A 64,721-nucleotide genomic window follows, 5' to 3' on the forward strand; every position below is an offset into this window, starting at 1 on the left:
TCAACATGCTGATACAGGCTTGTACAGAAAGGGGTCGGCGACCCCCTCTCCTGGTGGCTCCACTGCCCTATACAAAAATGCTATCTTCAGAGGTAATATTCTCTAAAACATTAGATATTTTCTTAAAGAGATATTATATATTTTATCAAAATGACCCAATCTGCTAAAATAGCTTTATTTATGTGAAGGTGAACCACCCCTTTAACATTGACTTTCTATATGTAATGCCTACTTTTAGTAACCTGTTCTCAAACTCATTTTCATGACCCACCCATGTTCCAAAAAACTCTTTTTTCACAAAAGGTCAAGTCAAAAATGTAACACAAGCTATGTCTGCACCTGAGAACTGGATGTGAGAAAGCCTCCTACAGTATATGAGTACCCCCATTGCCTGGGATACTAGCTACAATATTGCCATAATAGCTCTGATATCAGGTCCTTTGTATATAAGTTAGGCACATTTCTCCCACCCAAAGTGCATCATTTGTATTGCATATATCCCCTCCTTTCGCCAGCACCATCATATTTTCCTAAAACAAACAGCATTCACCCTGTAGCCATTTTCCCCTCTAACAGCATGTTCGCAAAGACCCATAAAGTGCCCATCTTAGCACCGAAATTATCACACAAACGATGTTTCGTACAATATTTGGTGCGTGTATGGTAGGTGGATGAGGCAACTGATATCTGCAAAAGCCTTGGATATCTGTTGTCTTGTCAACCGGCCAGGGTGGAAAATTTTGATCTGGTGCCATTGAAGACACCCAATCATCAGCTGAATGTTCAGATAGGAGTAGAATTCTATTGTTTCTACCTACATATCTGATGATTCAGCTCTTAACGTTAGTGAAGTGGACGAATGATCTTTCCTGCAACCAATGGTGTGTACTAAGTGTAAAGTTCATGCAATGAAGAATGCAGGCCTACACAGGCAGACAGCTAGAGCAGAGTTTCTAGAGGAACCAGAAAAGCCATCTCTTCATTGGTGGCTAGAGTGGAGGAGTCATGTTTAGTAACCTGAGCTGAGAAGATTTACTGCCTAAGCTTGGAACTGAGCATGGTCAATAGCCAACAGCCAAAGTAATTTCCAAGTGAGGGGCTGAATGGGTTAGAGGAGGAGAAGGAGTCTTATATGATTAAGGCAGTGATCCCCAACCAGTGGCTTGTGAGCAACATGTTGATTACCAACTTATTTTTGAATTCCTGACTTGGTGGCAAGTTTTGGTTAAATAAAAACAAGATTTACTACCAAATAAAGCCTCCTGTAAGCTGATAGTGTGCATAGAGGCTACCTAATAGCCAATTTTAGCACTTATTTGGCACCACCATGAACTTTTATGAAGCTTGTGTTGCTCTTGAAGTCTTTTTACATTTGATGGTGGCTCACAAGTAAGAAAGGTTGGGAACACCTGGATTAAAGGGATGCTGCAAAGGTACCCATGGTCCACCCCTTAGGGCAGGGGTACACGGGGAGATTAGTTGTGCACAACAAATCTCTGTTGTCGCGGGCGACTAATCTCCTCGCAATGCCATCCCACTGGCTAGAATGTAAATCCCTGGTGGGATGGCATACATGTTGCTGCGATGTCCCGCAGTCGCACAAAGTTGTCTTCAGAGGAAACTTCGGGCGACTGCGGGACATTGCAGCGACGTGTATGCCATCCCACCGGTGATTTACATTCTAGCCGATGGGATGGCATTGCAGGGAGATTAGTTGCTCGCAACAACAGAGATTTGTCACGGCAAATCCCTGCCCTTAAAGCTGCTTCCCTACACTAAGTTCAGTAAGCTAAATATTCATAACATACAGCATTTCTAAGTTTATTATTTTTAAGGCTTTGGTTCTCCTTTTTAATAAAGAACAATAAAATCTGAAATTTTCTATTTCTATAACACTGCATTAAAGTTTAATTACCTAGAGATTGTTTTCTGGACAAATGCAGGGATTTGCAGTACACAAGTGGTACTGGCTGTTACGTCCACTTAGAATGTTATCAGGATTATGTGTCGGAAGTAATGACGGACCTGGTGCTCAGATCAGGTGCTTATCCTATCTATACAGCAATATGAATCCTAAATATTAGATGGGAAGACCGCAAGTACTGCTCTTTTAGCAGCATATTTTTGTAAATTGGCAGTGTCTTTAATGTTTGATGACAAAATATACAACCACCATATGTTCTTGACTTTCCTAAAGAAATAACCACAGAAATGGCAACTACTAAAATTTGTTAAACATAAATTAATACCGTTGACGTAAATAACACTTTCAAATTTCTATCTAAAAAAAAGAGAGAAAACATTAAAACATTATCTAGAAAATGTGGCAAATACCTGCAGCCTGGTTGACAGGAATTATATATTTGGTGCATTTAATCACATAAAATGAATCATGCAGCTTGGGTCATTTTACCCTATGGAATAATTTTAACATGCAAATTTAGTTGCAACTATCACATCTACCTTTCTTCTGCTACAGTTTTCTGAGTGCACATGCACGCTGGTGATTTTGATTCAATTATAGTTGAGCAAATGCACACTTACATTCAGCATTCTACAATTGGTGTCATGGATGGAATCAGATATCAGATATGTCATTTAATTTCAATACAAGTCAGTGGAGGCAAGTCCATACTAAGCAGTGCAATCATTCTGCTCCAGTCCTACTCCAGATCACTTATTCTGATTGTAATTAAATCCACTTATCAGTGTATATAGGATGTCATGAAACTAAGTGAGAAAGCTAATTGCTTAAAATATTTGGTTTCTTTTGTATAGCTATGAGAACCCTGGACACCATAAAAATTGTCTTTTTTAGTTGACCATTTCTGCAGTGTTTTTGTTAAAGTAATCTCACATTGCTGGAGCAGTTCTTGCCATTGCAAATGTATATGACATACTGTCTTAATTGAAATACGGTTTCCAACAATCATTATATCACTTATCCTGAAATCAGACACACATATATATTCCAGCACCATTAGCTAGTATTAACAGGAAACAGTTGCCACAATTGCAGCTTGTGTAAACAGGTTTTTCATTTTGTTATATTGTTCCAGTAGATCTACTGACTATCACCACACAAGAAACATTCCACTTCCACACAGGAGTAAAACTTAAATGATATGTCTATCAACTAAAAAAAGAAACAGAGATCACAATAGAAACTTGGTGAACATTTACATCTTTGTGTGTCCCTAACTGAGAACCAACCAATAATAATAATAATAACTGTTCATGTAGGGAATTAGGGATTATGGGGGTAGAGAATTTAAGGAATAAATGAATTTATAGAGTTGGAGGTGGAAGTTAGATGCTGCTTTGGCAGATCACGACTCTAAAGAAATACATATAATAAATACAAAAGGTTTCAAGACCTAGATACAATTAGGAATAAAATAGTTCTTTCAACAAAATAAAAACTTCTGTTAATGGCAAAAGCTATGTACATATTTACACTATAAAACTTGAGAAGGATTATAAATAAAATACCTTCAGAATGTAAAATTCTGGACTTCAGTCCAGCTCATGACACCTACACAAAAACCCTACTAGTTATTCTAAGCATTTGTTCTTAAAACAACAAGTGCACTTTGGCAGCAAATACTGTATTTACTGTTTTATGTTTGACTAGAAAAAATGGAATTTAAGTGGTTATCGCATCACCCTTAATTTTTCCATAAGGGACAGGTGTGTGCTGCTTGGTCACAATGGTTCATTTTATCATCTTGGTGCATTTTTTTCTTACTTTATGACAGTTTTCCATGCTTCAGGTAGAATCACTTCTTTTGCTTTTTGAATGCTTTACAATTAAGTGTCACCTATTTATAGTTTCTATGGAAACAAATATGTTATGCTGAAAATACTGGGCTACAGGTAAACAAAAGACAATAAAGGAAAGCAGAAATATAAATCAACATGCAGTCCATTAAGAAAGGAGGCCTTTGCTTAAAAATGCAGATATGTGACAGACTAGAAATCAATAGCATAGAAATTGGTATCTTTGCTCACAATTAACAAAATGGTCTTAATCCACTGTTCAATATGAAGAAACAAACATTTTGTTATATTTGAAAGTAACAAAACCAAAAGACTGTTATATACATGGGATGAAGTACTGTGAGATCCAGTCATGCTTCATAACCATCATTAACACTTAATTTAGGCAACAGGGAAAACGTCAGCATATGTCCAATGGATTTAAAACAATGCTGGCATTTTTCTTGCTAATAAAGAAATCATGTCAGTATGACTTGCTCCCTCCTAGAACCATACCAACAGTCTTTTTATAGACCCCATGCTCATACTGTAGCTTCCTACTGCATGCCACGGTGAACAGAGCATTATTAGAACTTTGTTTCACCCTTTTGCCTAGCATGACATTAAAATTTATAGCTCTGGTACTCAAACTGTAAAAAGGGCCAAAGGCAATATTGTAATATCAAAGAATAGGAAGACAGTAGATATATCAATATAATGTTAAGAATTTCTCTCTGAACAAATTTCAATCACACTTCCTGCAACTGTCATTAACTTTGGCTAAATCATAGGTACTACCTTTAGTTCTAATGGATCTAACAGTTTTGTAAGGGTCGGTTTTACTTTCTGGCAAGCACTATGGATATAAGAAATTTTCCATTTTCTCTCAAATATTAAGACTGCTGGAAATGAATTGACAAGCTGTATGCCCCTTAAAGGTGATGGTCCACAGGTTGCACGCAGTTAATCTCGGATACCTCAGGCGACTAATCTCCCCGAAATGCATTAAAGTGAATTGCCGGTGGAAAGGCATAGAGGTTGCTTTGTTTTCTGGAGTTCTACAGAAAGAAACTTTAATCGACTTTGGAACATGAAATGACATGTATGCCTTCCCACCGGCGATTCACTTTATTGCTGCTGGGAAGGCATTTTTGGGAGATTAGTTGCCTGCAGTAGTTTTAACTGCGGGAGACTAATATTCCCCTGGGCCACCACCCTAAAAAGCCATAACAATATTACTTAACATTTCTTTTTCCAATACAACATTAACTTTTGATTACTATTTCACAGTATTAAAAAAAATATCTTCACTTTACATCTTACAGATTTAGTTTCAAATGAGGAACAAATATGGTTAAATAACTTGGAATTTTTTTGAAGAGCAGAATTATTCTTTCCGCCACTGACAAGTTTAGATCTATTCTTTTCTCTTTAAGAGATAATATGGATCGACCTTACTCATAGTAAAGTTATGTCCCTTCTTTTAGAAAGTGGCTTTTAAATATGTGTTGGATGACCAACACACATTACAGTTAAACAATTTGAGAGAATAAATTCAAGGTGCTTTTATGCTTCATATCCTTTTTACAGTGTTATTTCCTACAACATTAGAAATTGCTGGTAGGGTAAGTCCAGAAACTTGACATCATTCCCAGTTAAAGGGATATTAAGATCTTAATGCAAAGCTTCGTGCTGGCCATACAGTGTTGCATGTAACTACAAACTGAAGACTTTCAAAGCAGCAACAAATAAGCATATGTTCATGTTTAGATGTGTCACTGTCCCATTGTTTTTTGTTCTCTGCCTTCTGCAGGTATATTGCATTGTCCCAAGGTTAACAGTTCAAAAGCTTTACATCTTTAAATACTTTTCCAGGGACAGATGAAGACAGACACCCTGTGTGCTCACGATTCAAAAGTTTTGTATTAAGAAAAATTAATGTTTTTTTCCTTTTGGCTCCTTGTCTGTTCATCTGGTTTTCCGCACTCTCATATTTTTCAGGGTTTGCTGATGTGTACCTCACTGCTACCATTCATGTTGGTAGTTGTGGTGATTATGTATTGTGTTGTTTGAGATGAATTGCTGGCTGGCTGTTCCATATGGTCAGGGTTTGGAGTTGCCTCCTCTGCAAGAGAACTACTCTTCTTCATATCTAAGACTCCTTGTCCTTCAGATATCACATAATGAGTCTAAAGTGAAATAATAGCAACATTTAGAAAAAAAAAAAAGAAAATATTAAATAGTAATTACACAACCACATTGACCTGGAAAGATACAGTAAAAAAAATATTTTACATGGTATCATTTTACCTGAGTGACTGCTTTAACTTGTCCACTACTGACAGGGGTAACAGGTGTGCCTACTGCAGCCTCTGCAATCACATACTGCCCTTGAGGTAATGCCATCATCTGAATTTCAGAGGCTATAGCAGAGATAAAAGATTTATAAAGCCAGGCAGTTCATAATCTTTACATTCCCTATTTGCATTATTATGAAGTAAAAGGTGTAAAAACGCCTAATAAGCATTCATATATTAAATACTGTAATAGACTTGTAAAGCTGATGCATCAAAAATCACCAGAATGCGTGTTTTCATATATAGAAACCGATACGCCAGGACAAACCAATATCTATTAAAACAAATGAATTTGCCTGATTACTGGCACATATGGCATAAAAACATAGCACATTTGAATATGGTAGCTGAAATTATGTGTGAATTTCATTCTGCATCAATATGCAATGTTGTTATGTTAATGTTGTTATTACAAGGTTTCTGCAATACTGCTATTTAATGTCCTTTGTTCAGGTCACTATATTTATTGTAGGCATTTTGGTGCAAGTCATTACTTGAGTGATTACCGATATACCCTGTAAAATAGGATTGTTCTATATGATCTTACATAGTATTGGCTTGCCTGTATAGAAGTAATGAATTTATGCACCCCTCTCATTGGTTTAAAGAAGACAAAATGTGTTTTATTACTATCTTATTTGTTTGACTATGGGGCCAATTTAAGAAACCTTGGTAATATTTTCTGAACGATTATTATAGCAGATCAGAACGTGACATTGTAAAAACCAGTGCAATGTGCATCAGCCCTGCTAATAATTTATGTATTGTGACTAAGTCTGCAATCAAAAAATCATGGAACCAATGCTATTTATTTGGTAGGATGGTCCACGCAAGACGACCTGGGTTCTTAGCTCTTTGCTCAACTGACCAAGAACAGAGAGCACAGCTAGAGTTAGGCACAAATGCTACTACCCTCAGGCAAGGAATCTGGAAAGGGTTTATATAGAGTGAAACCTGACAAAGAGTGTTTGTACCTTAAAAAAACAATTAGCTACTGGAATACAGTAAACAGTGCGAGAAAAGCAGGTGGCAAACAGTAAGGACCTTTTCCCTGCTTTCCAGGCAAGGCATTAAGCAAAGACAGCCTGAACCTAGGAGGAGACTGGCACAAATGCCACAGGATTTTTAGGTATCTGGGTAGGTGAATGTAAAGAAAGAGATTTAGGTGTACAAAAGAAGTTAATATTCAAATCATCATTGGCTTTGAGGTTAAACAAAAACTGCTTTAAAAAAAAAATTTACGGTAGCCACGGAACGAATTCCAGCCACTGGGTAGGTATGCATGCTGCACAGCTGAATTAGCTTGGGCCTGAGAAGCTGGAGTCTGGAGCTGGGATGGGTTTACTTCCTCTGCTTCCTGTGATGAAGGGCTCAGAGCCTGACCTCCTACCTGCCACCAGATAAAATACAAGATTGATATAAATAAACCATGCAATTAGCAGGTATTTTTATGTCAATTGGCATTTAAGACAAGCAGTATTGAAGTATAAGTATACATTTTAATTATAGATAAAACTGTATAAAACAGAGATACTCTTTCCAAAAGTGTACTTAGTTTAACACTAAGTAAAATTAATCACAGAATGCTTAGATGCCTTTCCATATATTAAAGGGATACTGACACAAAAAAACTACTTTTTAAAATATAAATCTACATAAAAAGTTGCCTATAGGTTGTGTTGATCATTTTTTGCTGATAGGGCTGCTTTTGTAAGTAATTGTTACTTGAAATCCCAAAACCTGACTGTTTTGCCAACCTGACTGTCCCTTCTCAGCCTGTCAGTTATAGCTTCTAATGCTAACGGCCTCCTGCTGGACAAATATGGCAGCCCCCTCATAGAAGAACATGGGGGATCAGATAGGGAATGTAAAAGCTTGGACATATACTTTTATGGCAAAATTATAAATAGCATGCAAAGACAATGTTATGACGGATGTAAAAAAGGTTTCATTTCTGTTGTCAGTATCTCTTTAATATATTGGGACACTGATACCTGAGGTGTTGACTGGGTGCCTGATGTTGGCTCTGCCACCTGAATGTGTTGCACTTGGATTGCATGCTGCATATATCCTTGAGACTCGTGTAACTGTCCCATGTCTACAGTGGAATGCTGTGATTGATTAGGCGACTGTGCCTGTACAGAGAATAGACAAAATCATGATATGGTATGTGTACACATATTTGATGACAAGAAAACAAACCGATCTCTTACAGGATTACAACAAACATGACAATCACAGCTAGCATATAACTTTTTCCCAGAATCTCTTGTTAGAAGGGCTTCTTATGAAGAAGAGTTTGAACACTCACCTGGGCTACTTGCACAACTTGCAGCTGTATATGCTGAGGTTGCTGCATGCCACCGGTAGTTTGTGATACAGGAATATATTGAATACGCTGGAAATCACCCTGCGGGGTGCGGTATTCTGTAGTCAGTGTTTGTGATAATTCAGTCATAGCTTGTGTCAGAAGATCTGTAGTCTGCAACAGAGGAAGAGGCTGTTTAGATGGATTTAGGGAGCATAAAATCAGGTTGTGCTTTAGACTAATGTCCTACAGTGATCTCTTCTCTGCTATCGCAGGCCACTAAACGCTCCAAAATGCTTTTTCACCTGCAACAATAGGAGTCACCTGTGGTAAGGCTTACGCATCGCTCCAGGTTTCCAAAGTCGCACAAAGTTTCCTCCTGTAGGCAACTTTGCGCGACTTCGGAAAGCGAAAGCAATGTGCAGGCCTTTCCACTGGAGACTCCAATTGTTGCCAGTGAAGAGGCAACAATGGTGTGCGAAATACAGGGGAAGTGCCAACAGTACATCATGGTCAGTGCTTACAAAAAGGCATTGTAATTTGTCAGAGCTAACCTCTTTTCTCCAGAACTTACCACCACAGTCTCCCCGCTTGTTCCATCAGCAGTAAGCACAGCAGGTGCAGTACCGAGCACAGGGGCCTGCACTGAGATTGGCAGAAGAGAAAACTCTGGATGTTTTTTCCGTATATGCTGGACCATCTTTGTCTGTTAAAAAAAAAAAAAAAAGTAATGTTTTCCTTTCCTGTCATTACAAGAAAATTATACCCCTGAATATTGCAGGTCTCTATAAAAATAAATCACGTAAACCAGCCCATATGTAAAACACTGAAAATACACTGTATGCATATAATAGTGCTCCTTAAGCAATTCATTTTTTAAAAGAGCAAACAGTTTTTCTATATTTAATTTTGAAATTTGACATGAGGCAAGCCACTTTTCCCAAGTGCCCTCAGCCTTGTGCTCTGATAAGTCTTTCTACAAAGTTCCTGAAAATTTCTTTAATCTGCTCCCTATATGAACTGCTGTGAGTAAAACTGACTGACTGAAAGGAAGCATTTTCATGCAATTCTGAAGAAGGCAGTTTTGCCCACAACAATTCAAATTCAAAGGTATTTTGGGTGCTTTGTTGCCTGTTGGAAGTATAAGTTCCTGTGGTCAACAAAGTTCCCTATCTGCCATTTCCCTTAGGGCTACAGCAAATGGAGAGATGTAGGGTTTGATTGCTGCTGCTGTCTAGGAAAACCAGTTGTGGTTGAAAAGGCCCTGTCTTCCTAGCACAGCTTCTAATAATATGAAATGTGATGTGGCTGACAAGAAGATGCTAGTACACACACACACAGAGGTTCATAACACACAATTTTTTTTGTGAGACAATTTGAAAAAGTAGAATAAGTAAAGAGTTTTTGTAAATGTTTCCCTACATATGCACTTTTATGCACAAAGTATGCACTGTCTAAATAATTAGCCACAATAATAGAAGCTCAAATACCACCTATGATATGTGAAAAATAATAAATTTATTTCAGTCTATGATTAAGTGAGCCTATGATTAAGTGCTGGGTAAGCATGAAACACATTAGGCATTGAATGTAAGGGTTTTTTGCTGTTGTATTATGTATTATATTTTTTACTTATCATAGGTGGTATTTGAGCTTCTATTATTGTATCTAGTAGTTCTAACCCTCTTAGATCACCAGGGGGAGTTTTGCCATATACCACATGGTATTGTTTGCCCATTTCTTACTTTTTAGTTCCAGGCATCTCCAATATTTTGGTACAGTGTAAATTATGCCTCAGGATCCTAAATAAATTATTCAGTAAAATGCAGATGGCAGGGACGCTCCAAATACATTAAATGCAGAGCGAGTGAGTGGGAATTTTAGAACCAAATACATATGTAAATGTTAATTGTTAATAAAACTTTTATTAGTTTATATTATACGTGCTACATGGTGAAATCCCAATTAGGTTAACCCACAGGTCAGTGTGAAACACAGGTCATACGACAAGACACCAAAGTGACGATTAAAAAATAAAAATGTAAAAGTGAAAAATCAAAAAGATATTTAAGGCATCAACTATAACAGGAACCCTACTGTAGAAATAAAATAGTTTTATTATTTAATTTTACATTTTTAATATTTCAAATTAGTTATAAATTGATAAGGGTAGTCGGATATCTAAATCAAGGGATCACAGACACCCACGGGGACAAGAATGACCCACTATGACTGGTAAGTTTCAATTATCTGAGTCCAGTTTGTGCATTTATCTACCTTGAAATTTTGGAGGACTACACCCAGGCATAGGGTGAGTGCCTACCATTTGAACTGTTATATATAAATATATATCCAAAAAAGTCCAGCAACACCGAGTTTTATTTTAAAAAAGATCAATTGTGTATTAAAAACGCATGAACGTGTTTGTGTGTGTGCGTGTAATGATTTTGGAAGATTATTAAATGTCACTTATTATGATATAAGTTATAATATCCGTGAGTTTAATATTTGTTCTGAAGGTATAGTTTTCCTACGTATGCTGGTGTTTCAATAACCCATATAATCTGTCGAATTAGAGTTAGGTTAACACCTTCAGCTAATATAAATAGCCCATCTTTTTATTTTTTTGTCTTTTCTAAAGACATCATCCCCTTTTCTCCCCTTGTAACTCTTTACCTTATTACTCTATCCATCCTTTTTTCCCCCATTTTTCCTTCCCTTCTACACACACTTTCTTTACCCATTCTTTTTTCCACATTTAAATTTTTTTTTTTACCCATCTGCTTCTGGGCTTTCCCTTTGCAGCATTTTAATGTTCCCGTTTTTATGCTCTACTCTTTTCTCTCTCAGCCTCCATGTTTTCCCTATACATTTTAACCTAATGCCACATCTTTATCTTTTAAGATAAATCACTCTGCCCATTCACCTCCTTTTATCCATTTTTTTTTATTGGATTTTTATAACTTGATCCCTAATGAGACTGGAACCTGCATTGTAGCCTGGAAGTAAAATGCTAACCCTACCTTACTGCTATATTGCTTGGAGCAGTGTGGACAGCAGACTGGAGGAGTTGCTATAGTTCCTGTAAGCTGTGTGTGTGTGCTTAACATTGGGTCTGGTTCCCCAGGACCAGCTGGACGAAGCTTTCTTATGCTGGGAGGGAGCTCGGCTCCTGGATGGTTTTTCAAGATGTGGGCTTTGCGCTTGCTCGCACTCTTGTAAACCTGTACAAAAAAAAATAAAATAATCTATCAATTATATGATAGTAACCCAATGTAACATTATACTATTGTGAGCACTCACACTGGCAAGTTGTATGACGCAATCTTTAGTGTTTTAAAACCTTGTAAATCATCCACAACCAACTTACATTGTTTGTAAGGTTCTGCAATTATAAATTACAAGTCTTTATCTATTTTACATTAGCTTATGATTTTACCTGGTAAAAAGTAATGGATACACAAGGAATAGCTTTGGTTTTTTTTCTTTACAGGCTATGGGTAAACTAAAGTGGGTTTTATGCAGCTGTTTTCAGCTCTGATCCAGAAATTCAGTACACAAGCAAAGCTAACATAAAGTGTACAATGTCATCACACGTGGACAGCTAAAGTGCACAGAATTTATAAATCTTTTCCTTTATAGCAGATAATTAAATGAGAAATAATGTTCAACAAATAATCAGTTTAGAAATGCTACAGTGTATGTTTCAGGCTTATGTACCATGCAACCATTTAGCATTCAAAATCTGATCCTATGAAGATGCCCCTGTAGCTCCCAATCTTTTCTGGACTGCTGCAAATTATTTGAGCACAGGAAACAATGTAATATATATAGTATATATAAGGTTATATTCTTTATATAAGGCCAAATAGTAATTAATTCAGGTTAACATTACTTGGCAGCATAGAAACCAGGGCATTTTTCATCATCATGAATTACAATCACTCCTGTAGCATCACCATTTATAACAGATATTATCTAACAATAAGCCACAAAATGGTCCTATAAGCTATATAATATGTCTGTAGGGGCTGTATCAGCAGCTAAAACTTGAATAATAATAAAAGTTGAACAGGTATGGGACCTGTTATGCAGAATGTTTTGGACCTGGGGTTTTCTGGATAAGGGATCTTTCCGTAATTTGCATCTCCATAACTTAAGTCTGCTAAAAATCATTTAAATATTGAATAAACCCAATAGGCTTGTTTTGCCTCAAATAAGGATTATTTATATCTTAGTTGGGATCAAGTACAAGGTACTGTTTTATAATTACATAGAAAAAGGAAATCATTTTATAAAATAAAAATGATTTGCTTATAATGGAGGCTATGGGAGATGACCATTCTGTAATTCGGAACTTTCTGGATGACGGGTTTCTGGATAAGGAATCCCATACCTGTATTTATAAAGTGCCAAAATATCCTGCAGCTCTTGTGTAGAAGTGATTACTATGAAATAATATTTCATTACCACATTAGCAGGTAGAATTTACTGGTCAACTATTTAAAACCAAACATCTTATTGGTTGCTATGGGTTACTGATCCTGGGCAAACTTTGTGGCTTTTATTACATATGGGGGTAAGTGTGGTGGAAACTAACTGAAGGGTACCTGTCACCCTGAAATTAATTACATTGGAAAAGTTAGTAGAATTCTATATCTTTCATTTTGTAAAACAATCAGGTTTCTTTTTGGTGCCTTGAGCATACCTTTTCACAGTACTGGCAGTAATAATCACGGTTAGGCTTTATAATTGGTAAAGTGAGCTCAGGAACCTCATCAATCTTCATTTCAGGATGTCGTTTAGACAAATGATTAACCTGCAGTAAAAATGTAACAGTTATGAATACAAGTTCTAGGCTTAATCTGAAGTAACTAAATGATATTCTAAGAAAAATCAATGTCTTTTCCTACTGACCAGCATGCCTCGCCTACGGAATCCCATCATACACACACGGCATTTAAACATGAAGCTCTCATAATCTGTTGATGCAAGACGTGGCTTAAAGGCTTTGGCTCTGCCTGTGCGATCAGCTTTTTTTGCTTCTCTCTCAGGGTTGTGCATGCGCTGCATATGTTCTCTCAGCTTGTCCTTTCTCTGAAAAAAAATTAGTGTTAAAATATTAAGGAATAACATCTCTAAACTTATTTATATTTAGGGATGCCCCAAATCCTGGATTTGGTTTTGGGATTCCACCGAATCCAAGCCTTTTTTCCAGTACAATTCAGATATTGCAATATCCAAGCGCCTGGCTGTGCCGATTCTGAACCTTTAAAATCTCTGACTTGTGGTCACGTGAACAAGGAAATCATGATATTTTCTAAGCGCAGTACTTTTTAGTCCTGCCTATGCAGATTAGAGGTTGTATTCAGTTCAGGATTCAGGGAATACTTCTTGAAAGATTTGAGATTTGGCCAAATTCAAAAACAGTGGATTAGGTGCATCCCTATTTATATTACAAAATCACACTAACCATATGAACTAAGAATACTTGAAAAACTTTTCTTTAATACATAAGGGTCTGCCTTTCATATGACAGAAATTAATTAGCCATACTGGTAAATATAAGGATAATTAAACCCAGGGTTTGCCCACTGTATTTTTAATAAGGCCAAAATTGTGGTTCAAAAGTGTCTAAAACTGTCCATGAACCTGAGCTGAAATTGGCTGACATGTTTGTGCCATTGCTTATTAGGCAACAGATGCTTGTCCATAAACTTTTCTAGGCCACTACTACTGACAAATGCTGACACATCTGCCAGTCAAGTAATTTCAATAAAAGTCTAACAGGAGCAGTTTTGTGTATGCCAAGCAGTAACCCATGCCAACCATTGAGATGTTTGTTTTTAAACAGGTGACCAGTAAATGCTTCCTACTGATTGGCTGCTATAAGTTACTGCTCTTGGACAAACCTAGTGCCTTTTATTATATAACCCCATGTGTGTGGTGGGTACACATGCACCATTAGAAATCAGCTGGTCCAATCTGGTGCTGAATTACCTTTCTATGGTACAGTGCTATTAAAAATGGTACTATTAATCGCTCCTGGCACCTCAGTTATTTTTTTAATCACAGTTATCTGTGGTGCCCCCCTAAAGTCTTGTCCTGAGCAAAGAAACCAGATGGCCACAGATGGCTTTGCACAATGACTTAAATAATTTATACAGATTATTTCTAATTTTAAGATTTGGGATAGCCTTCACATAAAAAACGTTTGATAAGCTCATTCTCTATCCAGTGTACAGAGCTTTGGCTTTTCTAATTAACAGAAAACTGTAAAGGGAGAACCAGAAAGAACAAGAAAAGTCAACATGAAGAATGGGGCTTATGAGCCATAGGAGTAATACAGTCTTCCGAGATACTAGCTCCCAGCAATAATATCAATATATATCAATATAAAATCAGCCCAAAAAATGTGAAAAAGGCATTTTGGGCCAACCTCTGCTCCACTCCATTAACTGTATGTAGGCCAAAGCTATGCCTGTCAGTGCAGTTACACAGCACTGCTGACGAGAGCAGATTCGCTTTTCCCCACCTACCACCTCCCTACCTTGCCCTTAGTGGACCCTGTTTCTTAGTGGGCCATATTGCTCAAAAGATTACTGAAATTAATCCATTCTGACAAATTTTATGCTAGTCTCAATTCATTTATAGATGTGCAGTCATGTACACAAATCATAGTATTGTAAAAGAGAAAGGGCTTGGGAAAGCCTGAAACATTGCTGGGGGCACTTTGCTCAGAATGTTTCACAAATAAATCTCATTGCTAATTGATCCTGAGGTTTTTTTGTAAATTGCCCTTGCAGGTGGGGCTTGTACCATGTGCCCAACAACCCCTGCAAAGGGTAAAAAGTGCTTTTGCGTGTTTTGTGAGCTGGTATAGAAAACAGAATGTGATGAAAAACAAATTACAACGAAATGTGTAAACTATTGACCATTTACTAATTTATTGGAAGGTACCTTTGCAGCTATGACTTGCTTATTTAGTTTGATAAAACTTGATTAACACAAACACAGAGTGCATAAATGTTTATAAATTGTGCTTTTGAATCTAAAAGCTTACCTTAAACTGTTTTCCACAGGTGGAGCAGAGAAAGTCTTTGCGGTCTGAATGTCTGAGCATGTGCAGACGCAGCTTATCTGGCCGACAGAAAGCTTTGTCACACTCTGTACACTGGTAAATCTTTTCAGAATGGAAGCTGCGCACATGTTTCTTTACCTATTTGAAAAATAATTATACATTAATAAGAGGAAAAATATCAAATAAATGGGTTTGTAAACCACCAACTTGAGTTACAGAAAAAAGGAGAAACCACAAACTTAGTTCCAGTCCAGAAGTACAATGCTTTCAGTACCTAAACCACTAATTCTGCACAATAAGCACAAAAAGGTAATTAATTGCAATGGAAAGAAAGAAATGCTCAAGAGAATAATGCTGCAAATATATTTTGCTAGAGTGTCCCTTTCTTCAGAATAGCCTACTAAAAGATGAAAACACATGACAGCCTTACTTTGTTTATGGTTGTTTGTTCTGTCATTTTGTATTCCCTGTGATGGGAAGTAAACTATAAAGTGAAATAATTCAAATAAAGGTAAAACTAAAATTTACAAGATGCTCCTCAGTTGTATGTGCTGTTTTGTCTGTTTCAGTTATACCATGTGATACATTTAAACAGAATGATGTCGTACGTGGGTGGGGCCTGTGCCCATCACAGTGCATAGAGAATTATCACAGTTCAGCTTATGCCTGTAATAACACATAAACTAGTCACTGTAGCACATTTTTTATAATAACACTCTGCTGAATGTGCTTTTCATATGTGTAACTCTTTTGATTCTGAGTTGCTTACTGAATAAAGTTTGCTTTTTTTCTTCATTAAACCATTTTTTCTAAAATCGAGGGAGGACACAGAAATCTCTGGGGGAAACATATATATAATCTTATGTGGAGAGGCTTTGGAGCAGGAGACACTGAAATGCCTACCACAATGCAAATAATTTATTATCCTTTACTTAGATAGCACAATGTAGTTCCACAACACTTTACTAAGATCATCATCAGTCTCTGGAGCTCACAATTTGAAGTTTTTATCACACATACAGATACATAAAAGTATAGTCACTTTTATCAGAAGCCTGTATAATTTTGGACTTGGGAGAATACTGGAGCACTGGAGGAAAACCACACAAACGTAGAGATAACATACAAACGTGCTGCAGAATCAAACCTAGAACCCCAGTGCTGCAAGGAAGTTATGCTAACAGTCGCACCACTTTCATCTACAGCAGGGCTGTCCAACTAAAGGCCCATGGGCTGGATGAGGCCCTCGACAGGATTTTTATGGTACACAGTCTGCTCAAGAGCTCTATAGACTTCATTGTTTGTCATCATAATTTTAATATAACCTGGCCCTCAAACATGCTGCATAAGAAATAATGGGCCCTACTGCTCTACAGGAATAGAGTTTAAATGTTAATAAAAGGGTACAAGGAAAGACAAGGAGCTGGTTTTCTCAAAAGCTTCAAATTTTCTCAACCATGAGGATCTATAAACCCTGATAGACTGATAATCTCACTCACAAAGGTAATGTTAAAAACTTAGCTTTGTATAAGCCTTTCACAATGCATACCTGATCCTGTAGTTCTAATCGCATAAAACAGCCACATTTTGTGTGATACAACAGCAAAAAACGAGTTATACAAACACTTTTTTGACCAAGGTCAGCAAAGTAAATAAACCCATCACACTGTACTTGTGTTTTCCTATTGAACAAGGTCAGCAACGCCATAGCTTGGTTTAAAGAAATACTGTCATAGGAAAACATGTTTTTTTTCAAAACGCATAAGTTAAAAGTTCTTCTCCCGCATTAAAATTCATTTTTCAAAAGCGCAAACAGATTTTTTTTATATTTAATTTTGAAATTTTACATGGGGCTAGCCATATTCTTCAGTTCCCAGGGTGCTGCAGCCTTGTGACTTGTGCTTTGATAAGTAGATAGATAGTAGAAATCACTTTTAGCTCTATGATACTGTGAGCAACAAAATCTTGTCTCAGCAAGAAAGAAATTCAAGCACAAAAGCTTGTTTTCACCCTTCAGATACCATCTTTAGGGACAAAATATAAATGAAAACTCAAATGGGCTGTGTGTATGAGCTGAAAGAAACCTTGTATTTCTTAAATCCTCTCATTTAGCTCAACCTGCATCAGACATATTATAAAGCACTTGTTCTAGAGAAGCTTACAATCTTTAGGAATTAACCTGCATATATTCCTTGGCAAGTGAGTAGAAACCAGGGTATCAAGGGGAAATTTATGAGTTATAGCAAGGGTCTGTAACATTTTATACGCATGAGCCACATTCAAATGGAAAAAATGTGTTCAGGACAAGCATGATAAAAGTTCTGGGGGTGCCAGATAAGAGCTATAATTGGCTATTTGGTAGTCCCTATGTGGACTGGCAGCCTACAGAAGGCATGTTTGACATTAAACTGGTTTTTTATGCAACTAAAACTTGCCTCCAAGCAGGAATTTAAAAATAAGCATCTGCTTGAAAGTGATACTGACACGAGAAAACTACTTTTTAAAATATGAATGTACATAAAAAGTTACCTATAGATCATGTTGATAATTTTTCGCTGAGAGGTTTGCTTTTGTAACTAATTCTTACTTGAAATTCCTAAACCTGACTGTTTTGCCAACCTGACTGTCCCTTCTCAGCCTGTCAGTTATAGATTCTAATTATAACAGACTCCTGCTGCTGCACAAATATGGCAGCGCCCTCATAGAGAAACATGGGGAATCAAATAGGTAATGTAAAAGCATTGGACAAATACTTTTAAGGCAAAATGATATAAAGCATGCAAAGACATTATTATGACAGATGTAAAAAAGGTTTCATTTCAGGTGTCAGTATCTCTTTAAGGCCACTAGAAGCAACATTTTAGGGGATGGTGAGCAACATGTTGCTCATGAGCCAATGGTTGGGGATCGCTAAGTTATGGGAACCTAGACTGCAGCTGCAATGTTCTTTGACTAAGTAGAACCAAGTTTGAAAATAACACAGATAGTAATTACTCCTGAGCACTTATAAAAGAAATGTTCTGATTAGGTATTTGCTTGGACAATAGAGCAGTAAGACTTGATGAATACAGAATTGCCTGTATTTGACAGTTCTGTATTTATAAGGGGCAGCAAGTAGGTGTCTCTTAGCCAGTCCCCTAACTTGAGTATAAGTAAGGGAGGACTGGTGGGCACAAAGTGCTATGGAGAACTGTACTTACCCACCTGCTTTTGCCCCCTTTACTTCTCTATCACTTGAAGCAGGGGATTTCAAAAATGGCCACTCAGGTGCAAAGGATATATTTTCAAAAATGCGCTTTCTAACAAACAACAATTCTTAATTTTTTTGATAATACCATGTACTTGACTGTTATGTTTTAATGCTTTTAGTTGGCTTATAGTATGGTGCTCAATGTTACAAAAAGATCCCTAATCTGAAAACACCACATATCCACGATTTTGAATCATAGATCCCATAGCTGTACATTACTGTAATGAACTGAAGATTCACAAATAATCTAATTTATGAGACTGAAGACAAAAAACATTTTTACCTGAATAAAATCAGTAAACCGTTTTTTGCAGGTGGGGCAGCTAAAGCATCCATCAATAATATGGACAACAACATGGTCCTTTAGTAAGTCCAATCTGTCAAAAGATTCTGGGCAGAAGATACAAGAATAAGTCTTCTGGTCCAAGTGAAACTTCATGTGATTCTCTAGGGAACTAGTGCTTATGAAGCCCTTATTACAAATGTCACATGTCAAAGGATAGTTGCCATCTCTTCCATGGAATCGCAAATGCTGATCCAGTTTCTCCTTCTCTCGGAAAGCCTTTCCACACTGTAGACATTTGAAAGGTCGAAATGACTTGCGGATGAAGAGGTGCTGCAAGGCAGCATTCTGTAAGACACAAGCATTTGCTTCCTTAAACAAAATTTATAAATTCTGTTAGCTTTATTTTCTGCCATTAGATCTACAGTGTGTCGCTGATGCTGTTGATTCCTACCTTATAGCATAGATAATTATGATATTAGCACAGCATTTGCACAAATATTAGTATAACTTACAACGCAAGTGCAGCATAACTGCTATTAGTGCTCATTTACACAGCACTGGAGTTGAGAGAATTGGTGCACTCTGCAGTTCGTATAGATTGAATATCCAGTACAAGGTGCAAACAGCAGCACTGTTGGGTAAAAGGCAGCCCTGAATTAGCACCTGCAAAAGGCAGGTAATGAGTTGAGAGCTCTGCTGCACCTTGCTTCTTTTGTTGCCCACTGAATGATGTGGACTTTTGCATGTTTCCATGTTTAAAACTGAGCAGATCACTCTTTCCTCTATCTGTATAGAAATGCAGGTGGAAAGGAGCCACTACGCTTAGGACAGGAAGCCTGTCCTATCATAAAATACCCATCATGGAAACACAAATGTGTAATAAACATGCAAATATATTTGTATATTGACATATTCCAATTTTGTATAGAGCGCCTTACCACCTAGCAGGACTTTGACCTGGCTCCTAACTGGATGTCAAAGCTATGGAAAAAACTGTCTAAGCACTACACCATCATTTTACTTACCTTTCTACCAGTATCCCAAGCATCTCCTGTGCAAATTCTTGTTCGTGCATGTGCAGTAAAGTATACCCTTTCAGATTTACTCTACTGCACATGTGCAGAACACCAAGCGATAAGAAATTAAGGTAAGGAGATTCTGGCGCAGTGCTCAGACAGTTTTTACACATAGGGAAAAAACTTGTCGATCTATATGACTGGGGGGTGCCTAACATTTAGGCACCCCCCAGTGATATAGCCTTTGCATGCCCTTTAAAACTTGCACAGGCAATGCTGAAAAACAGCCTAAAGAAAAATTGGACAAATGCAAACCATATGCCCACATAGACCTCAAACAAGCTAAACAAATGTAACAGTGTGCTTTAACAAACTAAAGCAAGTTTGCAAGGGGTTCTAAATCTAACACAAATTCTTTGCTGACTGGATTATAACTTTTTTCCAGATTTTTCTTTTTATAATTCACATATAGTTTAGAGTCCAAGAGATGTGTGAAACAATGGCAATGAAAACATTGTATAGGAAACACGCCTTAATGAAAGAAGCATTAACCAAATGATTCTCACCAACCCAGACCATGATATGGAAACCAGTTGGAATATGCTGTAACACACCTACCTGCAACTCCAACTGAGTGATTAGCATGAGGGAAAAGAAACATATTACCACTTGCAATGTCACTTAAGATAGGCAAATGTACAGTGCTGCATATCCTAATAGCACTATATAAATAAATCTATATACATGCATACAAAACTAAATTCTGAAGAGTATGCCATGTTATAGAAAAAAATATTACATGGGATTTTTTGAAAAAACATCTTTAAACATTTAACAGTTAATAGGAGCCCAAGTGCAAGAGCACTAAGGGTCGCCTTAACTAACAGTCAGTGCTGTTAAAATCGCAATAAATATTACTTAAAGTCCCTTTTTAGGGCTCTGGCACACGAGGAGATTTGTCGCCGGCAATTTTTAAAAGAGCGTTTTGGCGACAAGACGAGCGACAAAACGCCAATACTAAATCAATGTAAATCGCCAGCGTCAAAACATACGAGGCTACTTCAAGTCGCCTGCTGTTTCAAATCGCACACAGACCCTTTTCTGAGCGACTTGAGTAAACATGAGGGAGGTTCAACTGTTGAGTGGTACCATGGGTAGCAGATCGCCTGGAGCTCAACTCGCATGAAATCTCTTCGTGGGTATTGTCGTGGCGACTTGTCGCCAAAGCGCCAGGGGGAAAAAACACAGGCGACAAATCTCCTCATGTGCCAGAGTCCTTAAAGCTGGAGTTCGTTGAACTTTCCACATGATCCACTTCAGCAAACAAAACAAAAAATTTTTTTTCAGTTCTCCAGCGCTGCAGGGAGTTTAAACAAACAGACCATAAGGGGGAATAATGTGTGTATATATACATACATATACATATATATATATATATATATAGTTCACTTTTTGGCAACAAAATAAAAAATTTTTTGTTCTTCATAAGTCCTGCGAGTGCGGTTTTCGTTGTTTTCCCTATATATATATATATATATATATATATATATATATATATATATATATATATATATATATATATATATATATATATATATATATATATATATATATATATATATATATATATATGGTGTAGTATATGATAAAAAAATTGTTTTAGTATCACCCAAGTGAAGAAAAATATATATATTAACAGTGCACACAAAAAGCCAAGGCAAACATACATGCTGGGCTACATCAGCCAATTAATGGACAGCGCTCTGCCTTTTGCTTTCACACTACTTTCTGTTACAGTTAGAGCTGCATAATTTCTGGTCATGTGATCTCTGAGGGAGCACACAGCCCATCACTAAATGGTGAATCAAGGGAAAGTATGTAAAACGGCAATATTTACTTATATATATATTCCAGTTTGGCGAGATTCTTTAATAGGTCACTTCACATAATATAAACTGTTTGTTAAGTATTCATTCTGCGGCAAATCATATTGTTTTTAGAATTATATTTTTTTTCTATTCATTACACTATTAACAATTATGACACCTCTGCAGAAAATTATAAGCCTAAAACATATATTTTTTCTTCTTGCTCCACTGTGACAATGATTACAGCAATATTGTATATATTATAAATTGTACATTGATCAGCCTGCCAGCTTAGTAACTTGTACATAAAGCAACATGTACATAAATACGATTATACATTTATTTATTTAAATGAAAATCAACTGTTTGCATTGTGGTGCAGTTTAGTGTGTGTGAAGTGGACAGAATATATGAATCCTAGAATTAATTTTGCTAAAGCTAAGCATATAACACAACAATTTCTAAACCTTTTAAATTAGAGTGTCTAATTTAGAAAGAGCTCATTTACAATCATATGCTAAATATCATGAGTACAGTTTCATAGCAACCAGTGAACAAGAAAAGGTAAGTAAAGATCTTATCCATCCTTTCTCTAAATGTATTTGACATGGGCACATTTAAAGGGAAAAATAACTTACACGGATTCTCTTAGCACGCCGCATGTCTTCTGCTGTTAAAATGCTTGTTGTTGCCACTGGTGTGCTTATTTCATTTGGAGGCAAAAGTTGGGTGGCTTGCTGCTGATTTGGTGTCCCTTGTGTGGATGTGCCAAGTGTGAGTTCCGATTGCTCTAATCCATTTAAAGTTGAATGTCCACAGTCCTCAAAATGTGGACCTTTATTGTGGAACTGCAGTAGGTCCTGTCAGAAAGCAATAACAGTGAACTATATGGAATAATTTATATTTTTATAGGTTGGTGTATAAACGTGAATAAAATATAATATTATAATAATATATAATGAATGTTAAAATGTAAATACAAAAAACAACAAAAAAGTGAAGAAATGCAGCTCACAAAAGAAACAAAGGTTCCCTTAGGAAACCTCCAGATAAATTGAAAAAAGATAGAACAAAAACAGATGAAAACATAAAGCTCAAACATTTGATTACCTAATTACAGAGGCACCTGAAAGCACAGAATGTACACGTAGCTCCTGAGTGTTGTGCTCATCTCTTTTAGCAGAAGAGGAGCAACTGGCAGAATAAACAGAATGCCCTTTCCACAGTAACGAGGTTCTGAGTGCTAAGTGTATGTCAGTATGTCACCCTAAGGGACACAATGAGCTCTTACATCTTTATTCCATACTATATAAACATGTGCAGCTACCTGAGTCCCTAGGTCAATCTTCTCCCGATTCTCACTGGAGATATCAAATCTTAGAAATTTTGGAGGCCTCCCCGGTCTCCTGCCAGGGCCAAATTTCCTTCTTGTCCTTGTACGACCACGTGGTTTTGTTCTGTAATGTTATAAAGCAGACAGTTTTGGATTCTTACTGGCACAAAGGGAAAATGTATAAATATGGTATTTGTGTAAATCTAATTAAAAAATTGTATATATAAGAGACTAATGAATAGAATATTTTAATTTTCAAATAGTGATGAGTACTTTGTTCCAGAATTACTATAATTTAAAGGCTTAAAAGAAGAACTAAAAATTAATATGGCTAGGAATGGACTACTGCTTTATGAGGTCTTCTGTATCTTAGGTATTTCACTTGAGAGCCATTTAAAGACTATTGTTATTTGTGCCACAAAGAGAGATTCTCTACATGTTATTTGAAATAAAGATTTACAGTAATACCTAACATGCAAACCTTTTCAATTACTCGACAGACCTTTTTTTCAGAATGCATAATTTTAGAACAAGCCCAGAGCAAGTGATACAAATTTGTTTTTCTAGTGAACTTTAGAACATTAGGCAGTTATTTTTATTTAGCTGTATGCAAAGGCATAGTAATGACATAAGCTTTATATAGGATAAGAATTTAAGAGAAACGACTACAGGCACTGAACGAAACCATAGTGGGGTTTCTGATGCCTCATCAGATGGCCAGTCATCAGCTGTCACTTCAGCTAGGTGCTTTGCCCAAATTGCTTTGCAATCAGACTTCTTTTAAGGCTTTTAAGGTTTGTAACGTCATATGTCTACTAATAGTGCACAAACGACTCTGTGCTAATGCCCGTAGTGATATCCTTGCAAAAGTCTTAAGAAATCTATCTATAAATATACCAGAAAAATGTTGGATGCCACATGGTTGCCAGGTCCCTCGTAGCTCTGAATTTTGAATATGAGGTAAATTACTATTTTCTCACAGTGGTGTGTTTGAGGAAATAGCTGGTACATTGGTATATGTCGTTAGCATTTTACAAACCTTATACATATTAATCAGGCCATTGGGGTGCATACATTTTGATAAACACAACAGTATTTCCCTGGTCCCCCAGCATTTGCTTAGTATGTGATTGCTAGTATCTATATTATTTTTCCTGAGCTAAGGTATAACATGTTGCAGTGGTACTGTTAAATAATATGCCCTCCATTTTTGAAGGTTCAGTCCCTCCCTGGCCATGGGTTGTTGCAAGCCTGTGTATAACATTTATGATCTTTTCTCTGACTAAAATAAGGGATTTAGTTATCCCAGCACCTTCTTATCCATTCATAAGCATATTTAAGAATTCTTACACTGAAGTTGATCAAAGGGGTTTGGAGTGTAGAATTTATCAAAAGCTAATAAAATAGACTGTTTAACCCCAAAGAATTCTACTGTATGATTCTTCCAATCACTTGACTCATTTCTGGATTTCTATCTTCATTTTTATTTCTATTACTAAATGTAAAGGAGCACTTAATATATGATAACTGATAAGCAAACAAGTAGCTGCCTTTGTGTTTGCTTTACTACCTGCTAATGAAGTCCAGTTTCTCATCATGAGAGTTAAGGTGCTGCTGGAGCTGTTCAGAACTCATGAAACGACGATTGCACTCATAGCATGGCCAATTCTTCTCTTGTTCCCGAAGAACTAATCAAAAAGGAGCAATTCTATTTTAATTCAAACTTTTTCTATTGAGATTTTATGCAACAAACCTCTAAATGTATAAAACTGTAGTGGTCATTCACATTTCACTGGGACAACTAGTGCCAGATTACTAAGGGGCTGATTTACTAAGACACGAATTCGAATTGGAAAAATTCCAATTGGAAAACAAACATTTTGCGACTTTTTCGTATTTTTGCGCCTTTACGACTTTTCGGAAATTGTCGCGACTTTTTCGTTACCAATACGATTTTCGCGAAAAAACACGAGTTTTTCGTAGCCATTACGATTCGCTCGTATCTTGTCGCGACTTTTTCGTATTGAGCGCTCGTAAGCGGCGGGCGAAACTTTCAGACTTAGCATGATTTTGGAAGCCTCCCATAGGACTCAATGGCACCCTGCAGCTCCAACCTGGCCCAAGAAAAGTCACCATACTGAAGCTTGAATGAATCTGAACGCTACGAAAAAATCGCAACATTTTGCGAAACTTTCGGAATGGCTACGAAAAAGGTGCGACTTTTCGCGCAAGTTTGAACACTACGAAAAAATTGCCAGATTTTGCGCAACATTCGGAATGGCAACGAAAAAGTTGCGATAATTTTCCAATCGTTACAAATACCGATCATTACGAAAAAAACGCAATCGGACGCATTCGGCCGGTTCATGAGTAAGTAAATAGGCCCCTAAGTGTACAAGCGTGTGCCAATTGTGGCCTCTTTTTTTAACTTTGCACACTGTGTCTGCTTTGTAAATCACTGTGTGTTTACCTTAGGAAAATATCAGGTGCGGTATTTGTATAAGCTACTCCTATCACAAAGCAATAAAGGGAATATACTTAAAGAACATAGCATGAATTTGGTATTCTTACCCTTCCTTTCTTCCTGTGTTATATCATGGATCTTTTCATTCACAAATTCAGCATAAGAGGCCGCATACCACACCTGCAAAGACAAAATAAATATATATATCCAGTACATATCTGACAGTATCTAGTAGAATTAAGTCTAAAACAACTGGACTTTTCTGAGTTTTTCTTGAAAACGTTTCACCACTCATCCGAGTGGCTTCTTCAGTTCAAATGACTGGTAGGGAATTCCCCGGTATTTAAACCCTTGATGGTAGTAGAGTCACAGACATCCAATCACAATGGTTCCATTGAACTTGTTCAGTTAGGTGTTAGCTGAAACTGACAGGTGTAAGAAGGTATGATCCAGTCACAATGGTACCATGATTCTCATTGATGAAGGTGTTAATCCTTCAAAGTACATGACTGGAAGTGTGAACTGTTGTGAAACTGCCGGGGTAAGGATGTCAATGCGCCATTGTATGTTGGTGACAAGCGGTGTCTCAGGTCCCCTACTCTGTTCAGGGATGGTTTTTCCAGGTTGGCATAAATGGCCTCTTTCACACCTCTTTCAGACCATCTGTCCTCTCGGTCCAAAATATGCACGTTACTGTCCTCAAAAGAGTGACCTTTTTCTTTGAGGTGTAGATAGACCACTGAGTCTTGTCCTGAGGAGTTTGCCCGCCTATGTTGGGCCATTCTCTTACAGAGAGGTTGTTTTGTCTCCCCAATGTATAAGTCTGAGCACTCTTCACTACACTGGACAGCATAGACCACATTACTTTTCATGTGCTTGGGTGTTGGGTCTTTCGGGTGCACCAGCTTTTGTCTCAGGGTGTTGCTGGGTTTGAAAAACACAGGAATGCGATGTTTGTTGAAAATTTTTTCCGATGTTCCAGCAACATATGGGATGACTATGTTGTTTCGCCTGCTGTGTTCCTCCCTTCTGTTTGTAGGTCTGGTCTTTCTGTTGGTCTTTGATTTGGTTTTGATGAAGGCCCAGTCTGGGTACCCACAAGTTTTCAGAGCTCCTTTTAGATGTTTATATTCTTTCTCCTTAGCCTCTGCATTGGATGCCACAGTTTCAGCCCGATGATGTAGAGTCCTAATTACACCCAGTTTATGTTCCAAAGGGTGGTGGGAATCAAACAGCAAGTACTGGTCTGTGTGGGTGGGTTTCCTGTATACTTCAATATCCAGGTCCCTCCCCTCTTTGATAACTATAGCACAGTCCAAAAAAGCCAGTTTGCTGTCTTTCACATCTTCCCTTGTGAACGTGTTGTTTTTGTCCACCGAGTTTATGTGTTTGGTGAAGGCTGGAACCTCGCGTTCTTTAATTTTGACCCAGGTGTCATCCACATATCTGAACCAATGACTTGGTGTTGTTCCCTTTAAGGTGTCCAGGGCTTTCTTTTCCACTTCTTCCATGTAAAGGTTCGCTACAATTGTCTATAGAAAACTTCCTTGTGCTTGAAGTAAGTGGTATTGAGACATAGGTCCAGTAAGGAACAAACTTGTTCTGGGGTCAGCTTTGTTCTGCTGCTGAGGGTGGTGTCTTGTTTCAGCCGTTTCCTCACTGTATCAATTGCCTCGGCAGTGGGTATGCATGTGAACAGAGATGTTACGTCATAGGACACCATTGTATCATCGATCTCCAGCTTTAACTCCTTCACTTTTTTTGACAAAGTCCATGGAGTTCTGAATGTGGTGTACTGTGTTTCCAACTAAGGGGGCTAAGATGTTGGCCACGTATTTAGCAATGTTATAAGTCACACAGTTAATGCTGCTGACAATTGGCCTCAAAGGGGCTCCTTCTTTGTGTATTTTTGGGAGTCCATATAGGCATGGAGTGGCTTCGCCTGGGTAAAGGCGACGGTACAAAGCTGGACTGATGACCTTTTCCTTCTCAAGGTGCTGCAAGCAGTCTATAACCTTCTTCTTGTAGTTGCTTGTTGGATCTCTCTTGAGTTGCTCAAAGAAGAAGCCACTCGGATGAGTGGTGAAACGTTTTTAAGAAAAAAACTCAGAAAAGTCCAGTTGTTTTAGACTTAATTCTACTAGATACTGTATATCATGACCTGGATGAATGAGAATCTTCATAGACATACATATCTGACATTTACATACATGTCTAGTTAAGAAGCGGAATGCTTTTAAGATAAAATGACTGAATGTTGGTTGTTGTTAAATGTTTCACTACTTCTCTTTCTAAAAGAATGAAATTGAAGCACTTTCGTTGATAGCATGAATTTACAGAAAGCAATATATTTGTAGTAATATAATTAGTGCCACAAATACAGCACTACAAAATGAAACACTATTGTGGTAGGGATTTTAACACTTTTGCAAGGAACCCAGAGAAATACAGTAATTTAGCCTCATGGCTCCAAATCTATCCTGTCCATGGTTTAATTACTATCACCAATTCTATTTCCGTGTACATTACTGTGTATTAAATGGATCATGGAGACTCTCCATAAACAGCAAGGTGACCCATATTTGACTCCCAATTCATTGCCTAAGGATCCCTGATTAATGATGTGGTCAGGATTATAAAAATGTCTTCTATGTCATATGTTTGCTATCAGCTTTGTTGGATTCTGCCATATTTTAATTACTTTTTAAATAAACCCCTGCCCAATCAAATGTGTGCTAAATATAGTTATCACTCACCACTTTAAGGAAATTAACACCCTTGCTAAATTGCCTTTTAGGCAGGTGACAAAACACCCAAAAATGCCATTAGGCCTATGTGCCTAATCTCTCATAAATACAGTTCTGTCAAATGCAGACAGTGATGCATTCATAGGGACGGCTGCAGGTCTCTCTGAAAAGGAGTAAAAAGACCAGCAGTAATTCACGGGTAAAGGAAGGCAGTGATCATAGCCAACTGCCCCCAATTTTTCCAGTTTTGCACTACCTTTCAATAGTTACCCCTTATTAAATAAAATAAATAAATACATGTGGCAAGGGTAATGAAGGAATGCACTTAAGATATTAACTAGCAGGTAAATTTTAATATAGTTCCAAACACTTCTAAATTTATATACTTTGTTTAAACACTAGAAAGAAGTAATCACACATCCATGCAGAAAGGGGGAAAAGAATATTCATATTTTATTGTTAGGTAGAGGCCAAATGCTATCATCTTTGGAAACCTGTAGGTAGTACGTCCTATAGACATTTCAAAAGCCAACAAATATCTCAAAATAAGAGTACAGATATGCAAAATGTGGTTAGCTTATAAAACTGTGTCATAAACACATGAAATATGTATATGCACATCATAAAAATCGCCATATTTTACATAACAACAATGAAAGGTTAATAAAAAAAAAAGGTTGAAAGGCTACCTTTAGCTCCTGCTTGGGTTCAATGTTCTTTATTGTGGTAAAATATATGTGCTGACCATATTGATATGCTACTAAATTCTGTTCTAAGTGATTTTGTGCTGGCCGTACAAACATCATCCAGTTACATAGGCTTTCTTCGGATAGCTCAAACCAAAGATCCTCCTGAAATGCCCCCTCTGAGTCAACAGGGCTGTTCAGTGCTACCTGGAAAGAAAAAGAAACATCCAAGACTGACCTTCAGTTGTAGTTTAAGGACCTACAGGGCCATAAGGCAATGACAGTTCTGAGGCCCTCTTCACAGCCTCTACATCTTTTGGATTGATCCAAATACACAATAAGGACCATTGCCATACTGCAGATTAAGGCAGCATTGTTTAAACTAGAAAGGGAAGTTTGAGAACAAACTTTATGTTGGGTTGAAAAGCGTGAAGTCACTGAATGAAATCTGATCTGTAGTTGGCTCCGCCCACTTTTTCTAACCTTGGACCACAGTTATATAGTAAAAACCACTGTGCAAAGTTTGGGGACCCTGGTTTTAATAGTGTCTGAATGGCAGCAATTTATATTTCCCCACTGAAAGTGACATCTGATTGGTGGCTCCGTCCACTTTTTTTAACCTGGAACTGCAGTTACCCAGTGACTAACTCTGCAAAGGACCCTTAAAGTTTAAATTTAAACCAATAAAAGCCAATAGGTAAATTGTGATTGGTGGTTGGTGGGTGTGCCCACTTTTTCTAACCTTGAGTCGAAGTCACCCAGTGACAGACAGTGGGCACCCTGGCATAAATAGTGTGAGAATGACAGCATTTTAAATTTAAATCAATAAAATTCAATGGATGGAATCTGATTGGCTGTTAGTGGCCCGAACCCATTTTCCTATTTTTGAACTGAAGTCCCCCAGACAGTGACTAACTGTGCAAAGTTTGGGGACTCAAACATAAAAATTGTGAGACTGACAGCATTTTACACGTCACCATTGAAAGTAAATAGGTGAAATGTGATTAGCGGTTGGTGTCTCCGCCCACTTTTTTCTAACTTTAACGGCAAATACCCAGTGACTTACTCTGGAAAGTTTAACAATCCTGGAATTAACACTTAAATAATAGCATCAGTTAAATATAAACCAATGAAATTTAATGGGTGAAAAGGGATTGGCTGTTGGTGGCTCCGCTCACTTGTTCTAACCCTGAATATGTAGTCAGCCAGTGACTGACTGTGCAAAGTTTGGGAACCCTGACATAAATAGTGTGAGAAAGGCAGCATTTTAAATTTAAACCAAAAAAATTCAATAGGTTTAGTCTGATTGGCTGTTGGTGGCTCCACCCACTTCTTAAAACCTAAAAAATGCAGTCCTCTAGTGACCCTGGTGTTAATACTGTGAGAATGGCAGCAGGTTGAATTTCCCCATTGAAAACCAATAGTTAAAATCTGATTGGCTGCTGGTGGCTCCACCCACTTTTTCTAACTCTGAACCACAGTTACCTAGTGACTACCTCTGCAAAGTTTGGGGACCTTAGTATTAATATTTAAAGAATGGCAGCAGTTTAAATTTAACCATATGAAGTCTATAGGTGAAATCTGATTGGCTGTTGTTGGTCCCACCCACTTTTCTAAACTTGGAACATAGTCACCCAGTGACAAACTGTGCAAAGTCTGGGGACCCAGACATTAAACATGTGAGAATGGCAACAGTTAAAATTTCCCCACTGAAAACAATGAAAGATATGTGATTGGCGTTTGGCGGCCCCGCCCACTTTTTCTAACCTTGAGTACGAAGTCACCCAGTGACTGACTGTGCAAAGTTTGGGAACCCTGGCATAAAACCAATAAAATTCAATAGGTAAAATCTGATTGGCTGCTGGTGGCTCTGTCCACTTTTCAAAACTAAAACTGCAGTCACCTATTGACAAACTGTGAAAAGTTTGGGGACCCTGGTGTTAGTACTGTGAGAATGGCAGCAGGTTGGATTTCCCCATAGAAAGTCAATAGGTAAAATCTGATTGGCTGTTGATGTTGGCCCCTCCCACTTTGGGGGTCATCCAACAAATGTCGCTGTTTCATTTGGGGTGACCCCATGATTATGTTATTCAAGTTTGGGGGGTGTAGCTTCAAAGCTGTAAGTGTGGCAGCAGTTTGAAAATCTTCCCTGTCAAAGTCAATGGGAAAATTGGGGTGTTCGGAGTGGCCCTACAAAAAGACAGTGGGCGGGATCGCTTAGAAAAGGACAAGCAACCTGCTCCGCTATAGGTCAAAGAAGTGTGAAGCGTTTAGGTGTTGTACCCCTAAAACTGTAGGAGGAGTAGCATTTAGAAAATGGGGGACGCTAAAAATAATAATAAGAAAAAGCGGAAGAATAAGCTGAAGTCGAAGAACAGTATGTTGGGTTTTTCAACCCAACACAATAAGAGGCAGAACCTTCAGTAAACATGTTCACAGGATGGTTTAAAGGACATGTAAAGCCTACAGATTAAGCGCTGGGTTTCCCAAAACTTGACTAGTTACAAGATAACACAGGCTATCCTGTTTTGTGTTATCTCTTGCCATCTCCCTGTGTTTGGAGAAAAAAAGCCTTCTTAGGCTGTTATTCTGTTTTCAGACAGCAGGTGGTGCCTGGAAAGGGAACATGCACAGTAGGGGGTCCACTTTGACACCACTGTATGTTTCTGGAATGTGGGAAGTGCTAAGAGTGATTAAGATTACCCCCTGGTAAAAGCAAATAGAGCACTAGTCTCTCCTGTGGGTAATTACACACTTGGCTGTTTCTGGCCAAATCCAGGCTGTTTCTGGCCAAATCCAGTTACGCAGCGATGTACAATCTTACAATATACACAATTACACACAGGGAGGACAAGTGTCATAATAAATAAATACAGTAAATATATATAAATGCACAGGGAATAAGTGCCATGTGGTATGAGACACAATAGGAAGGAGGTCCCTGCCCCGTAGAGCTTACAATCTAAGTGGCTGGGTAACATACAGGCACAAACTGGGGATATATATAGTACAAATAATTCCATTTGGGTGGGGAGACTTGCCCAACACTGTAGGCTTTACATGCAATTAAGGAAGAAAGAAAGAAGATCAAAACACTGCACCACCCACAGCTGAATTGATTTGTAGACTCAGACCAAGTTAAAACTTTAACCATTAAAAACCCAGTCTTGGGTTTTACAATGTGTACTGAGTGACTAAGCTCAATAGGAGCATCTAGTGGTGACCTTTTCATTGCAGTTTGGGTTAACTAACTGGAGGGCGTGTTTAGTAATCTGAGCTTAGAACAACTGAGCATGCCCACAAGCATTAGGAACCCCCCAGGTCAGTACTTAGGATAAAACTGTATCAGCTCTATGGCGGTATTTTACTTACCTTCTGACCAGTATCCCAGGCATCCCTTGCAACCATTCCTGTTTGCTCATCAGCAGTAGAGTGAACCTGCAATCTACCATACTGCACGGGCCCAAGAAAAAACTTAGCAATCTATTTCACTGGGGGTGCCTTACATTTTCAACTTATTTGGATCAGTAATGCTGACTTTGACTAATAGCCATAAAGAAATCTAGTCATTTGGTGATATGGTCAAACAGCTAGATTTCCCATGTGCAGCCAGCATTAAGATGTATTAATTAGACTATGTTCAAAGGTGTGACATATATTCATTTGCACTAGTGATTTAAAGGAGACCTAAAGCTCAACTGAAGAAGTAGGGCAGGAATATTGTACAGGTATAGGATCCCTTATCCGGAATGCACGGGACCTGGTCTATTCCGGATAAGGGGTTTTTCCGTAATTCGGAGCACTTTTACCAGTTTGTTTAAAAGTTGGGAAAAAAACACAGTATTTTGACAACAACAGCTTTTATTTGTATAATGTATAGCCCCTTCTGCAACACTCCTATTGCAAATGGCCAGGGGTTTGGGCATATTGATTGCAGAGTAGTTTCAGAATATCCTAAATTTTTCAGTGCCACCAAAAACACATTGAGAAACTAAACATTTTGACGTAAGAATAATTAACAGTCATGGATGGTACTGCTGCCATTTCTGCACCAATATAAATAGGTATGTTTAACAACAGGGAAAAATATATTTGTCAGGCTGAGGAATTGGGATCAATGTGAGGCAACAATTAAACATGGTAAGTGGGGGTGTTTCAGTTTTCAGTGCATAACCAGGGTCATTTGCACCTACATGCCTCCATCCCTGCAAGCCCTTAGCTTGATTGAAAAGGTACCGGTACTCAGCTATGTTGTGTAAGGCTGGCTCACACAATTAAATTATCAGGGGGAGAAGCAGAGACCAAAAGTCAGTCAACGAACAGTAAATTAAAAGCATCTTACAGGCGAGTGAGCAGGAGGCTGTAACCCTTGACCTGCAGCTCCGACGCACAGCTAGGAAAACAGCTTCTTGTGGCAGAGGGGAACCGGAAGTCAGCGCATACCACAAGAAACTGGGGGAGTTTAACATCGGTAAAAGTTCTCTGCTTGTTCGCATGTTAAAAGGTCACTGAACGTGCGATGGCTTAACTCATTAAAGGATTAAATGTCCGGATTTTGGAGCGGATTGCCGGATCTTTTTTTTTGAGAGACCAGATGCCGAATTTTGGAGCGGGCCCCCCAGAATGCCGGTTTTTGGAGCGTGCCGGATATTTGGACGCCGGATAAGGGGTCCAATACCTGTACATTAAATTTTGGGCTTCTGTACCATGCCAAGGCAACCACAGCCCTTTAACAGTGAAGATCTATACCACCAAAGATGCCCCAGTAGCTCCCCATCTTCTTTTCAGCTGATTCCCTGCATATGCTCTGTGCTGCTGTCATCTACCTGTGCTTTTGGACAGACACACAATATACTGTATATATAGAATATTAATGTCACAATACAAGGGTGATTATTAATTAATTCAGATACTCATTACATGGCAGCTCAGAAACCAGTGCAATTATCATCAAAATTGTAGATGGGGAGCTCCTGTGACAAGTTTAAAGGCCTTTATTATTACTACTATAGAGATGGTAAAACGTTTGGCTAGTGCAGTCAGTTTAGTATATAAAATATGCCATTTATAGCAATATTCATTTTTAGGTTTTAGTTCTCCTTTAATCTCAAACAGTTTACTGTATAATGTATTTAGGGTCTGAAAAGTCACTGTTCCATTACTTACTAAAGTAATTACTTACTTAAGTAAACACTTGTGAAATTTGTATAAGAGAATAATACATTTTAGCACTGAAACAAAAGTATTCATTCACTATATTTCATATTTTGTAGAGATAACTATTGACCAATTAAAGGGGACCTGTCACCCTAAGAAATAATTACAAATTGTTTTCTATTGTGTTTGTCAAGCAAAATAAACTTCAATTACACTATATAAATTATTGTAAACTTATTTCCTTCAGCACTGGAATTCACAATTGCAGAAAACAGGCAGGCTCCATTTTGTGGACACTGTTATTAAGGCAAGCTGTGCATCCTGCTAAAATCTTGTTTCTGTGCCAGTATAGGGGAGACCTGATACCAATATCCATGCACTGGTTACACAATTAGATGGTGGGAAGGGAGGGGGAACGTGAGGAGTGCAGTGACATCTAAGGAGTTCTGAATTGAAAGTGAAAGTAATTGTCTGCCCCACCCCTATGCCTAAGGCATAGAGGCAGGTCAGGCAATATATGATTGACAGCTGGGACATTTAAATGCTTATATAATGGGTATAGATGTGTTAATAAAAAAAAAGCTTTGGGTTACATGTTTGGCCAATTTTCATCATACATATGGTGTGTGCAAATAACTTCTTAAGGCATTATGTTATGTTCAGGTATTTATTTGTATGACCTCTATATAAAATATATATTAATAAATAAAGTTTCTCTTTTAGTTCTGGTTCTGTCTCAAGGTTGGGAATGGATTTAAGTATGTAGAAAATAGGAACCTCAATTTTAACCTGATTTGTATTTAGTGAATGTACACAATTATGACATATATTATATTTATTATATATTAATATAACCAACCTTTAGATGGATGTAACTATCTTTCAGCTCTGTCTTTTTCACCAGAGGCCCTTCCAAAGGACCAAACTGGGTTCGTTTTGGTATACGGCGCTTTGAGTAGACTCCTCCTAAGAACCGATCAATATAAAGTACTAAAGGCAGACTGGCTCGTGCCCTAGTGAGGACTGGGCGGTTGGGGATTGGATGAAGGGCACCATGTTTGGGGCACACCGATGGATGAGCATTATTGCATTCTTCACACCCTGCAAAAGAAACCAATTTTGAATAATGGGAAACTATTGATATATATTTTAGCTTTTATTTGGGTATGCCTAATGATACAATCTGCTTTGTGGAATTAAAAAAAAAAAATATGAAAAAGCAAGGGAAACAGATTTTGGTATTAAGGTTCTTGTGTATCATTTAAATCCAACAAGACATAGTTTGATATAGAATAAAAAATGTACATCAGCATAAAATGGTTGAGTGTGCAGCACTGATTAAAATTACTTTCTGATAAATAATTATATAATGATTTTGCATTCTAATAATATAATGGCTTACACAGATCATTTGGATCAAAAGGACGTGGAGGTTCTGCTTCCCAATCATCTAGATCAGAATCTTCCCCATCATCATCCTCCTCTTCCTCATCATCATCATCGTCATCGTCATCATCATCATCTTCTTTTCCATCGGAATGAGCATTAGGGCTTGGAAGTGAATTGATAGTTGTTGAGCTGTCTGCACCCTCCATAGGAGGTAATCTATGATCATGCACCGTCAATGATGCCTGAAAATAAAAACACAGATATAACATAGAACCCAGACTAAAAAACTAAAAAAGCATTTTCTTATGTGTGGGGATTTGTGTATAAGGTGTATAATGCAAAATCATTGTAATGTTTATTATAATTAATGTAGTAAGGATAATAAAACATGGAATAAGTAAAATATTAACAGAGACCAGGGCTAGGGGTTAGGCAGAAGAGGCAGCTGCCTAGGGTGCAACGATTGGGGGGTGCCAGGCAGGAGCCTCTCCTGCCTACCCCTAGCTCTTTTGTTATTGCCCCCTCCGCTTATCATTACACAGCCGGGGCAATAAATTATCGCGTCGCGGGGGAGGTTGCAGAGGCGAGATGCCTAGGGTGCCCGGTCGGCTTGGCCTGCCCCTGACAGAGACAAACAGATATATGATGTATGATTGGTATACATACACTTGTTTTTTATGTGCTTTGAAATATTAGAGCAGAGAGACATTGCTACTTACTCTATTTATCTGGGACACTGGATCCAGTGACATTGTCTGTGCAGATTCCGAGACACCACTTAAAACAGCAAGGTTGGCAGCATTCATGCTTTGTGCAGCAGGCAAAAGAACAGTCACCTAAAAAAAAAAAAAAAGTCACAACTATATTAAAGTGCCAATAACATCAGAAATTTAAAATAATGCTTCTGACAATGATTTGCACAGCATTTGCATAAAATATTTCCCAACTGCAACTACTCCCTTTTATATGAGAAATGTTTCATCCTACAGTTATATAGAGAGCCAGGGGACATAAATTCAAAAATAAAATTTTACTATATGAAAGAAAGTTCAATTCTGAGCACTTTTCATTATATATTAAAGTCAACCCAAAGTATAATTTTTTTGCCTGATAAAAGAAAACATAATTCTAAGCAACTTTCGAATATAATTCATTACAAATTTGCAATGGTTTTTTTACTTATTTGAATATATAATTGCTATTAGAGGCAGTGTTTGTCCTTTTCTATTCACTACCCTGGCAGCTCTAGCATTTGAAACAATGTAACACAAGGCAGCAGATTGACAGCCCTGCCATGCTGGAGACTGGCTTTTGCAACATTGTTTAAAAAGTAACAATTAGGTGTTCAGCAAATGCTGCTTTCAAAGCATAAACATTTTCAATAAATTCATACTGGAAGTTGCTTGGAATTATTACGTTTTCTTTTCTAAAAAGAAAATAAAAATATTTTTGGGGTTGACGTCCTTTAAAATAAAAATGTTCAATGTTTTTAGTTATTTGTTAATGTAAATTGCAATGGAAAGCAGTGTTTGTTCCTTTCTACAGTGCTGGTTGTTCAACAATATGGCAAAAGTCACATCTAAAGACCCCATTTCCCACAATTCCGTAAATGCTTCTTTATATATTTGTTAGTCTAAAGCTGGCCATACAGCACCAATATAATCATACGAAACTACGCTTTGTACGATTTTCGGAGCATGATTTGTGTATCTGATGATATCCTTGGGGGACCTACAATGCTTTTTCGGGATGTTACTTTTTTATGATGTCTGCCAACTATTTCACATGCAGGAATATTAAGGGGCAAACAAATGCTGCTTTTAATAGTAGTTATATATACAAATACTTTATACTGAAAATCAGCTCTGCAGCATTAGCTTCTGTGACAGACAGACCTGATTTTGACCTGATGTTTACAGATGACCCCTAAGCTTAGCTTCTCATTAAGCTTCCAAGAGCATACCTAAAATCTGAGTTTCATTGACACTTTAAAGATGGCAAACAAAATCAAACATGACAAGTTTATGTTAGTTTTAAAGGTCTAGTTATGGTTGATTACTATTATAGGTCTGCTGATCCTCTGGGTTGGTACGGTAACTTTTGTATATAAAATCCAGCACTTCTATGTATATTATTTTATGGACTTTAGTTCCTTTTACAGCACTAAAACCATTGTATTGTAAATAGCCAATGTCTTATCAGTTATGCAGTGTATGCCCTACAGATCAGTTTGACCTTGAATGGCAACCCCAATGGTTACACAGAAGCCTATTTATATAAACTAAATCAGAGCCCCTTGAGCAAATACCTAATGTTTAACAATTCAGAGTTCTAGAACATTTATAGTGTAATGCATAAAAACCAACAAAACAGCACCCAAGAGTATGATTTCAGCTGCTTTATGCATTAGACAAACCCACTGATGTTTGAAATGAAGGAACATTTTAACAAAGCATCTCCAAGAAATTGCAAACTGCTAATTTTAAGCAGCAGGAAGCCACATCACAACCCCTTTAAAAATCTGAATATATGCAGAAGGTGAGATTTTAAATTTCCTAGCCAGCACATGCATGATATTTAACTTGCTTGCAAGTAAAGTAGAATGTATAAATACCACTTTGCACTGGTAAGTTACTGGGAGTTTTTATTTCATCGAACACTGGAATTCTGTTTTGAATATATTTAACCCAGTGACAATACATTATATGAATTCAAAAACACTAAAACAAATAAAAAGTAATGTAAAATACAATTACATGTAATTAAAATCATATACCCATATTTACTTAAATATGGCTGAGAAACAAAGGGGTACCTTTGCTAAAGCTTAGTCTGTAAGCTCTACGGGGGCAGGGACCTCCTTCCTACTGTCTCATACCACATGGCACTTATTCCCTTATATCCCTGTGTATTTATACTTATTTATTGTATTTATTATAACAATTGTCCTCCCTGTGTGTAATTTTGTATACTGTAAGATTGTACAGCGCTGCTTACCCTTGTGGCGCTTTATAAATAAAGTTATACATACATACATTAAAAAAGTAATTGCTAATAAATTGTCTTTTGGGAACAATGATCACTTTATGGCCATTGGCCATTGGTCATATTCCACATTCATTATCCAGTTTATGATAGACACAAACTGATATTTCAGTTGGAAGCATGGTGGATTTGCAGGTTACCATTTATCTATATCAGCAGGATTTCAAAGACTATCTATCTTCTCAACGGGATTGCAAAGGTTTTGCTAAAGTAAGACAGGCAACTAAAACAGACCATACAGGCCAGATCTTTTTGCAGTCAGTAATGTATAGGAATGAATCCAACACATTTCTCACAATCTCTCTTTACTTGCTTAGCCTTGCACTTCTTTGACTTTTGAGGAAGTGGCTGTTGTTGCCACAAAACAAGGTAAGCTTGCTCTCTCTATGCCATTGTAAGCACCATATATATATATGGTTCTATCCACTCAAACTTAGAGTGTGTCTGACTGCCAAGATTCACAAGATTTGTTTCCTTTGACAATTCTAACCCGCTCTTTAATAAATATTAAGCTTTTTATTGCTAAGGTTTTCAGCAGCATTGTTAATCTCTCTGTCAATACTGCAAGAATTACATTTAGTCAGTATTATCAGCTTCCAAGCTTTTTGCATTAAGGTAAGAAAAATAAATAACAAAAACATTTTTACATTAACCTTTTTTCTGCCAACGACGTATGAGATACGTCGTGGCAGAAAAATGCTTTAACTGCCAACGACGTGTCTCATACGTCGTTGGCAGATAAAGGCTGCTCTCTGCAGTGGCGGCATGTGCCGCTGCTGCAGAGAGTTTCTAGTGATGACAGCCCCCTGGGCAACGAGCCAGGGGGGCTGTCATGTCGGCCCTGCAACACGATCGTTGCAGGACCATCCTAGAAGCAGCAGACGCGATCGCATCGCGTCTGCTGCTTCCTGCTTCCCCAGCGCCGCCGCATTGCGACTTGATAGTTTGGAGTAGACAGACAGTTGTGCCTATTCTGGATTCCCCAGAATCTGTTCTTTCCAAAAATGTACAATTTTCTGGGAAAAACCTTCTGTTAGTGGAATTTTTGGCCTTAAAATCTAAAGTATGCAGTGCTTTGGAAATTTAGTAGTGTACTGCTGGGAGTTTTTGACCTATACAAGTGAGAAATCTCCATTAAACCATATATATTTGGTATTGGCACGTTCAGGGGACATGGGACTTTGCACATCAGTTGTATATTCATGCATTAAATATTTTTTGTTTCTAGTATGTGTTTTTATATTATGGAAAATTTGTTTTTTTCTTCATTTTTAGACATTTAGAAGCCTATATCTTGTTACAGAATTGGAATTACACCAATATTCTACCATATTTTGAAAGCTTAGGTTGTCCTGAAAAAAACGATATATTGTTTTCCTGGGTAAACTAAAAGTCCCCCCAAAGAAACAGTGCAAAATGTTAAAAAACTGTCTGGCAATACAAGTTCCGCTTTGACCTAACATTTTGGCACCCCCAAGTGACTTTGCCTTTCCTTCTCCTTTAAGGAAAAAAAGCATACACTATGCAGTTAGCCACTTTAAAAATAAATACAACTGAATAGGTATAAAAAATAAAGTGTTACCTGCTGTGTGGTAGCATCCTGCTGTACATAGGCAACCTGAGGCTGGTCTGTAAAGAGAGTCTGTAGAAAGAAAACTCTAGTGAAAACTGAAATGTGGGTAAGAACTGGTATACAAATAGTCATCCCCGTTCAGTCCTACAGAAATTCTTCTGCAATCAGCATTCATCTACAGCCCTGTTTAGGTTAGAACCACATAGCTCAAAGCTACCACCTTAACTGAGGTTATTCCTCGATGAGCCTACAAAAGTGCGCCATGCACCATTTTTTCCATGAATATGTAGCCTTACATTCTAAAAGCATATATAAGAGCATAATAGGGTATTGGTTAAGTAAATACAAAAATATGCACAAGGTGGAAATAAAGAAGTACCATTCAATTGCTTATAGCAAAACATGGTATGAAAAGCGAGCTGTTTATTTTCTTGCATTTGTTATATTTTTAGTATAATAATTAAAATTAGGTGCTTCTACTATTCTCTAGTGTCTTTGTGAAAACAGAAAAATAAAATGGCAATAACAGGCCCAATGTGTTTTACCCATGATGCAGCGTTTTTCCAAAAACTTCAGTGTACCTGTGATGGTAGTTCACACAGTTGCGCACAGCCAACACTTTAAAATATTTGATTCTAAGCTCTTTTGGGCAGGGCCCTCTTCACCTCTTGTATCGGTTATTGATTGCTTTATATGTTACTCTGTATGTCCAATGCATGAAACCCACTTATTGTACAGCGCTGCGGAATATGTTGGCGCTTTATAATAAATGTTAATAATAATAATATTATTTGCAGTTGCACATTGACATAAATTAGAGTTGTGCTGAAAATCTTTGGTGTTTGGGTGTTGTTATTTCTGGGTATTGTCACCAAAATTACATCTGCACACCGTTTTGTAGGAAAAAGTTTGGTTTGTGTCATTTGATTTAGGTTACTGTGGAAACCATAGAGCTGACACCTTTGTGGGTGGCAGCAGCCAGGCATGGACTGGCAATCTGCGGATTCTGGCCAATACCAGATGCTATAAACAGCTGCAAGATGCCAAAGACAGTCACTATTTATTGAACCTGTGGGGGCTGTTTTGGCCTCTGTGTACTTGAAATGCCAGGGCCTATTTTAAAGGAGAAAGAAAGTCATTTTGGCATTTTACTGCCAATAGATTTACCACATTAATGCCACCTAGAATGCTATATTTATTCTGCTGAAAGCTTTACCATACCTCAGTAAAGAGCCCTAGAAGCTTTCTCTGTTTGTTTATGACAGCAGCTGCCATTTTAGTTTGGTCTTCATAGCTTCCTGCTGCAGCTTTAGCCATTATAGCTCCCATTACACATTCCTAAGGGTGGGGGGAGTGAGTTTTATGAATTCTTATAAGAGGGGGGAGCAAGAGACAGGAGAGAACTGCACAGACTCTGGCCCCGGGAGTGAAGGATTTTTGTGAGAGAGGAAGTCAGATACCCTAAGAACATGTTTACAAAAAAGGAGACAATAAATCCTGTTGTTTTTTTTGATAGAGGACTCAGTGCAGTTTTCTGTAAGTGCTTATGGCTGTATTTATATGATAAATCTTGCTTAGTTTTTACCTTTCCTTCTCCTTTAAATCCCAGTCTGGGCCTGAAAGCAGATTCAAAATTCCAGTGTTTAATAGGTTTATAGCTTGTGATTTGCATGAGGAGGCAGGATTGAAAAAGTGGCGGTAACTGTAACTATGGAGTGGAAAGAGTGGCTTTAGGCTAGTGCCAAATGGGACTGACTCTACACTGGCATCACCTTGCCTGCACCCTGAAGCAATATCTCTGCACATCTGCCCTGTGTGGCACTAGCCTTAGAGAAATGTACCTTACCAATAGCATTTTTTGTGCAACTTCACTTGCAGGTCTTAAATTACCTCTAAAGGCTTTATAAATTATACCTGCGATCCATCCACTGGGTGGATATACACCAGCGTATGTTCAGATGCATCCACAGATGTAAACGATGAGGCATCTGCTGTGTAGACCACCTGCTGCTGAGCACGATCTTGATCATCACTGTACACGATCTGAGCCACAGATCCGCCATCAGGAACAAAATGTACCTGCAACAAAAGCGAATAATTACTATATTAGCCTAAAAATCCATGCCATATATTCTATTTCCACTACAGCAGAAGATGCAGATGTATTTATTAATACAATAATGAGGTGAAGTGTTTGTAAATATATTTACAAATGGGTTGACTTTTTCATAAACTGTTACCATTAAAAGATATTCCTATATAAATTATGGCAAGCAAAACCATTTTTAAGGTGAGCCAGGTTTTCAGTGTTTTAGATTTAGAACACACGAATAACAAACAGTACACACACAGCAGGAAGCTTTCAAATCAGCAAGTCAGTAGGTTACATTATGTAAGAAAACATAAAAGCCCATGACTCTGTATTTATAATTATTAATCTTTTAAAAACTAGTCATTTCTTGGCAAAAAAAAAAAAAAGATTATTAACAGATACAGAGACCATTAAAAGACAAGGACCAGCAAATCCAGCTCTTAATCACTCCATGCCAGACTCCACTTTAACAGTCACATTCCAGAGCTGTTGCACAGTAGTTAGCTAAAGCAGATTTCATCTTTTTTGTTAAGAAGAATAAAACATAAAAACTTTAAAAAAAAGTTATATAATAACTTAAAACAAGGCGTTTAAAAGGTTTAAAAATAATTGATTACCTGAGCAGTATTTGACTGGTGCTCCACAGAAGTAGGCCACACATGTGGACTTCCTTCCTTGGTGTCCATCATTGCTTAGTTTAATGCTCCCATTTAGTAACAAAGTTGCTATTTGATCTGTTCAAAATGGTTCTACTTGTGCAGACTGTGACTAAAATCACGAACATGGCTAAAAAGGTAAGAAAAGAAATAACACAAACTGAATTGTTGTTATAGTTGAGGTATTCCCATATTTTACATAGACTGTGATGGTAGTTAAAGAACATACAGGTATATACATATTATATACACATATATACATAAATTATTCCTTTCCATTATTTCATAAATTTCATCTAGTCTGCATGCATCCCCTCAATGTGAACATCTTTGAATACTTGTTAGTAACATAGAATCATCTAATAATCTTCCTCAGTGAACTGAAGTGCAGAACATCTTGCTCTAGAAGTTTTACAGTTTCCCCATAGATGTGCATGAGCAGAATTAACTTTATTTTGCTTACTGCAAGTCAACATCTTAAGCTCTGGCAGAGGTAAATATGAATCTGTTATGCTCAATGCAAAAAAATTACTCATACATATGGTCTATGCAAATACTTCTAGCCAAATATACTTTAACTTTTAATGGTTCACTTTCCCCCATCCAACATCCCAATAGTGTCTATCACAGTTAACAACTCCAACGTCAACCTGTCTTGGCAGGCATGGTGCCTTGGTGTTATGTTTTATTCTGCCCTATACTTTACTCCTCATATCCAGACACATACTAAATCATGTAATGACCCAGAAATTCAAAGCAGTTCATAGCTCTGCCCAAGCCTACATCTCTAAATTCATGTCCAAATACTCACCAAACCACCTGTTATGGTCCTCGACTGACCTATTTCTCAGTACCTCTCTCATTACCTCCTCACATACCCACACCCCTTTTCTGGAATTCTGTCCCACATTCTGTCCAACTTTCTATCTTAAAAAGATATTTTACAACACATTTCTTGAGAGAAGCTTACCCACATCTGGCTTAGCATAGCTTCACTGTGCACTATATGCTGCTAAATGCAATGCTCAATGCCACATCTCTTACCTTAACATCGTTCTCACCTACCGCCAAGGTCAAATTATTACCTTATGGGGGTGAAGCTGACAGCGGTCATGTGAAGACGTAGGCTCACTAAGCTCCCGCTCTGTACCTCATTCCAGCAATCATTTCAGCTACTATTAAGCGATACTTTATGAGAGCCGACGGATTAAATACCTCTACTACCGAACTGAGATTGCGACTTCCAAATCCCGACCTCAAAGAGAGGCAGGAAACTTCTTTAAGTGACAACAACAAGATACACAGAAATCTCAAGATGGAGGCAACTCCCCAACCCTGGCAAAGCGGTAAGATCACAGTAGCTGCCTCATGAAAACAGACTTGGACATTAGCTTTGATATGCTATTACAAAAAATTACCAACACTTTTCAAGCAGAATTGAAGTCAGCTATTTCTGATATCACAAAAGAAATCACGTCCCTGGGAATGCGCACTGACCTTGTGGAAACAAACATGATGACTTTGTGGTGACACATAAAGCAGTACAACAAGTGGCTTCGCTAGAAAGGTCAGTACAAGCTCTTGCTAATCATACCGAAGATTTAGAATCGGTCCCGCTGCATTAATATACGGATCAGAAATGTGCCAGAATCTTACACTGACTTATGCAAACTATTAGACTTACTATTCACTGAACTATTACCTAATATGCAACGGAGTTGTTGCTTATCGAGTACATAGATCCCCAAGGCCAAAACCACAACATGGCAAACCGCCCAGGGACGTGTTGTTCGGGCTACACTATTTTGAGACCAAAAAGGACTTACTAAGGTCCACCAGAACCCATGAGGCAGTGGAGATAGATGGGGAATATATTCAGATGTTTCAAGACCTATGTCCTATTACCCTACAGAAACGGAGGGATCTCCTCCCTGTTCCAAGCTGCTTATCCCAAGCAGGCTATAAATATCGATGGGGATTTCCTTTCCACCTGAGGGTGGTTAAAAACGGGTTTGACATACCCTTACGGATCCCACAGATGGCAAAGCTTTTTTAATCAAACTGGGGTTATCAGATACCCCCCCACCTCCCAAACTGGCAAAAACCATAGCAACACCCCTACAACCTATTTGGGAGAAGGTGACATCGAAGTGGAATAAGGCTGCACAACAAACTGGATCCCCCAAACATCACAACCAAGCTCCGGGATGACAATACCACTAAGCTAACTGCTTATTGCTTCTCACTACCTCAGTTATTTTTTTGTTCTACTTTCATTTATTTACGACATTTGTTTGGCTCTTTAAAGCCTGGTTACGAGGTCGGATGCGGGGATGACCACGGGTCTGTTTCCCGTACAAATCGTTAAACCCTGCCCCCACAAGGATCACCTGCACTGATCACTTACGCTTTGTCAGTAGTGGGCTACAGATCCCCCAGAGTAATACTACCTCAGGATAGGAAAATTCCTTTTCTTATAATGTTTACTTCATTATATATATGCCAATGATTTGTTATTGTTATTATTTTTTTTTTGTTTACGACCTCCAACAACCTAGTTGGGTACTCACAAAGTAACTTTTCTTACTTATTTAGCTGGTCCAACTGCTTAGCTTATCTTTTTCTCTTGAAACTGTTCCCCTATTGGAATAATGGAGTTTAAATTAGTATCACACAATGTTAAAGGGCTAAATTCCCCTGTAAAGAGAAGAATGGCAGGCCAATATTTCCATAAAATTCATGTGGACATTGTGGCACTTCAGGAAACTCATTGGTCAGATAAAGGCCCCCCCCCATCTACATAGATATTTCCATCAAATATACGCTAAAACTAAATCAAGAGGGGTGGCCATACCCTTTGCCTTTGTCCAATTTATACTTACTCATTCTATCTTTGATACGGAAAGACGATAAATGTTATGAAACAGCACAATAATGGGTAATCCAGTAACGTTCTTTAATTTATATGCTCCTCCAGCAGGGACTAAACAATTTTTTGCCAAAATATTTTATTTGTTATCATTGCATGCTCAAGGTACAATTTTTTTTTTCACGATTTGACCGCTCACAACACACTACTGGTACATCAGCAAATGCCCCTAAATATCTAAAACAATTTAAACAAGAAGCATATTAGGTAGATACCTGAAGAACTCTACATCTGTTTGATATTGATTACACTTTTTTCTCTCCACTACATACTGTAAATCCTATTCCAGGATAGATCTGATTCTACTCTCTCAACTTACACTTCCCCTCTTTCTTTAAACTTCTACATGGGGGACTTGCCGACTGGACAAAATTACAAATTTACGAACTATCTGGATGATTATTTTACCAAAACTCTTTTTTCTATTTATTCAGGGCCCTTCCCATTCTAATTCACACTAAAGAAATCCATATCCTATATGGGATAACAAAAGACATCGGAAAAATAAAGATACATTATTCAGAGCTTACAATCAAGGAGGACAAAATGTTCCTCATTTTCTCACATACTACAGGGCAGCCAGACTCACCCAACTCATCCAATGGCATGCACAACCGAACACTATACCTTGGGTTGATTTTGAGAATGCCTCCATATCCCCTTTACAAACATCAGCCTTACTATGGACAGCTACACAAAACACAGAATCATACCACACATCAAACCCCGTTATTTCACACCACCTAAAAGTTTGGACCTCCAAGAAATCTAAAATACAAACCCACCAAACAAATAGCAACCCAAATATCCCACCAGGGCTATCCCCAAAAACTTTTCTTGGTGGACTCAAAACAACTACAATAAACTCATAATTCACATTACCCCTCGAGGATTGAAGTCGCTAGATAATCTAAAAAAAAATGGGAAAAAATATGGCAATCCATAAAAAAGATTTCCCCCTGTATAAGTAACAAAGAAACAGCATACAAACCCCTCTGTAGGTGGTACGTCACACCAATTTTAAAAAATAAGTTTGTTCCTTCATTTTCATCAATTTGCTTTAGAGCTTGTAGAGTACAGGGAGATTATTTTCACTCTTGTCCTATAGTACAAAATTTTTGGACTTAAACATTTCAACTGATCACCTAGGTGTTACAAACAGACAATATGGCAGACTTTGAACTGGCACTGCTTTCATTACCCTCAAAAAAATTAACCAAAACCCAGAACAAACTGACATCGCAATTTATAGCTGCTGTATGCTGGGTGATTGCTCTGAACTGGCTGGCTCCACATTTAGCAATCTCCCAACTAAAAACTCGAATGGAATATATTCATAATATCTTGCTGCTATATTATTGGACTCGGTTAAGCAACATCAAGAAATCTGGGACCCTTGGACACCATTCAGAACAGAAGAACTCCGGCACCAACCTATAATAGATACAAATGACTCTTACTGACTTTTATCTGGACGCTATCTCTCTCCCTCCAGATTCAACGTACCATATATTACTATATTGACTTTTCAGCTCCATCATGATTCTTCTTTCCTCATTTACATCGAGATGCAATTGTTACCCATGTCACCAATATTGTTATCAATGTGTAAAAGGCTAAATAAAGAGATTATAAAAAAAAAAAAAAAATGACCTTATGTGAAAATTTTACACACTCACAAATGCAAACCTTCACGAGCTATGCCACCCCAAGGGCCATAGTGTATATGCTTGTGGGTTGGTGCAGGTTGGTGGCAATACAGGGATTGTTTGTCCATATATAGCGATATACTTCAAGCTGGCCTTGAGTAAGTGCAGAGGATATCTTGTTGCGGTCTATATGTATTTTGTGGTCACAGCCCCATTGCATCCCCGCCTAATGGTTTCCACTTTAGTGGTAGAACATATATTCTGCTATAGTTTATACAGGAGCAGTGTCCTGCTCCATGTTGTAGCTCCCACCGTTTCCAGCTACAGTCAGGTGATCCCAGTGGAGCCAATAAAAGGGCAACCATTTAAGTGTTTTAACCTTGAAAGCAAGTAAGTTGCAGGTAAGCTCAGTCTCTTTGTTAAATGTATATTACATAGTTACATAGTTACATAGGGTTGAAAAAAGACCAGTGTCCATCAAGTTCAACCCATCCAAGTAAACCCAGTACACCTAACCCACACCTACCAATCTATACACTCACATACATAAACTATAAATACAACCACTAGTACTAACTGTAGATATTAGTATCACAATAGCCTTGGATATTTTGATTGTTCAAGAACTCATCTAGGCCCCTCTTAAAGGCATTAACAGAATCTGCCATTACCACATCTCTAGGAAGGGCATTCCACAACCTCACTGCCCTCACCGTGAAAAACTACCTACACTGCTTCAAATGGAAGCTCCGTTCCTCTAATCTAAAGGGGTGACCTCTGGTGCGTTGATTGTTTTTATGAGAAAAAAGAACATCCCCCATCTGCCTATAATCCCCTCTAATGTACTTGTACAGAGTAATCATGTCCCCTCGCAAGCGCCTCTTTTCCAGAGAAAACAACCTCAACCTCGACAGTCTCACCTCATAGTTTAAATCTTCCATCCCCTTAACCAGTTTAGTTGCACGTCTCTGCACTCTCTCCAGCTCATTAATATCCCTCTTAAGGACTGGAGCCCAAAACTGCACTGCATACTCAAGGTGAGGCCTTACCAGGGACCTATAAAGGGGCAAAATTATGTTCTCATCCCTTGAGTCAATGCCCTTTTTTATACAAGACAGCACTTTATTTGCTTTAGTAGCCACAGAATGACACTGCCTGGAATTAGACAACTTGTTATCAACAAAAACCCCTAGATCCTTCTCCATTAAGGATACCCCCAACACACTACCATTCAGTAGATAGTTCGCGCTTATATTATTTCTACCAAAATGCATAACTTTGCACTTATCAACATTGAACCTCATTTTCCAGTTTGCTGCCCAGTTTTCTAATTTTGTCAAATCACTCTGCAAAGCGGCAGCATCCTGCATGGAACTTATAGTTTTGCACAATTTAGTGTCATCAGCAAAAATAGATACAGTACTCTCTATGCCCACCTCCAGGTCATTAATAAATAAGTTAAAAAGCAAAGGACCAAGGACTGACCCCTGCGGTACTCCACTAACCACACTGGTCCAATTAGAAAATGTTCCATTTACCACCACTCTTTGTAATCTATCCTTCAGCCAGTTCTCTATCCAATTACAAATATTATGTTCTAGGCCAATATTCCTTAATTTGATCATTAACCTTCTGTGAGGTACTGTATCAAACTCTTTAGCAAAGTCCAAGTAGATGACATCAACTGCCATTCCAGCATCGAGGTTCCTACTCACCTCCACATAAAACCATGCTGGCACAAACTAATAGTATTGTGAACTGCAATGTATTCAAGTACCCTATCCCTTATTACCCCTCCCAAAAGTTTTCCTACTACTGATGTCAGACTAACAGGCCTATAGTTTTCAGGCTGAGAACGGGATCCCTTTTTAAATAACGGCACCACATTAGCAATCCGCCAGTCTCTCGGCACCATGCCAGACCTCAATGAATCCTGAAAAATTAAGTGAAGAGGTTTGGCAATCACAGCACTCAGCTCATTTAATACCCTGGGATGAATCCCATCCGGCCCTGGACCTTTGTTTACCTTTACATGTTCAAGTCTCTTTTGAATTTCCTCCCGAGTGACCCATGCGTCAGTAGCTAAATTACTAGAACTGGGCATATTAAAAGGGAAGCCTTCATTATCTGGCAGTAGAATTCTTAATAAATCAGATAAGTAAGTGTACGACTGGCCAGAGGGGATGACTTTGACGTAGTTGGCCAGCTTGAAGTATACTGCAGTATATGGACAAACAATCCCTGTTTTGCTTAAAGGGGAGGGCATTTCTTGGTAGATTAATGCACAGAATGTCTTAATGTCCTATTTATATTGATAATGGGTGAGTGCAGAGGATCTCTTGTTGCTGTATATATATTACACATACATTATATATATATATAAATGTATATATTCACTCCCTGTATCTAGCTCAGAATTAACTGTAAGCCTATGTGTTCAGTGCAGCCTTCCAGGCCATATTTCTGGTTCTTGCTTAAATGTTCCATTGATTTCTTTGTATTACATCAGTTTTATATGATCTGTGTTTTTAGCCCAAAACATGGAAAAAGCTGGACGGTATTGATAAATATCACTGCTGTAAACAAAGGAAGAAGGGAAGGCAGCAAGGAAAGGAATAATAGACAAATGTAGCACAGCCAATTTCTGCTAAAGCCTCCCACGCATAAAAGGACTCTTGCACCTGCTTCTGTGACTCATTATCTCAAGATACAGGGAATAAAACTACTGTGCCGTTCTGCCGCATGATGATTTTTTTTTTTACATTGAGGTTGCAAGAAAAGATCCTGCTGTTTCTTACACTCTAATGAAATGACTTCTCAACCATTTCCTTGATGTTAAAAGCTTTAAGAGCTTTAAGAGTATTGATTTCTATGTAGGAGAGACAAAAGAAAAAAACAAAATAAATTATTACACTGTATAACATACAGGGGTGCCTTAATGTATATAAATTGTAGCTTTCATCATCATTTTCAGACCACATGCACTACACAGAAAGACAGAACAGAGCAAATTAACTATGGTACAAGAAACCAAATAAAAAGCTCATCTATATCAGCTAAGTCCCGTGTTAGCTGTCCAGTCTATAAGTCAAAGGTATCTGGGGATAGGACAATAGCAGAATGGGTTACATACCCTGGGGAAAGCTTTACACACATTCTAAAACTCTTCAGGATTGGTTAAAAAGCAAAAAAATTTTGGCTTGGCCAAATTAGTTTTATGGACAAAATCAGAACTGAAAATGCAAAAAAATGGCTAAAATGCAATAAAATAACTAAAAATACACCAAAATCAACAAAAATTTAATATAAGCACCAAAACATATAAAAGGCATTTCACTGTGTTGTTAGCGAATACATTATCTGCAATAAAAATATTTTTCAGGCTAAAAAAAAGCAATAAAAAAAAAAACACTCGGCAAAATGCGTGTTGTGTGTGTGTGCAAGTAAGTGTGAGTGCTGCGAATGTGTGAAACCCCACAAAATGTTTGACACAACCTGCAGTTGGCAGGCAGGCAGGCAGATCATCCTGGAGGAGCTGCAGGGCATGCAGGAACTGGAGGAGCATCTTCATGGCCGGATCAGATGAGTGGGCGGCACTGGGGTAAAGGCAGAAGACAAGGAAACAACAGGCATGTAGTAACCGCGTGCCTGTTGTTTCCTATAGGGCCCATGGCCACTCGTTCCCCACGTCTGCTCATTGATTACGGGCTGCCTTTAATGAAACTCAGGAATTATGCTCAGCATGGCCAAAAATAAGTAAATTATCAAATTACAACAGTTTAAGTTTTCCCCCAGAGCTGCTCCAGGCACATATGAGAAGGTGAACAATTGAACTTTAAACTTAAATATTGAAAACAAACAGTCAAAAATAAAAACATAGAAAACAACGGTATTTCTGGTGAACTATCTGAAACCAACCGAACTGAAAAAATCCTTGGACGGTGAACAACCACTTTAACTAAAATCTTAATCTAAAAAACTGAAATAGCTCTTTAGAAAGTGAGCATACCCCTTTAAAACCCTTTTTTTTTATTTTTTTTTAGTGTTTGAAAAGACAAACAGAAAGATTAATACAAAAGGACCTGAAAATTAGCAATTATTATCTGTAGTGCTAATAATTATCTAGGCTATAGAACAATCTTGTTTCTGATAACCTGGTTTGATGGCCATAGCTTCCATACAGGATACTCAGTTCTTGGCTGGAGAGAGGCAAATAATCCAAAACTAAGACAGAACCAAGAATCTGCTATGCCTTCAAAACAGACCCTACTGTAAGCTTCCAGTCCATATAGGGGCTGCCTAATAGCCAATCACAGCCCTTATTTGGGACCTCCATGAACTTTAATGGTGCTTGTGTTGCTCCCCAAGTCTTTTTACATTTGAATGTGACTCACAGGTAAAAAAGGTTGGGGATCCCTGCCTTAGACATACACAACCCTGCTTTTGCACTCACAAGTTTTGAAACACTCACTTATCCCACTTTCAGTGGGATAATTGCACAACCTGGAGATGCATTGGTAGGGTTAAGCTAGCCATACACGCACCAATACTATCGTACGAAACCTCGCAGGAAGCTGTTGATATCGGTCGACTCGCCGATCGGACCGGTTAAAAGATTTTGATCGTGCACCATAGAAGGCGCCTGACCAAAATCTGCCGTCAGGGCTGAATCGGCAGAAGGAGGTAGAAATCCTATTTTTTCTACCTCCTTATCTGCTGTTTCAGCCCTGACAGTGTGTGGCAGATCTGGCGTCAGATCGCCACGTGTGTGCTCACCTTTAGAGGGATTATCTCAAAAATCTATATAGTGGCAATTGCAGCACTTTTTGCCCCATATGCCAAAACATGTAGCCCAGAGCACACATCAATATTTTCCTTAGTCCTCAGATATTCCAAGCAACATTGCCTGTAGCAATAGGACTACACAATTATCATTGGACCCCCTGTCTTCTTTGGCTGGGCCTGGGCCTAGCTTTCATCAAATTTCTGCAAAATTGCCACCATTAGCTGTAACTTGGTTGGATTATTTTTGTTACAGGTTGAATGAAAGGGACATTTACTCATGAAATTGTTTGTGTCTAGTTAACTGGGCTTAATGCTCTGCACAATGTTCATGATCTATATTGTATTGCTAGCAGCTATGTTTAATGCTTAGCATTATCTGGATGTAAGCCTGAAATCTTACATTCGTCCTAAGGCCCAGACGCCTCTCTCCTTTGAATAAAAACACCAGCCACGGGTACTTTCCCTTCGCCCAGGTACCCCATGCTGGGCACATGCACAGCGGAGTCTCAAAAATTTAGGATACTGTGAATGCCCATGCCCAGGGAGGTGAAGAGATACCTAGGGGAAAGGAGATGGCGATATGCTATAAAATATCCTCGGTTATGGAATGATGTTTTTTAAAATAAAATCGGCACTAGCCTGTGGTAGTATGCAAAGGATTTTAGTCAATGGGTGGTGCATAACAAATTTGTTCCCTTCATGTAATTACGAGTTTGCTTACCAGTCTGGACTGTAAAAATGAAGCCTGATGCCAATGTTATAATTAATAGTAAAAAAAAAAGATAAAACAAATAGGAAGGAGCTATTATTTTCCAGAAAAGCTGGCAACCCTAACATTATTTAAGCATAATTATAGTGTCATTTTAAAATAGCAATACTGCCACTGGTCAGTGCAGCCTTTTGTGACATTTCCCCTGGCATTTAATCTCAGAGGGTGGCCTAGTGTAAAGCCACAGCAGCCATACACTTGCTTGCCAAGAGTATATAGCTTTACTTGATTTGCTCACCCATACACTGGGCCAAATCTTGATAGCGTAATTGTCTGACATTTTCTAAAACAGATATCTATAATATATCTATGGCCAATAAACTGCAGATCTGGAGCAGGGTTACCTTTTTTTGAAAAAAAAAATTGAATTACAACCAGTCATAAAGCAATCCTTGTCTGCAGGGCCAAGCCAGTAGCCTTTTAATCTACTTGTCATTCCTCTTGCCTTGAATTTTATTGAAAATCAGGATTACTACATAGTAACTGTGTTAACAGATTATCAAGACCATAAATAAATATGATCTTTCAGTCAAGATGATCCTTATTCCAGTGGAATATCTGTAAAATTGTTTCAGCTACTAATTGCGGATATATAGATCATGAGGGGTACTCTGGCTTTTTTGCACGAACTTTTGTACAACATCAAATTATTTAAATCGTACCAAATAGATAATGAATTACTTAACTATAGCTCCCTATAAGTTTCAAAGTTAAATGTATTAATCTGTGCGGATCCGAAAAATATAAATTCCAAAGTGAAATAAAGTGACGAAATTCCAAAATGGGCTTTATTAACTAAAACCAGCTTGCATTGTACGCGTTTTAGAGGCCCTAACTAACCTACTGACTACAGCCACACTGACTAAGGAAATGCCGCTACTGCACCTGATAACACAAAAGTGGCGGGAGTCCCTGAGTAAAAGCGCCAGCGGTCAGCCCCAACCCGAGGAGGGAGGGGGGGAAGTAAAAACATGAAGTATCTGTCGCCCGAATGTGATTGTGTAATACTTTCAGAACAAATACGAGTACTGATGCTTCATTACACTGCCACTGCCGAGGATTTAATGTCCTTTATAAACCATTATATATTTAGACGCAAAAAGGCAGGAATTATCCCCCCATTTTATTGGGGTAAGATGCGGTGTCCCAACGGCTCCAAAGGGGCGGGGGGTGGACTGTACCAACGAGGGCTATCTGCCGGGGCTATTGAAAACAAGGGAGCCCGGAAAACAGAGCGCGCCAAGCCTTTTCGATCGAACCAGAAGCCACTCATACTTTAACATTTTAATTCTTGATAATACCATAATCGCCCATTAAACTAACATTTGCTACAAGGAAACACAATCGCCATTTTGGGTGGGACTAAAACGACAACAACCCCCGTTCCAACCCATAGCACTGAGCGAGATAGGGACGGCTAAGAAACCAGAATCATCTCAAATGGGCATGAAAAGCCCTTACCTTATTATTCCCCTGCCCGTTCTTACCTTGGAGAGTCTGTGGTCTGCCTGTACATCCATCTCTTCTTTCCTGGCTTCACATTTTTTAATTTAGATGATAATATCCAACCTGTTCTCACCTCAGAATGGTAGCTGCAGAGATGGTGGCTTTGCCTGTATTAACATAATCTGCCTAGCAACCGTTGAACTGCTGTTGTTGATTGGCCAGTATATGCGAAGACTTCGCTTAAAAAACAAGACTTTTCATTTAAAACATTTGATGGGTGCGGGAAGCTAAAATACTATACATCCGTTTAAACGATTTATTTATTTCAAAGCTCTCATACGTTGTATGCATACATAGATACATCGATTTTCTTACGGCTTCATTTTAGTCTGTGAATAGGATTACAGACCAATCAGAAAATGTTTAAATCTGCTACGTAAAATGAAGCGACTGTTACAGTGCCCCCACTGGTTTGTTGGAGAAGTGCTGGGAGTAGAATTTTCCACATGAAGTGATTTATATTGACATGCAGGCAAACGCGTTGTAAGTGAAGATAAGGGGCCTTTTTTAGGTGACAGATTATTTAAAAAAATAAATAAATATGCGAAAAAAGTATGCAGGCTTGGACTGGCTATTTGAAGACTCTGAAGGGCTGCTGGTAGCTGCCATACACCTCTGCTTTTGCATTGGGCATTTGTGTACTTCAAATTTCTGGTTGTATTTTGAATCTTACTCCATATGTCACAAACCAAAGTATTTTAGTAGTTATTTACATTTTTTAGAACCAGCATGTCCACAAATGAACAAATGATCATATTAAACATCTTTCATGTAGACCCCGAAAGGTCGAAACATAAAAATGGGCCCACTGGTATTAAAGGAACAGTAACACCAAAAAATGTATATATTTCAAAGAAATTAAACTATAATGTACTGCTGCCCTTACTAGAGTTTATATAAACCCTGGTGTGTAGCCATGGGGGCAGCTATTCAAAAGAAGAAAAGGCACAGGTTATATAGCAGCTAACAGATAAAACACTATTGTATTCTACAGAACTTATCTGTTATCTGCTATGTAACCTGTGCCTTTTCTCCTTTTTTCCAGCTTGAACGGCTGCCCCCGGGGCTACACAGCAGCTTATTTATATAAACTATAGTAGTGTTACTGTAGCAAACACCCCAGTTTTACCAGTGCAGGGCAACCGTACATTATATTTCAATTACTTTAAAACACTTTCATTTTTTGGTGTTACTGTTCCTTTAAGAAGTTATATTTCCTCCTATAATATTGTAACCCCTTCTTGGCTGTAACCAAGCTAACAGCACAGCTAGTGTAGGTTTAGAGCATGGTGTACACGTGACTCAGTCCTCCAGTATGGACGTTTGCTAAGTGGAAATGACCAAATGGAGCTATGGTGTAGTGCGACTACAACTTACTTAACTGTGCAATGCAGATTAACAAATGGGCGCCAGAAGGTTCTTGCAGTTGAACAATAGAATCGGTTTATTGTGAAAGACAATCAATATGCAGGGTTACAGCAATACTCACACAGAGGAGATATCAGACAATTGCACAGAAGGTAGAAAATGATGGTGTCCACCCGTATAGCCAACCTCAGCCGAGGGTGGGGAAGGTAAGGACCACCAACCAGCACGGCCTTCCTGTGGAGAGTAGCCTGGACAAATATCTGTGTCCTCAGGGTGTCCCTTAGCAGCCAAGGATCCCTCACAACTGACTTTGGATCAGGGATAGGAACTGACTTGATACCTGCGTCTTAATTGCGTCCTGCTCTAAGGTAACAATGCCTGTAGGGAAAATGCTTCCAGCTAATTTCTCCTGGTTGGAGCCGAAACTGCTCTTTCTAACTAATCTCACTTTCCTAGAAAGTGCTCTTATAAATTATCCTGACACTTATTATTCCTCATTCACGGGGTCCCTGTTCCCCAACTTCACTAGAATTAGATGCAGCCTCTAGGGTACTCACTTTACTGTGGCCCTGTTGATCCCAGGCTCAGTGGAACTTCCACCTGGGTCAGCAGATGCAGCCAAAGAGGAAGACCCACCCCCTGTTAAACACTATGGAGCACATTCATTAAAGTACGATTGAATCTGAATACAAAAAAAATGTATTTTTTTCTCAGTTTTCGTACTGTGCATTTTTTCGCCTATTTTTTCACTAATTTGCGCGACTTTTTCATACTGTGCATCAAAATTTACACGTCAAAATCGTATTTGTCGCAACAAGTACAAAAGTTTCGGATTCATTCAAGCTTCGGTATTGTGACTTTCCTTGGGCCAGGTTGGAGCTGCAGAGTGCCATTGAGCCCTATGGGAGACTTTCCTTGGGCCAGGTTGGAGCTGCAGAGTGCCATTGAGTCCTATGGGAGACTTTCCTTGGGCCGGGTTGGAGCTGCAGAGTGCCATTGAGCCCTATGGGAGACTTTCCTTGGGCCGGGTTGGAGTTGCAGAGTGCCATTGAGCCCTATGGGAGACTTTCCTTGGGCCAGGTTGGAGCTGCAGAGTGCTATTGAGTCCTACAGGAGGCTTCCAAAAGCATGCACAGATGGATCAAAGTCGTTTCTGATCGTTCGGATACAAAAATTTTGTGTCTTTCGGATCGCCAACACAATATTATCGTGACTATTACGATTTTTTCTGATCATCAGAAATTATTGTATCTAATCCACATATGCAAAGCTATAAACTGATACATGAGTCTTAGCCCAGTAACAGCAGCACAGACTAAGGAAGTTGTAGGGTTTAAAGCCATAGGGACATGTTAACTCTATGGGTCCCTACAATACAAAAATATAAGGACCTGAAAAGTGTAATGCACTAAGACAGGGGTACTAACATATTAGGGCAACCCCCAGTAACTTTTTTTTACCCAATGGAGAAAGGCTTTTTGGATGACGCTACCCTGTCTTCTCTTTTCGTTTGTGCACAACTTTGGTGGTATGTATTGCATGAATATGTTAAACTATTTTAACGTGTATTGATTACATTTGTTTTGTAACTTTTTGAACTATTTTATAAATAGTGCCCTCCACTGATCAATGTTTATGTAACTTTTTTTTACCCAGACCAGTGTTCCCGTTTAAACAAAAAAAATTGCACTGATCTGGGGAACTTTTTTACCTATTGCTTCTCAGCCAACTTTTTAGTATTTTCCCAGCCTCCTTTGCAGCTTTCTTGGCTTGTGTCATATTAACCTGCAGAAAAAGAAAAAAAGATTCAATGTTCAACCCTTTTGTTAACTCTTTAGGCACAGATGATCCTAAAAAAGCCAAATAAGTGCTAGAGAGTATCACATCAAAGTTGTCACTGGTGGAGTCTAGGATCCCTAAATTTTTCTCCTTAAAGTACGGAGAATATACAAACAGATGTGGGGGGTCATTACTGCTTATCTACTCCATACATAACTGCTATGTTGGTGGAATCATGAGATGGCTGCTCCCACCCTAATCTCTAGCCACTGGTGAATAAAATAACATCAGGTGAGGAGTTATGGTCTGTAATTATGTATCAAATTTAGAAAAAATGATTTTTTAAATTCTTTTTTAATCTATTGGGATCCCTGAGTTTATCCTATCTGATTATGGTTGACAATGCAGAAGGAATCCTTCAATGGCAAGCAATAAAATCGAGTTTTTTTTTTTAAAAAAAGGTTTGTACTGCCGTAGGCCAGGATTTTATCTATGAGCCCATAACCCAGGGAGAAAACTGCACTGGTTAAATGCCCCTATGAGCAATTCTAATACTTTAAAATGAGGGGAAAGTGTTGCCTAAGGCATATGAGGCAATGAGCAGCAGAGTGCCACTTAAGAAAAGTAAAAGTGGGGGTCTTAGGTAAAGTTATTATTTATTAGTGCCCTGAACCAGAAGTCTAATAGTCTGCCTTCAGAGCACCTCAACAAAATAGCATTAGTGATATATATTCTAGTAACATTCGCACTCCATGGGAAACATCAAAGAACAGTATACAATATCACCTTTACAAACAGTAATAATAGCCAGTATCAAAATAAGAAGAGAAAAGGTTATTGGTAAGACATGCCTCTTTATCCTAAATATTCTCTTTTGTCTACCAACTAAAAATCCATGTTATGCACACAGAATACAGGATTGTATCTTGATAAGTGTTTTATTTTGATTGTATGTACCAAGCAGTACTTCTATAATTCACTATTGTTTGATTAGTCTATAGGGCAGATTTATCAAAATGTGAGAACAGAGCTCACCACAAAAAAAATCACCCCATTTTGAATCACTCCTATACGAATTTTAGAAGCGTATTAATTAAGTGGTGAGTTCTACTTTTCACCCATCAATAAATATGCTTCTAAAAATCCCACAGAAGTTGTGTTAGTTTTTGTAGTGAGTTCTAATCTCACTAGTTATTCATTGGGAATGCAGGCAAAAATCCCATGTTCTTGCAGCAACTCCCAGTCCAGCCATTTTTAACATTTTTTATTCGTTGCTATTTTCAAAAAACAAAATCAAACATAAAAGAAAAGGAGTAAATTTACAAGTATAGTATAATGATGGTGGGTTATGTCTGGGGAGGGAGGTTTTGGCACATTCCCTATGCAGCCTCTACAGTCAGGGTGGGGGGATTACATACATTTCTCTTCCAACCAAGATCCCAAATCTTTGTGAATGTATTTGCCCAACCCCAGGCCATGGGCGCTGCTTTTTGTAAATGTAGCACTTATTTTACCAATTTTTCCCAAAAGCCTTTAGGGGTTTGACTGCCTAATTTTAGCATAGTACAAAGTTGAGGGTGGTGCTTAAGAATTAGAAGGACTATATGCTCCAGGAGGCGCGATTCTTGGGGTCATACATTGAGACATGTTTGTATAAAACGCAAAATCTCTGAAAACATGAAGAAAGGCCAGGCATCCTCATTCATTTGGCCTGCCTCTTCCAGTGGGGTAAAAAATCCAATTTTTTAAATTGTAAGCAGTTCCACAGTATGAATTTCTAGTAAAACATTGGACCAGGGAATGATCAGTCTCCTATATAATGTTTTCAAATGACATTCATTGCTTGCATGCGTTTCCTCCAGGTATTCCAGTTTCCTTCCTCACTCAAAAAACATACAGGCTGTTAATTGGCTCCTGATGAAGTCCAATTCATTGGGGAGGGATTTATGAAAAGTATGTATAATCCCTGTAAAGGAATATTACAGGTGCAAGTTCACACCTTTTGTATTTATAGAGATTACTAATGTGCATCCCACTTCCTATTTCTAAGTTCTTATCAGCCCAGCCCCCTTCTGATGTCATCATGCACATACCACGTTGAATACTTGCTTGTGTACACCTAGGGATGCCATATTTTGTCATGGCTAATCTCAGGCAGTGGGGCGGAATGTGACATCAGTGGACGAGGTCCAGTGGGGTGGGGCTATAACGTGGCCATTGGCCGATTGTCACATCAGTCTGAAAGCCTGCCCAGTTTTCTAAATTGGAAATTACTTTAAAACATTTACTGATACTTTAAGTAGTTACATTTATTGATCATCAGTCATCTAAAATTAATTCCACAGAAATGATAATAAGAATAATATATTAAAATAATTTTAAACCTGTCACCACAGACCACATGTAGTGGTAGCAAATGTAAGTTTCCTATTTTAACCTTATACAGCGCCCCTGTCACAGCACCAAGGGCAAGCATAGAGAAAAAATTGCTGCAGGATATGATTTATAGCTGCAACACTACTGGGCCTGTTTCTGTTGCTGTGTAAAATTGTTTGTGCTGTATAAAAAAGTATAAAATAAATGGCAAATTTAAAAAGCTATTCTATTATGCCGCATGATCACCATATTTAACACTTTTATTTTATACCATTATACTTATGGCGTGACCCATTCAAGTTTTGTGATAAATTCCCATGGCATTCTGTGTAAAAAAAAAAAACATATGCATCCATTATAGCACTTGCAGGTGCATTCATAAATGAGTCCTGTTATGTTTCGGTGACAAAGCACACGATTTGTATGTATGTATGTATGTATATCTTTATTTATAAAGCACTACTTATGTACCCAGCGCTGTACAGTAGAATACATTAATACAAACAGGGTGTTAATAAGATAATAGATAAATACAAAGTATAATAATAAATACAGATAAATACAGCTGCAATAAGTTAAGAGTCGAGGACACAAGAGGAAGGAGGTCCCTGCCCCGTAGAGCTTACAATCTATATTTGCCTGTTTTTTCTACTTTTTTTCTTACCATACCAAATTGTCAAACCTATATTATAGGTTTTTTAACTGTTTTTCAACTCATCCAACAATCAATTCTTTTCATTACATTTGTAATGATCAATGAATTCCTGTAGTTATTGCTAATTGTTTTTATTGTATATATTTTCATCTCTTTTATAATTACTGTGTATTATTGTATGGGAATGAATTAATGTAACCTCATTATTTATTCCATTCTTTGTCACTGTGTGCACTTTTTGATTCTGATTCACTGAATATTGTAACATTTTGGTAATAAAAATTAATTGATTGATTTTATCTGACATGGGTGTTTTATGAGCGCCAACTCTGTTGTTATTCACAGTATAGGATCTATTGTCTTGAATCCTTTGAACCTTGCATTTTATTACAGGTATAGGACCCCTTATCCGGAAACCCATTATCCAGAAAGTTCCAAATTATAGAAAGACCATCTCCCGTAGACTCCATTATAACCAAATAATTCACATTTTTAAAAAGGATTTCCCCTTTTCTCTGTAATAATAAAACAGTACCTTGTACTTGATCCCAGATAAGATATAATGACCCCTTATTGGGGGCAGAATTATCCTATTGGGTTTATTTAATGTTTAAATTATTTTTTAGTACACTTAAGGTATGGAGATCCAAATTATGGAAAGATCCCTTATCCAAAAAAAAAAAGGGCTCGTTCTTTTAAATGGAGCATGACCTATATGCATGCTGGCTGCTGGTAGCTTCCTTGTCAATAGTCCTTACTCTTATTATATCTAAGGGCAGTGATCACCAACCAGTGGCTCGTGAGCAACATGTTGCTTACCAACCCCTTGGCTGTTGCTCTCAGTGCCCCCAAACCAGGTAGTTAGTATTTAATTCTTGACTTGGTGGCAAGTTTTGGTTGAATAAAAACAAGAGTAACCACCAAATAAAGCCTCCTGTATGCTGATAGTGTGCATAGATGCTACCTAATAGCCAATATTAGCCCTTATGAACTTTAATGATCCTTGTGTTGCTGTCCAAGTCTTTTCACATATGACTGTTGTCACGAGTAAGAAAGGTTGAGAATTCCTGTTTAAGGGTAGGACGGAGCAGTTGGGTTGCCCCAATAGATCTCTGCTATCATTGATGATTAAAGGAAAACTATACCTTCAGAATGAATACTTAATCAAAAGATTTATATCGTAATGAGTGCCCTAGAATTTTACCAAATTAGCATATTCATATCACTAAATATTGCCCTTTTACATCCTTTCCCTTAAGCCACCATGTTGTGGTGGTCTGTAAGCTCCCTTAGACATGATCTGACAGGTAATAATTTAGCTCTAACTGTAACAGGAAGACATGGCAGTAAAAGACAACTCTTTTTGTTTGTGCTCTTGGTTTGTGTATGAGTTACAGTGCATCATAAGAGCCAGAAGGAGATGCCTAATTTTTTTTAAAATCGGCTTTATTCAATGGCACATGTTAGTGGAAAAGTATATTTTTCATGGAAAGGATTTATTGTATTAAACAATGTTTTGCATATGTCTGTTTTATGTGGTTTATAAACAATGTTTTGCATATGTCTGTTTTATGTGGTTTTTTTTTTTAGTTTAGGTGTATAGTTTCCCTTTAAAAACTAAGCTGTCCAGCCAAATTATAGTTATTTAAGTGTACTACAGCAATGAGGAGACCACTTATGTAGTGTAACTGCTAAATTTTAACTTTTTTGCAGAATTAAAACGTGGAGAATCATCCATTCAACTTAGTGTGTCCATGGACAAGAGCCCATTGCTTTCAATCTTACCATTATCTTACCTGACTATGCTGTTGATGTAGTCTATATTAAAGCCGTGCAAAGAATAAAACTTAAATTTAGAGATATGGTTTCAGACTCCAAGCATCGTTCTAACCATCAGGGGTTAAAGTGTTTTAAGCCTCTTAATCAGTTTACCTTCTATTTGTAGGGCTAATGCCACATGGGGCTATATAAGCTTCTTTTGAGAATGTCATCCACAATCCTGTGATATGCAAATATGAAGTTGCAAAAATTGGAATTTGAAAAATTGTTTCTCAGTCTTATACACTTAGTACTGTATTTAAGCAATCAAAAGAAATATTCTGCATGTTGTAAACTGACATAAACTTCTTTGTGCATGCCATACCTTCAATAGGAGGAATAGAGGTAAAGAGGCTTTGAATATCTATACAGGTATAGGACCCATTATCCAGAATGCTCGGGACCAAGGGTATTCCGGATAAGGGGTCTTTCCGTAATTTGGATCTCCATACCTTAAGTCTACTAAAAAATCAATAAAACATGAATTAAACCCAATGGGATTGTTTTGCATCCAGTAAGGATTAATTATATCTTAGTTGGAATCAATTACAAGGTTCTGTTTTATTTCTACATAGAAAAAGGAAATCAGTTTTTAAATTCTGAATTATTTTATTAAAATGGAGTCTATGGGAGACGGGCATTCCGTAATTCGGAGCTTTCTGGATAACGGGTTTCCGGATAAGGGGTCCAATACCTGTATATGGAGACATTTTCCTCCCAGATATCTTTTCCATCTTAGCTATAACCAGGGTTGGACTGGCCCCCGCTGCCTTCACCCCCCACCCGCAAGGCCCCCCAACACCCGTGTGTCAGGGGAGGAAGACAGGCACATCAGTGAAGCACCCTGCGGGGATTGGGTCTGGGCCCCAGCTGCCCAGTCCGACGCTGGCTATAAAAATCAATTTAAAAGCATCCATTAAATCATTCTGTAAATGTGAAATCATGGTACTTGGCTGGTTTAACTTACTTACAGTACTAGGGTTGTCATGTCCTGCAAAACACATTTTTAACTTAATTCTGCATATACTGTACAGTATATTTAAGGAATTAAAGAAGGTAAAGATCCCAATATCAGTATATTTCACAATCTTCACTTTACAGACTTGGGCGGGTGGGCATTTCTAACCCCTTATTTAAGAGTTAGAGTCCACTGGGTGATAGTTTGCAAGGGAAAAAAAAATTATAATAAGATTAATTAACTTAGTTACTATAGGATTGATTCACTAAGGTGCGTTAAAATGAGAGCTATATATAGCACAAATATGCTGCTTCCAGTCTCCCTCTGTCAAAACATGCCCTTTTGCCACAGATGTGACAGTGTGAGACTGATAGGTGACACTACAAGTAGCTGCTTTGACTCTCCCACTGGCAAAAGAGGGCACTTTTCAAATTGCAAAACAAGCTTATGGCAGACAGGGCCTGGTTTGACAGTGGGAGACAGAAAGCAAATGTGGGCAAGTTGTGCTAGACATGACACAAATACTTACCTAACAGCCACCCGTGAGGCATTTGTCCTGTCTCAAAAGCATCGTAAAGTGCGAACTGCCTTAGGATGTAAGCATCCTGAGAGGAGCCGGGGAACCCAGACACGATGCTCAGGATGTTCACATGTGCATCGCACACCACTTGCACATTGAGGGAGTGGTAGCTTTTCCTGTTGCAAAAAATGTGCTCCCTGTCTTGGGGGGGGTGGTTTAACGCTACATGGGTGCAATCAATTGCATCCAACACATTGGGGATGCCACTTACCCCATAAAACTGCCTTTTCATGGCATTCCACTTGGGGAACGAGATGAAATTCCCAGACACCGAGCGTATGGCGTCCAGGACCTGGCCAAGGCACCGTGAAAAGATAGGCTGTGACACCCCCCCCGTAAACCCCCCCAACCCTCTGGAAACTGCCAGTGGCCAAAAAGTGCAGGGAGCAGAGCAGTTTCAGCATTCCAGGAACGGCACAGCTTCTGCGAGTCAGTGGCTGCAGGGAAGGCTCAAGCAGCTCATACAGGCTGGATATTGCCCC

General features: G+C 38.2%; 1 protein-coding gene across 3 annotated transcripts; it reads right to left on the reverse strand.

Moving 5' to 3' along the window:
* Positions 1-2,369: 2,369 nt before the first annotated feature.
* Positions 2,370-55,111, reverse strand: prdm10 (PR domain containing 10). Of its 3 annotated transcripts, XM_031904880.1 has the most exons (25): positions 54,687-55,111; positions 45,655-45,707; positions 43,029-43,197; positions 42,234-42,398; positions 40,329-40,388; positions 36,421-36,537; positions 35,715-35,943; positions 35,172-35,413; positions 29,159-29,362; positions 25,830-25,902; positions 24,829-24,946; positions 23,253-23,382; positions 22,564-22,785; positions 20,676-20,687; positions 19,039-19,386; positions 15,488-15,643; positions 13,342-13,521; positions 13,133-13,243; positions 11,448-11,648; positions 8,999-9,130; positions 8,428-8,598; positions 8,111-8,251; positions 7,359-7,506; positions 6,070-6,182; positions 5,310-5,948 (listed from the first exon to the last, which is right to left on the reverse strand). In XM_031904880.1, the coding sequence occupies exons 3-25, from the start codon at positions 43,098-43,100 to the stop codon at positions 5,757-5,759; spliced, it is 3,537 nt and encodes a 1,178-aa protein (XP_031760740.1). In that variant the 5' UTR covers positions 43,101-43,197; positions 45,655-45,707; positions 54,687-55,111; the 3' UTR covers positions 5,310-5,756.
* Positions 55,112-64,721: the final 9,610 nt, after the last annotated feature.

The sequence above is a fragment of the Xenopus tropicalis genome, chromosome 7 (assembly GCF_000004195.4).
Source record: "Xenopus tropicalis strain Nigerian chromosome 7, UCB_Xtro_10.0, whole genome shotgun sequence".
In the NCBI taxonomy this organism is placed as follows: Eukaryota; Metazoa; Chordata; class Amphibia; order Anura; family Pipidae; genus Xenopus; species Xenopus tropicalis.

What these genes read in the sequence shown, in the direction of transcription:
- prdm10 (XM_031904879.1), bottom strand. Translation starts at nt 43,100, where the DNA reads ATGATGGACACCAAGGAAGGAAGTCCACATGTGTGGCCTACTTCTGTG. An exon ending in ATAGTTACATCCATCTAAAG is followed by an intron (nt 29,363 to 35,171) that starts GTTGGTTATATT and finishes TTTTCTTTCCAG; the next exon opens with GTAGCACTGAACAGCCCTGT. An exon ending in GCACCCAGTCAACACCTCAG is followed by an intron (nt 7,507 to 8,110) that starts GTATCAGTGTCC and finishes ATCTGGTGGCAG; the next exon opens with GTAGGAGGTCAGGCTCTGAG.